We start from the raw sequence: 71,691 nt of genomic DNA on the forward strand, positions 1-71,691 counted from the left end.
GGAAGACCTTCTCTCTCTCTTTCTCTCTCTCTCTCTCTCTCTTTAACTCTGCCTGTCAAAAAAAGAAAAAAAGAGTTGTTGAGCTGAAGAGCCAGGCAAAGATAGGAGCTGCTAAAGCCTGTCTCTTTCTCATGTGCCCTGTTGAATTTTATTTATTTATTTATTTATTTATTTGAGAGGCAGAGTTATAGACAGAGAGAGAGAGAGAGACAGAGAGGTCTTCCATCCACTGGTTCACTCCCCAAATGGCTGCAATGGCTGGAGCTGAGCAAATCTGAACCCAAGAGCCAGGAGTTTTTTCTGGGTCTCCCATTTGGGTGCAGGGGCCCAACCACTTGGGCCATTTTCTACTGCTTTCCCAGGCCATAAGCAGAGAGCTGGATCAGAAGCAGAGCAGCTGCAACTTGAACCAGTGCTTATATGGGATGTCAGCACCACAGGCAGAGGCTTAATCTACTATGCCACAGCACCAGCCCCTGCTGAATTATTCTTAGAACAGATGTATTCGTTACTTTGAATTCCTACATCCATTCCTTTATAGCTATATATGAGAGCGCAGGCTAATGTGTAACTCCCCCCAGCTCAAAATTTTCCCCTCAGAGCCAGCTGTGAGGAGTCCATCCCAGGATGACAAGAGAACTATCAGACAGCCCTCCTTGAGCAGAGCCTGGCAATCACTACTGAATGTTCTTCCTCGGGATTCTTCAGAGTATAAGGGAACCTCCTACACTGGCCTGTGTAATTGCTAAGTGTGGTAGCCTTCTGTTCTGAATCTGATGTGGTACGACAGAGCCAGCCCTGCAACCGGAGGCCTCTTAGTAGTGACTTGCTGAAGTATAGCATTAGCTAACATTCATGTTCCTGTGTGTTTGTGTGCAAAATGTGCTAGATCTCTCTCTCTCTCTATCTATCTCATTACTCTTCATAACAACCAAACTACTATCATATCTATCCTGAGGTAACAGACTTCAGGAGAGGTTAAGTAGGTAAGGGGCTATCACTTGGCCAATGAAAAGCTTGGCAGGAATTCAAACACACTGCTTTAAAAGCTGTAATCTACTGCCTGCTTTTGTGTTACCTGGTAGTATGAGAGTGTTATGAATGCTGTAACACAAAATTAAGAATTTTCATCTTGGGGCTGGCGCCATGGCACAGTAGGTTAATCCTCTGCCTGTGGTGCCGGCATCCCATGTGCACTCTGGTTCTAGTCCCGGCTGCTCCACTTCCAGTCCAGCTCTCTGCTGTGGCCTGGGAAAGCAGTGGAACATGGCCCAACTCCTTGGGCCCCTGCACCTGCATGAGAGACCAGGAGGAAGCTCCTGGCTCCTGGCTTTAGAATGGTGCAGCTCCGGCCATTGTGGCCATTTGGGGAGTGAACCAGCGGAAGGAAGACCTTTCTCTGTCTCTCCTTCTCACTGTCTGTAACTTTCTCTCTCTCTCTCTCAAAAAAAATCTTTTAAAAAAAGAATTTTCATCCTTTTGAATTGATTCAGTGACTTGGAACTGGTTTCACTTTTCTGTTTTGCCCTCAGAAAGAAGAAAATAAAAAAGAAAAAGAAGAAGTAAAAGAAATTTAGTATAGTAATAATGGCCTAGATTTAAATTCAACTCTGCCATTTATATTATGACCCCAGGTAGTTTGCCTAATTTCTCTTAATCTTTTATTTCTTCATTTCTGTAATCGAGATTTCAGTTGAACCTACTGCTTAAGGTTATAGAGAAGATAAAATGAAGTGTGTATGCTCATGGAAAATGGGATTGAAAAGATAAGTTTATTTTGGTGCAAAATTTTTTGCTTCCAATTGCTGGGTTTTTCCCTATTTTAATAGAACCTTGGTCAACATAGTGGGTTAAAACTACCCAGTTTTTTTATACACACACACACACACACACGTAATCATTTTATTAGAGAGGGGGAAAGATTGACAATAAGACAGAGAATATTGCTTCTCAGCCTTCTGGCTAAGATCCAGTGAGAATAAGACAGAGAAGGGGAGAGAGCGCACACTTCCATCTGTTCTTTCACTCTACAAATGCCCACAACAGCCAGGTCTGAAACCAGGAGCTGCAAATCTAGGCCTCTCACGTGGGTGTCAGGGACCAAATTAATTGAGTCATCACCTCCTACCTCCCATTGTCTGCATGAGAAAAAGCTGGAGTCAGGAGCTAAAACCAGGAATCAATCCCTGATACTCTGATGTAGGATTTAGGCATCTTAACTGGTGTCTTAATTGCTAGGAAAAACTCCCACTTCTAAATACAATATTAAAAATATAATAGAATAGGAAATGGTGGAGCCAGAGCCTTCATACACTGATGGTGCTTTGTATCATTGGGTTCTATTCCATTTACAGATTGGGAAAAAATGTTGCATCTGTATTCAACATATACAGACATTTTTCTTGTCATTATTCCCTAAATAATACAATATAACAACTGTTTACATAGCCTTACATTGTATTAGTTATTACAAGTAAACATAAAGATGATTTACAATATATGGGAGGATGTATGTAGGTTGTATGTAAACACTACACCATTTTATATTTGAGACTGCAACAGCCACAGGTTTTGGTATTTGCAGGAGGAAGGGTTCCTGGAAGCAGTCTCTCATGGATGCAGAAGGCCAACTGCATACAAAAGTCAACATATATGAAAACAAACACACATTCTGTAGGAGTTGGGCAAAAAGTTTGACAAACGCTGATGGTGTGTCTACTTCCAATTATGCTTTTACTCACTGGGTAAACTCTAAAAACTCAATTTAACCAATTTATTAATTTATAGAATAGGGATACAAATATTTTTCTTCTCTACTTCCTGGGAGGCTTTTGAAAATCCAATGAGAAAACATATGGGAGGGGGGCTCTGGAAGCAGTAAATTCTCTGTGTGTGTGCAATTTGATAAACTTGGATTTAGAATCGTCACCAAAAAATGCTGCAGGTGATATTTGGAATGAAAATAACTCCATGGTGGAGTTGTACTTTCGTGGGCTGTTAATACCCTTTCCCCCATAACAATGTAGGACTGTGTCTTAGTCTGTTTATAGTCTAAATAAGTTACAAAGAAAAGTTTAACTTGGCTCAGGGTTTCCAATACAAGGTCAAGGGACTGCATCTCATGATACCCTCCTGCCATCAGATGGTGAGAGAGAGAGAGCATGTCAAGGTCAAAGCCCTGGCCAAATTAGCACACCCATTCTCAAGATAACCCATGAACCCAAGAATCCATGGATCCATTCATGAAAGCAGAGTCCTAACCTACAAATTTTTCCTGGCCCCTGTTTTATCACCTCAAAATGGGGACTACATTTTAGAAGGGACAAACACAGCAGTCTGCTTAAAGTTAAGAGAGAGAACCCAGCATGAACTATCAGTAAACTGATTTTGATCTCTCTGGGTCTTTATCATAAAGTTTGATAATTCATCATCCGCATGACAAAAATCTGTTCTCAAGTGCCAGAGTGCCTTGCTCAAAGCCCAAATTCAATTACTATCAAGAAATGATTTTTTAAAATTGTATGTAACAGGGGCCAGTGCTGTGGCATAGCAGGTAAAGCCGTGCTAGCATCCCATATGGGCGCAGGTTCGAGTCCCGGCTGCTCCACTTCCCATCCATCTCTCTCTGTTATGGCCTGGGAAAGCAGTAGAAGATGGCTCAAGTCCTTGGGCCCCTGCCCTGTATGGGAGACCAAAAGGAAGCTTCTGGCTTTGGATTGGCACAGCTCCAGCTGTTGAAGCCATTTGGGGAGTGAACCAGTGGATGGAAGACCTCTCTCTCTCTCTGCCTCTCCTTCTCTCTCTCACAAACTCTGACTTTCAAATAAATAAATCTTAAAAAAAAAGGTTAAATTATTGAATACCAAAAAAAAAAAAAAAAGAGGGGCTACTAAACCAAAAGTTACACTGGACATCTTTAGGCAAAATTATTTTCCTTTTATTTTATTATTCATGCTTGAGGCAGGGATTTATTAAGGTGGATCAATATAGAATTACTAAAATGGTATGAATTCCATTAGGTGAAGTTGTCTGTATGTACTGCGCTCGTGGAATCAATCTCCTCTAATGTAAGTCTTTCTCCGGGGCTTGATTTTACCGTTGTCCTTGAGAGGACAAATTTCCTTGTCCGCCAGAAGCCTTACTCCGTTCGAACTAAAACGCGGGGGACAGTCGTGTGTCAGAACAGTTGGCCTTGGGCGAGCCTTTAAGATAAGCATCTGCATTTGCTTCCCTTATCTAGCGACAGGCAACCGTCAACTTTCACCGCAGCAGCTGCGCTGCGGCCAAGGTCGGCTCGGGGAGTCAGGCACTGATCACTTTTAGGAACGGAAGCGCGCCACTGGAGCCCCAAGGTCGGCTGGGGGCCGCCGAGCGACAGCGAGCGGAGCGCGGCCGCGGCCGCACGCGTCGCCCGGGCAGCGCCAAGCCGGAGTAGGAAGCCTGGCTGGCGTGCGGACTTCGTCCCTCCCCGATCGCCCAGCCCGCGAGCGAGCGCTCGCCCGGCACTGCAGCCCGAGCCAATTGCAAAAGCCCTAGCGAAGCCCGGCCCAGCGGAAGGAGCGGCGCGCAGTTGTTTGTTTCTCTTCGCCGTAGGAGCTCTGCCTCGCCCTGGCTTTTCCTCGCCCTGGGGTTTGACTCCACGACCCCCTTAAGCGAGGGTCGGGGTGATTGGTAGAAGCCAACGAGTCCCGAGCTCGCCGCGGCCAGGATGAAATTCGTTCTGGACATCCTCCTGCTCCTGCCCTTGCTCATTCTCTTCTCCTTAGAGTCCTTCGTGAAGCTTTTTATTCCTAAGAAGAGAAAATCAGTCAGCGGAGAAATCGTGCTGATCACCGGAGCCGGACACGGAATCGGGAGGCAGACTGCCTATGAATTTGCCAAACTTAAAAGCAAATTGGTTCTCTGGGATATAAATAAGGTAACAGCGTTTCCTGTGCTTTACTTTTCGGGTGCCTTCGATCTGGGGACGCGTCTGCGTCTTGCCGGCAACCACCCTTCATGGCATCTCTGTAGAACAGGTGTGAGATTGCCTTGAGCATTGCACAGGTGGGCGGACGCGGATTCATTCCCATGTTTATGGTCGCACGGCGAACAGACCTAGAGCGTGTTTAAGATGCTCAGTTCCTGCTCATCACTCGTTTGGTCTTATCAATTGATTCTCACTTTTGCTTTAAAAAATCATTTGTAATCTCTTGAACGTGATTTCACTGGATCACAGGGAAAAAGTAAGAGTCTTAGCTAGTACATTACAAGACTAAGAAGCTTGTGCCTATTAAGAAAAAAGCCCTGCCTGCAGTAGCTAAGCAGTTTAAAAGATTATGACCAACAGAAAGCAAGGTACTGTGCCTTAGTTATTGCCAAGGGTAATTTTAAAAAATTTTTATTTATTTGTTTATTTATTGAAAGTCAGAGTTCCAGAGAGAGAAGGAGAGACACACGGAAAGACAGCTTCTATCCTCTGGTTCACTCCCCAGATGGCATCAATGGCGAGGGCAGAGCCAAGAGCTTCATCTGTATCTCCCACGTGGGTGGCTGACCCCAAGCACCTGGACCATCTTTGTGCCTTCCCAGCCAGGCACATTAGCAGGGAGCTGGACTGGAAGTGGAGCAGGCAGGACAAGAACCCATTCCCATATGTGGTGCAGCATCGGAGGCGGCAGATTTACCTGCTTAGCCACAACACTGCCCTTCGTACCCCCAACCCAGCAGTAAATTTTTTAAAAAATTTATTTGAAAGGTGAAGTTACAGAGAGAGAGATGGGACACAGGGAGAGAGAAGACTTCCATTCGCTGGTTAACTCTCCAAATGGTCACAACCCGCTGGTGCTGGGCCAGGTGGTAACTGGGAGCCAGGAGCTTCTTCTGGGTCTCCCATATGGGTGGCAGCCCTTTTTGGCTGCTTTTCCAGGTGCATTAGCAGGGAGCTGGATTGCAAGTGGACTTGAAACCATGCCTATATGGTATGCTGGTGCTGCAGGCGGCAGCTTAACCCACTATGCCACAGTGCCCCCCACCCCGGGAAATTTTTTAAAAATCATTTTTTTGGGGCCAGCGCTGTAGCTTAGCAGGTAAAGCCACCGCCTGCAGTGCTGGCATCCCATATGGGCTCAGGTTCGAGTCCCGGCTGCTCCACTTCCCATCCAGCTCTCTGCTGTGGCCTGGGAAAGCAGTAGAATATGACCCAAGTCCTTGGGCCCTGCACCTGAGTGGAAGACTCAGAAGAAGCTCCTGGCTTCACATTGGCACAGCTCCAGCCGTTGCAGCCATCTGGGGAGTGAACCAGCGGATGGAAGACCTCTCTCTCTCTCTTTGCCTCTGTCTCTTTGTAACTCTGCCTTTCAAGTAAATAAATAAGTCTTTAAAAAATCATTTTTTTAGTAAAAACCATAGAGTAGGGGTTTGGTGCATCAGTTAAAATGCAGCATTGGATGCCAGTTTTCCTATCTGTGTGTCCAGATTACAGTCCTGGCTCTGCTTCCAATTCCGGCATCTTTCTAATGCACACCGGCAGCAGGTGATGGCCTAGGTATTGGGGTCACTGCCGCCTGCTTGGGAGATCTTGCTTGTGTGCTGGTTTGCATAAAATGTTGTTCAATCTGGAGTTAAGGTGGAGACCAATGAGTCAAGATTAAAAGATGCTGAGGGTGCCGTGAGCTCTGTGCTCTCTGTTGAGAGCAATCAACAAATGTGAAGGCTGGCACAGAGTGAGGCAAAGCAGAGAAGTGAAAGAAATGTCTAGATCTGTGCAGTGCCATGGCAGGTAGAAGGCACCGGTCCCCTGTAACTGTCAAGAATTTGAAATGTGCCTAGTCTGAACTGAGTTGTGCTGTAGGTAGAAGTCATCCACAGGATTTCAAAGACTTACTGTGAAAAAAAAATGTAGAACATCTTATTAGGAGTTTTTAATATGTGAAATGATAAATATGTAGATATTAAGTTACATAAAAGAATGGATTGAACAATTTGTCCTGATAGCTCAAATTCTTCAGTTGATTCTTCAATTGAGAAATTTGTCTCTGCAGGTCAAATATTATGAACCTGTAGGTTGTAGTTACTACCCATCATCCAGCTGTTTATTTGCACACTGTTGGCATCTGTTCTACCCAACCTTTGCTGCCTATTTTACAACAGATAGTTCAGCCTGGTTCTACCATGCATGGGCTGTGTGTAGTAATATTCAGCCTCTCCCTGGTTGCCAGCTTGCTTAAGGTTAACCACAGTGATTCCAGCCTCTGTTCCAGGTCATCACTTTGTGTGTCTACACAAAATATCAAATCATAGTTAAAACAAAAGTAAAGCAAAGTGCAAGACCACAAGAGAAATTGGTTGTGAAATGTTGGACTGATATTTGGCCAGATTTATGTGGTGCAGTCAGTTTGGAAATAAAACTTGCAATTTCCTTTAGTTGTGTATGAGGGCATTTCAAAATTTTCAGGAGCAGGTGTTTGGCTTAGTAGTGAAGACGCTGTTTAGGACACCTGCATCCCATATCCAAGTTCCTACATCAAATCCCTGCGTGGCTCCAGCTTGCTTTTAACATGTACCCTGAGAGGCAGTAGGTGGTGGTTCAAGCAGTTGGGTCCCTGCCATCTACATGGTGTACAAATAATTGTTATACTGTATGGTTTAATAAATAGTAGCAAGAAAAAACTCTGAACATGTTCAGTTACAGGTACAGCCGTCATGGGCCTAACTGCATTTTCTATCTGTTGGTTGACGCCGTGGATACAGAATTTACAGAGGACCAACTGTATGAGTACACTGTTAAATTAAATTTTGTACTTTAAAGTGGCAACTAGAAAAAAAAAGAATTACACATATGTGTTTCATACTGTGTTTCTATGGGATAGTACTAATCAAGATGATCCTTTTGCCACTGAGTTGAGAAGAAGATGAAGCAGAGATGAGGCTAAAGGAGCAAGCAACGCAAGCAGGGCAGTCAAGATTGACTCTAGATAATGCAAGTAGGAGATGATGTGTGGAAGCTTGTCAGACTAGGTTGGTACTAACAGTGGTGGTAAAAATGATCAGAAAAATTAAGGACAGGAGTAGGCCTTCAGCCTAGCAATTAGGAAGCCTTCATCCCACATCAGAGTGCCTGGGTTTTGTTTCACCACTCTGACTTCAGCTTCATGCCAGTGTGGACCCTGGCGGATTGTAGGGATGGCTCCAGTAGTTGCTCTCCCAATGTGGGAGACCTAGGTTGCATTCTCAGTTCCTGGCTCTGGCAGTGGCCCAGCCCCAGCTGTCATGGTCATTTGGGGAGTGAGCTAGAGGACTGATGCTCTCTTCATCTCTGTCTCTGTGCCTCTCAAATAAACAAGAAAGGAAAGAAGGGAGTTGGGGGAGAAGGAAAGTAGAAAAAGACAATGTAGCTTTTATTAGATTAAATTAGTTTAAGTAAACATGAGATTACATCCTTTCTACTTTTTGTGGGTAAAAACATTTATTTTTTAAACTGAAATTACATTGATGGTTATTTTGTTAGTTCTTAGTGTCCATTTGGGAAAATAAAAGGTTGGCAATCCTAGTTCACTGTTTTTCTTGAAATTTTATGGATTTTAAATGCTGAAAATCTGAGAACTAAACCTGAACAGAGAAAGGCAGGGTGGGGTTTTCAAGCAGTCCAGATTGAAGGTACCAGAGATGTAGAACCCAGGTTGGTGACTATGTGGAGAATGAGGAAGAGAGTGAAGTGGAGTTTAGGATTTTTGGATCAAGCTGGAAGGGCAGGGATGGACCAGATCAAGTTCTTGTCATAGAGAGTACAAGACAGATTGGTCCCCCAAACAGTTTCTGAGATTAACCCAAGAAGTGAAGCCAGCAATGTCCAAATGTACCAATCTCAGGATGTCGGAGGTCCACATCTTCGTATGCATCATAAAGGCTGTGAAAGGAATGACAAATCAGGGAAGAATTCCTGGTGGCTTCAGCTTTGTTCTACTGAGACCGGACACCAGGAATTTTTCATTCTGCTTTGTATGGATAATCCGGCCTTTCTAGACCATTCCCATCCCTGTAACCTGATTAGATGCATTTGGAAAGATAAATTTACAGTAATTGGACACATAGAATATGCACAAAGACTGTTTACTCAATGAAAAAGTGAATTTGTGGATCAGTGGGAAAAAGAATCAGAAAAGCATTTAAATGTTTAGTAATGTAAGTGATGGGTGAAAATGTCGCAGTTGTGGCGAGAGAGGGCTGAAGAAGAGCCCAGAATTAAAACTTGAGAACTGAATCCAACACAGAAAAAAGTTGCCAGGGGAAATCTTGAAGGATTATGAGCAATTTCACATGCTGAGGCCAAATTTAAAGAGAGATTCACTCTCCGCTGAAGCCTGGTTATTTTTTTTATTTCTTACCAAGAAAATGTAGGAGCTGGCTGAAAATTTCCCGGAAAGAATTTGCAGTGTAAATTGATTGCCTAGTTCAGAGGGTGTGGAAAGTAGACCTTTGGCCTGCATGAGAAAGACCAAAGACACAGGGCAACTGTGCAGCCCTCGTGAGAGAAAAGCCTCTGCTTCCAGCAGCGCCCCGACCTGGGTGGTCACAGAAAGCCACCTGGAGGAAGCAAAGCTCTGAAAAGGAAGAAATGGAAAGTGGATTTTATTGTTAAACTTTGAAGTAAAGAAATTTATTTGTTCAAACTAAAATTTTTTATGATGAGACACACCAACGAATCCATACAATTTGCTTACTTTTTTTCAATATGGTAAATATATGACATACAATTTACCATTTAACCTTTTTTTTAAAAAATATTCATTTACTTCATGGTGAAGTTACAGAGAGGCACAGGCAGAGAGAGGCAAAGAGAGAGCGGTCTTCCCTCTGCTGGTTCACTCCGCAGATGGCTGCAACAGCTGGAGCTCCACCAATCTGAATCCAGGAGCCAGGAGCTTCTTCTGGGTCTCCCACATGGGTGCAGGGCCTGAGGACTTGGGCCATCTTCTACTGCTTTCCCAAGCCATAGCAGAGAGCTGGATGGGAAGTGGAGCCGCCGGGACTTGAACAGGCGCCCATATGGGATGTGGGCACTGCAGGCTTAACCCATTAAGCCATGGCGCTAGCCCCTTAAGCCTTTTTTTTTTTTTTTTTAATTTTTGACAGGCAGAGTGGACAGTGAGAGAGAGACAGAGAGAAAGGTCTTCCTTTTGCCGTTGGTTCACCCTCCAATGGCCGCCGCGGTAGCGCGCTGCGGCCGGCGCACCGCGCTGTTCCAATGGCAGGAGCCAGGTGCTTCTCCTGGTCTCCCATGGGGTGCAGAGCCCAAACACTTGGGCCATCCTCCACTGCACTCCCTGGCCACAGCAGAGAGCTGGCCTGGAAGAGGGGCAACCGGGACAGGATCGGTGCCCCGACCGGGACTAGAACCCGGTGTGCCGGCGCCACAGGAGGAGGATTAGCCTGTTGAGCCACGGCGCCGGCCCCCTTAAGCCATTTTTAAAAGTACAGTTTAGTGGCATTAAGTACATTCACATTGTTATGCAATGAACTCAGGTGTCTCTCTAGAGCTTATTCATCTTCCCAGACTGAAATCCTTTCTCTCAGCACCCCCTCCTCCCACAGCTACCTGTCTACTTTCTGTCTCTATGAGTGTGATACTCACATAAGTGGAATTATATTTATCACTCTGTGTGGCTTATTTCACCTGGCATCATGTCCTCAAGGTTGCATATGTTATAGCATGTGTTAGAATTTCATTCCTTTTAAAGATTGAGTAATATATACTACATTATATATACTACATGTATATACTACATTAATAAAATATTCTTGTACTTAGAAAGGGACTGTCAAAAGCTGGCAGTTAGGTACAGGAGGGCAACATAAAGTATAAGAGATGCCTGGTGATCCTTAAAGACAAGGGCTTCTCATTAGAGTTATACAATAGTTTGTAGGGGGAGATTTCAGTAAAGAAAAGACACCTTGTCTATGTGGGAGTTAATATAGAATACAAAGAAATATATATGAATGAAATAGACATCTTGTGATTTGTTGTTTTAGCTGTTGTTTATAAATCTGTGGAACTGTGGTCTTTCTACTTTTTACTTGTTGAATATTATATTTAGTAGTGCATGAAGGCTGGTGCTGTGGCTCACTTGGCTAATCCTCCGCCTGTGGCGCCGGCACCCCCAGTTCTAGTCCCAGTTGGGGCGCCAGATTCTGTCCCAGTTGCTCCTCTTCCAGTCCAGCTCTCTGCTGTGGCCCGGGAAGGCAGTGGAGAATGGCCCAGGTCCTTGGGCCCTGCACCTACATGGGAGACCAGGAGAAAGCACCTGGCTGCTAGCTTCGGATCAGCGCAGCGTGGCGGCCATTTTGGGGGTGAACCAACGGAAGGAAGCTCTTTCTCTCTGTCTCCTCACTGTCTAACTCTGCCTGTCAAAAAAAAAAAAAAAAAGTAGTGCATGAAGCCTGTGACTATGGAGTGGATTGAAATTATGTTTTTGCCAAAAGAAGCAGGAAGGAAGGAGGAGGATTGAGGAAGGAAGAGAGGGAGGGAAATACAGTTATCTTCTTAGAATTGCATCTATGCATCTATGCAATACATGAAATCTGTTCTCTTTAAGTAATAGAAATTTTTAAAAAAGCATTGTTTCCTCTTAGAATACTAATGTGAGGAGTCAGATGGTTGAATAGGCTGTCTGGAAATCGAGGGTGGAAAATGTTCCCCCAAAAGTTATCTTTAGCAAGGTTTGAAGTTCCTGCTGACCTCTCCCTGGGAGTTTCCAATCTTATCATGAGACTAGTAAGGGAGTGGCAACCCCACCCTCTGAGCTCCCAGAATTAGGTATCCCACCTCTGTGATGGCCAGCCAGACAGGATAAAGGATTGCAAACCAGGTCTTTTGATGGGTTTTGTCCCTGCCTTGTAACTGAATGTCAATCTGATTATCAAGTTTTTTTTAAAAATTGTGCTTAAGAACTCCAGTGCCAGGCCCGTGCTTTGGCTCACTTGGCTAATCCTATGCCTGCGATGCCAGCATCCCATATGGACACCAGATTCTAGTCCCGGTTGCTCCTCTTCCAGTCCAGCTCTCTGCTGTGGCTCGGGAGGGCAGTGGAGGATGGCCCAAGTGCTTGGGCCCCTGCACCTGCATGGGAGACCAGGAAGAAGCAGCTGGCTCCAGGCTTCAGATCGGTGCAGCACCGGCCGTAGCGGCCATTTGGGGAGTGAACCAACGGAAGGAAGACCTTTCTCTCTGTCTCTCTCTCTCACTATCTATATCTCTGTCCAAAAAAAAAAAAAGACCCAGTGCCAAGGGGCCCTTTGGTTTTTTCCTTGCCTAGTATCTTCCTCCATGCCACCCTGGCTGAACGTCTTTGACTCTAATAAATCTTGCTTTTTAAATCTCTGTCTACTTGGAAATTCATCTTCCATGTGAGACAAAGAACCGAGGTAATAATATTCTCTCCACCATCACTTCACCTGTAACACTAACAAACTCACTATACAAACTACTAATTTTGCCATAGCTATTCAGATTTGGTTTTTCCATGACATTGCTAACATTAATTCTCAGCATTCCACAACATTAATTCACTAGCAGTTTTGTTCATTGGTGTGCTGACATACCATCCTCTCTGGGTACACATGTAAGCTCTCACAGGGTTTATCTGTGCATTAGTTGACAATTTCTTGGCTTGCAAAGTTCCCAGACTAGACTTCAATCCAATAATTTGAAACAGTCCTTTAAAATAAAAAAGCCTGAGTTAGATGTTGTGGCACAGCAAGTTAAACCATCATATTGGAGTGTCAGTTGGAGTCCTGGCTATTTCACTTCCAATTCAGCTCCCTGCTAATGCATCTGAGAAGCGGATGCTGCTCACTTGGGAGACCCAGATGGGGTTCCCTCCCACTCCTCCATCAGGCGGTCACCATTCCTGCTGACTACCTCCAAAGGTGGGTTTCTCCTCTACCTTCTTTCTTGTAATGCCACAGTTCAAGTTCTCATGCCTGAATTCACTGTAACTGCCTCAGTTTTTCTCCTTTCCTCTGGTGTTGCCTCCTAAAATCCTCCCTCCATTCATTAGCTAGAATAATCAGTACAACACACACACCTGATTTAGTAGTTTAATCAGTGGCTCTCTATTCACTTTTTAGATAAAACTTAGTATGACCTGTAACACCGTAATATGGACTCCTGCTAGCCTTGAACATTAAGATCCATCCAGCAACACCGGTCCACTAGTGTTTCCCACAGGACTGTTCTGTCCTTGCTTTTGCCCTGTCTCATGTACTCTTCCACACACCTTTTCCCTGACTATTCCACTCAACTTGAGACCTAAGTCACGTTATTCTTCTTCTAGAATTACTTTGCATGCCCCTCCATTGTGTTCTCATTGTTCCCTGCATATAACTTTCTTTTCATACTAACCACAATGTACTAGGTTGAACAGTATCGAACCATCAGTATTCACTTATTACCAAAACAGTGGTAATTTTCCATGGCCCTGTTGAACTCTTATATTTACTTTATTTATTTATTTTGACAGGCAGAGTGGATAGTGAGAGAGAGAGACAGAGAGAAAGGTCTTCCTTTTTTGCCATTGGTTCACCCTCCAATGGCCACTGTGGCCGGCGCATCGTGCTGATCCGAAGCCAGGAGCCAGGTGCTTCTCCTGGTCTCCCACGCAGGTGCAGGGCCCAAGCACTTGGGCCATCCTGCACTGCCTTCCCGGGCCATAGCAGAGAGCTGGCCTGGAAGAGGGGCAACCGGGATAGAATCCGGCGCCCCAACCGGGACTAGAACTCGGTGTGCCGGTGCCGCAAAGCGGAGGATTAGCCTGTTAAGCCACGGTGCTGGCTACTTTATGTTTATTTCTGTTACACTGAGAGCTTTTTAGGTGAGAACTCTTTCTTATTTATATTCCTGTCCACAAGGTCCTTCTAAGGTCACTAGATATGACCTGTACATTGAAAAGTTGGAGGAAGAAGTGAGTGAATATAGTTAACTCATTACTTATTTGGCAACTGCTAATTTGATGCCCATGAGTAATTTTTAATGACATGGAAAAAAGCTTAATGTTGCATTTAAAAAAAATCCTGGGGGCTGGTGGGTTAATGCCCTGTCCTGAAGCGCCAGCATCCCATATAGGCACCGGTTCAAGACCTGGCTGCTCTACTTCCAATCCAGCTCTCTGCTATGGCCTGGGAAAGCAGTAGAAGATGGCCCAAGTCCTTGGGCCCCTACACCCATGTGGGAGACCCAGAAGAAGCTCCTGGCTCCTGGATTCAGATTGGTGGAGCTCCAGCTGTTGCAGCCATCTGCGGAGTGAACCAGCAGAGGGAAGACCTCTCTCTCTCTTCTCTCTGCCTCTCCTCTCTCTCTGTGTAACTCTGACTTTCAAATAAATAAAAAAAATTTTAAAAAAAGAAAAATATTCTAAAAAAAATCCTAATATGGAATGCACACTTACACATACATTTACAAAATGTGTAAAATTAATAAATGTAAAACTCTGTAATATTTTAAGATTTTTTATCTTTATTTTAAAAAGCGCATTTCAAATTCAATTCCACATAACAGAAGCTAGTCAGAGTATGGAAATGTGTTCATATCCATGCCAAAAGTGTGTGTCAGTTAAATTCTTGCCTAATTCAAGTTAAAAAAAAAACTCTTTAATGATTTTCAGCTGTCGATATAGTATGCTCATGCCATTTATTTTGTTCTCTTGCCCGTCTTGTTTTTCATAGCATGGAATTGAGGAAACAGCTGCTGAATGCAGGAGACTGGGTGCCCAGGCTCATCCCTTTGTGGTTGACTGCAGTAACCGAGAAGATATTTACAGCTCTGCAAAGAAGGTAAAATTCAGTTGGAATCTTACCATGTGAGAGCAGAGAGTGTTTTGGAGATGTTAGGAAAAGAGTTGCAGATTGGTACCTCCTCACTCAGGGCACCAAAATGTTAGGAAGACAGGTGCAGAATAGAGAGGAAGCCATGTACGAATTTACAGCCAGACCAAATTTATTCAGAGAAAGTAAATTCGCAGAGGTGGGTGGTGGGTGACCAATTGCCTGCGTGCACATGATGGAACCCCGATGCCCGGGGGCTGGGCCTTTTGGTATTTTAGGAGGGCTAGGGATGGGGGTGGGAGAAGGGGGCAGCAGGCAGGAGGAGAATTCCTGGAGCTGGAGCAACTGGTCTTTCAGGTGCTCTTGGGGGGTGGGGTATGAAGGCAATAGGGTGTGAGACCCAATTGAGATTCCAGGGCAAGGAATACATTGCCCTATCTTTTGGGCAATGAGCAAGAATGGCTGAAGCTTATGTCTTTGTTCCATTAGGAGATGACCGAGTCCAATTATGATACACACAGAATGAGAAATGTGGTTTTCCTAACGTCGTGTAGTTTGCCAGTGGCAGACCCAGAACTAGAACCTAAAACTGAGATTCTCAGATTTTAGTATGTTCTGAAAACTACAAACAATGTACACTATTGGGCCTCCCATCAGATATTTTCTTTCAGTAGGTTGAGGGCAGTGCCTAGAAATCCACATATTTAGCACCCTGTAGCCACGCTGGCCCATGAGTCTGACACAGGTAAATATCCTAGGATGACACTTGCAGAATCACTGACCGTGTCCTGTGATGCCCATTCAGAGAACTAGGTTAGAAAGTTAGGAGAGGGACATGCGTTATGGCACAGTGGGTTCTATACTCCCTCATAATGCCTTTGGGAAAGCAGCAGAAGATGGTCCAAATACTTGGGCTCCTGCCACCCATGAGGGAAACCAGATGGAGTTCCAGGGTCCTAGCTTTGGCCTGGCCCAACCCTGGCTACCCCTGCCATTTGGAGAATGAACCAGCAGATTGAAGATCTCTCTCTCCTCTGTCACCCTACCTTTCAAATAAATAAATAAATGTTAAAAAAGGAAGTTAGAATTAACCTATTCTTTATCAGGTTTTTATCATAGGTAGATATATTTCTTTTTTTTTTTTTAATTTTTGACAGGCAGAGTGGACAGTGAGAGAGAGAGAGACAGAGAAAGGTCTTCCTTTGCCGTTGGTTCACCCTCCAATGGCCGCCGCGGTAGCGCGCTGCGGCCGGCGCACCGCGCTGTTCCAATGGCAGGAGCCAGGTGCTTCTCCTGGTCTCCCATGGGGTGCAGAGCCCAAACACTTGGGCCATCCTCCACTGCACTCCCTGGCCACAGCAGAGAGCTGGCCTGGAAGAGGGGCAACCGGGACAGGATCGGTGCCCCGACCGGGACTAGAACCCGGTGTGCCGGTGCGGCAAGGCGGAGGATTAGCCTGTTGAGCCACGGCGCCAGCCGGTAGATATATTTCTATAAAGCATTATTTGCCTCTTCTATGTACCACTGAGGTATGCTTTTTACAATGGGATTTCACTGTGAACGCATTTGCACTTGTCAACTAATACCCAAATGGAAGAAAGGTTGCCAGCTTTACCTGGGAAAAGTCATTAAAATACTCATTCCTGGGCCTTACCCCTGGCTGTTATGATGGAATAGGTAAAAGATTCTGACTCATCTAGAGTTGAGAACCTCTTTGTTTAGGGAATTTTAGATTTTGGTTCATTTTTAGCTTCTTTTTCTAATTGCTTATCTTTTCTTTCTTTTTTTTATTTTATTTATTTAGTTGAGAGGTAGAGTTACAGAGAGAGAGAGGGAGAGACAGAAAGAAAGGTCTTCTTTCCACTGGTTCACTCCCCAATGGCCACAATGGCCGGAGCTGCGCCTATCTGAAGCCAGGAGCCTCTTCTGGGTCTCCCACATGGGTGCAGGGGCCCAAGACTTGGGCCATCTTCCATTGCTTTCCCAGGCCATAGCAGAAAGCTGGATTGGAAGAGGAACAGCCAGGACTAAAACCAGCACCCATATAGGATTCTGGCTCCGCAGGCAGGGTATTAACCTGCTGTGACACAGCACTGGGCCTGCTAGTCTTTTATTTCTAATATCTCTTTATTATTATTATTTTTATTGATGTAGTCTGAGCTAAGTCAAAAGAATTAGTAGAAGTTACTTTGATCAAGGATAGAAAAAAGCTCCCCATAGCGGGGTTACATTAAGAGGAAGGCCTACATCTGGCATTTAATAATAATCACTATGAGGGGACTTCAAAGATGTGCAGAGAAGTGGAATTATAAAATTAGTTTCTTTTGCTGCAAAAGCTTTTGAAGTGCATGCATAGTTTCTTCATCATCTGCATTGTCCATGAACCTTATGGAGACCCCTCATATTTTCCTTAGGTTAACTCTGATTGTACTCCATTAAGGTGAGCATATTGCATAGTGTTTAAGACCTTGGACTCAGGAGCTGGATTTCCAGGTTTTGGTTCTTCCCTTCCAGTCAGTCCTAATTGTATGACTGTGAGCAAGTCCTTTAACATCTTTGTGTCTACTCACCTGTAAAAGGGGACCCGCAGCAGTTCCTAACACATAGGGTTATTAATGCATGTTAAAAGAGTAATGATACAAAGTACTTGGAACATTATCTGGCCCACAGTAAGTGCTAGTTTTTGGTGTTATAATAGAATTACTGATCTTGCCTATAGATTTTCATTATTAGTCATTATTAGAGGAATCTACTAGCACAACATCCTTAGTCACCTAAATGGAAAACATTCTTTTACAGATTCATCCAGGAATGGAGTATCCTGGGAAAGATAATTTTATTTTAACCTACTCCATATATTTTTAACTATAGAGTTTGTATTGAAATAGTTTTAAGGCTGTATGCTTAAATAGAGTATATACAAGGACATGTGAATATCAGGTATTTTGAAGTAGGTATGAGTATTTTGAGTGTTTTGATTATCAGCACATTTTTATGGCTCTAAACAATTAAATTCTGTTAGCTTTCATTAGTAAGAAATATGTGAACCAGACAGTCACACAGTAACAAAATAACAGTAGTCAAGAGTGGAAAAGTTCATTGTGAATATAAAACAATAATTTGTATTTTGAGGGTTATTAATTCAGAAGCATTGCTATAGTTTCATCAATTCAATCACATACAGTGTTTTAGTTTTCATAATAACTTGGGGACATTATTCTGAATATCAGTTTTCATGTTGTACTAGAGATGTGGATATAGGGATAAATGGTGTTAACCAAGGGCCAAACAACTTAGCTTGACACCATGATAATTTAAGCACACCCTGCTCCTGCTGCAATTCAGTTCTGACAGATGAGCCTGTGGCCTAGCACACTGACACCCTCCTAGGGCAGTGGTAGATCTTTGCATTTTTAGGAGGCTTGTCCTGGGTTCTGAAGTCAAACAGATCTTGGAAACTCAGCTCCATCATTTAATAGTCACATGATGTTGGGCAAGAAACTTAACTATTCTGTGTTTCATGTTTCTCCTCTTTGAAGTACGCAGATAAGAGTTGTTGCCTCACAGAATTTTTATGAGGACTAAGTAAGATGACTACTGACATCGTATAAAATGCCTAACAGAGTGGAAGCCTCTTCTGGGCTCTTCACCACCTTCCCCTCAGTCCTCCAACACACTGTAGCACCAGCCCTAGAGAATAACCTTGTGAATAGGAGCTAATATCTATTGGGAACACAATGCATAACAAAATGCTCTGTGTCTCTTGAGTCTGTCTACCCAAGAATCTTAGATACTCAATGAAATGTAAAATTGTTGTAGAAGATATTCTTGCATTGCTAACACTTAAACTGTGGTACTCCAGGCTTACAAAAAGTAGAGTGTAAGCAGCAAGATTTATGATCTTTCCTACTTGAAGGTAGTGTTACTAAATCATGTGAGTCCAGAAGATAGAAATACTATTTCAAAGAAATTTTTTTTTATTTTTATTTTTATTTTTTTTATTTATTTTTATTTTTATTATTATTATTTTTTTTTGACAGGCAGAGTGGACAGTGAGAGAGAGACAGAGAGAAAGGTCTTCCTTTTGCCGTTGATTCACCCTCCAATGGCCGCCGCGGTAGCGCGCTGCGGCCGGCGCACCGCGCTGTTCCGATGGCAGGAGCCAGGTGCCTCTCCTGGTCTCCCATGGGGTGCAGAGCCCAAACACTTGGGCCATCCTCCACTGCACTCCCTGGCCACAGCAGAGAGCTGGCCTGGAAGAGGGGCAACCGGGACAGGATCGGTGCCCCGACCGGGACTAGAACCCGGTGTGCCGGCGCCGCAAGGCGGAGGAATACTATTTCAAAGAAATTTTATCATCTGTATTTTTCCCCCTTTGAGTACAAATGGTCTGTAAAATTCAATGGATGCTTTCTTTCTTTCTTTTTTCTTTTTTTTTTTTCTTTTTTTGACAGGCAGAGTGGACAGTGAGAGAGAGAGACAGAGAGAAAGGTCTTCCTTTTTTCCATTGGTTCACCCCCCAATGGCTGCTGCAGCCGGCACGCTGCAGCTGGCACACCGCGCTGATCCAAAGCCAGGAGTCAGGTGCTTCTCCTGGTCTCCCATGTGGGTGCAGGGCCCAAAGACTTGGGCCATTCTCCACTGCACTCCTGGGCCACAGCAGAGAGCTGGACTGGAAGAGGAGTGACCAGGACAGAATCAAGTGCCCTGACCGGGACTAGAACCCGGTGTGCCGGCGCTGCAGGCGGAGAATTAGCCTTTTTTTTTTTTTTTTTAATATTTATTTATTTGAAAGAGTTATAGAGGCAGAGAGAGAGATCTGCCATCCACTGGTTCACTCCCCAGAGGGCATCAACAGCCAGGGCTGGGTCAGGCCATAACTAGGAGTTTCATCTGTGTCTCTCATGTGGTTGGCAAGGGCCAAAACACTTGAGCCTTCTTTTGTTGCTTTTCCCAGGCCATTAGCAGGGAGCTGGATTGGAGGTGAAGCAGCCAGGGCATGAACAATTGCCCATATGGGATACTGGTGTTGCAGGTGGTGGCTTCACCTACTGCACAGGCCCCATCAGTGGCTGTCTTCTATTGCTCTTGGCAGCTAGCCTTATTCTTTTGCTTATACTTCCTCAACTGAAATAATTTTGCCTATGATAGTTGCTATGACCTTTGAAATCTGGCCCCAAGGGCTTACATAAACCCTTTTACGTGATCACTTTAATTTCTCAAATGTTTTTCCTCTTGACTCAATACCAAAATTAAGCTTTCATTATCAGCGGCTGGCATTGTGGCGTAGTTGATAAAGCCACCACCTGTGACAGCAGCATTCCATATGGGGGTCAGTTCTTGTCCCCACTGCTCCACTTCTAATCCAGCTTCCTGCTAATGTGTCTGGGAAAGAAGGGGAAGATGGGCCCCTGCGTTCATGTGGGAGACTTGGAAGAAGCTTCGGGCTCCTGGCTTCTGATCGGCCCTGTTCTGGCCATTGTGGCCATTTGAGCAGTGCAGCAGATGGAAGACCTTTCTCTCTGTCTCTGCCTCACTCTCTGGCTTTCAAATAAATAAATAAATCTTAAAAAAAAATTTCATTATCAAGAGGAGACACAAAATACATACTACTAGAAAAATATTCCTATGTATTTTTATATGATTTACTTAATTTATATTTTCATATTAAATACTCTCATAACACCTCAGGTCAAAAAAAGAACTGTCAGACATGTTAGTTGTACACAGATGTGAATGGATAGCTATAGTGATGGGCAGTAATAATGAGAGTAGTAGCAGTTGATGATCTATACCAGATTCAGTGCCAGCTTCTTTACATTTTTTACTTAATTTGTTCCCATAGCGACTCACAAGGAAGCTATATGAGGGACCTTCAAAAAGTTAATGGAAAATGCATATTATGAAAACACCATGCATGTTTTTCAGACTTGGTTTTGTACCAAAATCAACTTAACTTTTAATTCTGTTTCTTCCCATGAACTCTAAAAAGTACTCATTATTATCTCTATTTTTATAGAGACAGAAATGAAGTTTTGAGAGATAAAGTAACTTGTTCAAGGCCCCATAGATAATGAGTGGCAGGCACAGCCTGTTCAGGAGCCAAAGTTCACCAAAGATTCCACATTCCTCCCGCTGAGCCTACCATGCCTGGTGGAGAATGACTGGAGCTATAGAAAGAGTGGCCAGAAAAATACAGAAACAGAAATAAAGGAACAGAAGGTTTAGTCAGCTTAAAACTGTAATCAGTTTTACATAATTCTGCGTAAATTGTCCCTGAATTTGCCACTTAACTTTTTTTGCTTACCTTTTGAAGTAGCGCTTTAAAATGAAATCTGCTTAGTCACATGCCTCTTGAGTTATAATCAGCTAGCCAACTCCAGAGGCTGAATTGCGAAAGAAAACTTCTAGCTAGCTATTTGCAGATAGAGCCCTTCTGGACATAAATACCTAAATTTAAAGTTTTTTCTTTTTTTTTTTTTTCACATTGGCACATAGATTTCAAAACTGCTTTTTTTCAAGGAGGTACCCTTCTCTGAAGGGAGGAGAGAACTTTCACTTTGACAATGGCCTTGTCGAAATAAGATCAAAGTCGGCGAGCTCAGGGGGCTTCTATGGCCTTGGCAACTCATGACTAGAGCCTGGGGAGATTGCTGACGCCTTAAACAAGAGTATCAATTTGTTAAGTCAACTACAGGAGTCACTGTGCATAGGATCTCTGTCCTTAATGTGTAGTTCGATGTGAATTAATGATATGACTAGTGCTCAAACAGTATTTGGCACTTTGTGTTCTATGTGGGGGCAAACTGATGAAATCTTTACTTAATATATACTAAATTGATCTTCTGTATATAAAGATAATTGAAAATGAATCTTGATGTGAATGGAATGGGAGAGGGAGCGGGAGATGGGAGGGGTGCGGGTGGGAGGGAAGTTATGGGGGGGGGGAAGCCATTGTAATCCATAAACTGTACTTTGGAAATTTATATCTACTAAATAAAAGTTTAAAAAAACCTGCTTTTTTCCCACATTTATTGAAAAACCTATGTAATAGTCATTGCATGCGAACTTATCCTCCTAGCTCTTCATGAATATATTCTCATTTTATTTTTAAAGGTAAAGGCAGAAATTGGAGATGTTGGTATCTTAGTAAATAATGCTGGTGTAGTCTACACATCTGATTTGTTTGCTACACAAGACCCTCAGATTGAAAAGACTTTTGAAGTTAATGTGCTTGCGCATTTCTGGGTGAGTATGATTTCCTTCCTAAAAAATCCCTTTTTTGAGAACCATAAATACTAAGTTTGAAGTGGAGCTTTCAGCAGACATGAGGAAGTATTCAGTCAATGCTAAAGTTTCTTCCAGATCATTTTCATGCTATGACCAAGTTCTACCAATTGTTTCTCCCTCTCTAAAAATATTAATAAACTTCAGGCATTGTGTGTGTATATATATATATATATATATATTTTTTTTTTTTTTGGGCAGGCAGAGTGGACAGTAGAGGGAGACAGAGAGAAAGGTCTTCCTTTTTGCTGTTGGTTCACCCTCCAATGGCCGCCGCGGTAGGCGCACCGCGCTGTTCCGATGCCAGGAGCCAGGTGCTTCTTCTGGTCTCCCATGGGGTGCAGGGCCCAAGCACTTGGGCCATCCTCCACTGCACTCCCTGGCCACAGCAGAGAGCTGGCCTGGAAGAGGGGCAACCGGGACAGGATCGGTGCCCCGACCAGGACTAGAACCCGGTGTGCCGGAGCCGCAAGGCGGAGGATTAGCCTACTGAGCTTCAGCACCCACCTATATATATATATATATATTTTTTTTTTTTTGACAGGCAGTTAGAGTGAGAGAGAGAGACAGAGAGAAAGGTCTTCTTTTTCCATTGGTTCACTCCCCAAATGGCCACTATGGCCTGCACATTGCGCTGATCCGAAGCCAGGAGCCAGGTGCTTCCTCCTGGTCTCCCATGCGGGTGCAGGGCCCAAGCACTTGGGCCATCCTCCACTGCCCTCCTGGGCCACAGCAGAGAGCTGGACTGGAAGAGGAGCAATCGGAACAGAACCGGCACCCCAACCGGGACTAGAACCCGGGGTGCTGGTGCCGCAGGCAGAGGATTAGCCAAGTGAGCCGTGGCGCCGGCCCATTTTGTATGCTTTAATTCTAAACTAGGTTCTCCTATCTCTGTGTGATCCTGTTTAGAAACAAAGAAAGGGATTAGAGACCAGCTGAGTCATTGTCTATGATTCTGTAAAGGTGAACCTGGTTTGCTTTCAGATTCTCAAGAGACTCAGGTCTTATGTTATTTCCTGTTCCCCAACTGCAAACTTTATTATAAACTTTGCCATTTGAGATATTTAGGGGCAGGCCATTGGCCTAGCTGTTAAGATGCCTACATTCCGTATCACAGTGCCTGAGTTCAAGTCCAGGCACTGTTTCCCATCTCCTGATGCCAGCTTCCTGCTAATGTGCACCCTAGGAGGAAGCAGGTGATGGCTAGAGTAGTTGGGTCTTTGTCTCTCAAGACTTGTCTCTCAAGTGGGAAATCTGGATTGAGTCCTTGGTTGGCTTCCAGCCCAGCCCCAACCTTTGTGGGTGGGCATTTGGGGAGTGAAGGAGCAGTGGATGGGAATTCTCTGTCTCTCAAATACTACCATTAAAAAGGTTCATGGAAAATATGTATTATGAAGAAACTATGCATGTATTTCAGTTTTTTGCAACAAAGTAAACTTATCTTTTAATTATATTTCCATGAACCTTTTCAAGTTACTACATCTGACAATCGATAGATATAGTACATGGGTGTTTTTGAAGTCTCGAAATATTGCCCAAAAAGCTAGTTCCAAAAATGATGCCTCAAAGTTTTCTGGGATGTGAGTTTGGCATGACTGTTCGCAAAACAATATTGAGTTGGCAAAAAAATGCAGTACAATTTTCAGTTAATGTTTCTAATTTATTGATATCTATCTTTGTGTTATGTGATGTGAAATGTAGGGTATTATCTTATGTTTCTGCATTCCCAGCACTTATACATGCTTGGTAAATATTTAGTGAAGACTATTGATGGCTTCAGTATTTTAATGATACAGCCAAGCTGTTTTCTTGCAATTTCACTTTAAATGTAAATTCTTTGAGTAACTCGATTATTACCCCTATCCAATATTTGAGATGATGGAAGGCATCAGTGCTAAGAGATGGAGGATCAGCAGACATAAGAAGTTAACCATTTAAATCAGATGGATTCTCCAAGCTCTTCTGTAGTCAGTATTTTGCTGGATTTTCCTAATGTGAAGATGCTATCCAGTTGTCTTATGTTGGTGCATTTGAGAATTTAGATTTTTTTCATTTATATGAAGATCAGTATTAAGCAATATATACCATTGTTTCTAAATAGTCCCAATAGCTCTTTGAAATGTCATATTTAGATTATAAATGTCATATTTTTTTCTCTTTAAATAAAATCTAGACTACAAAGGCATTTCTTCCAGCGATGATGAAGAACAATCATGGTCATATTGTCACTGTGGCTTCAGCAGCTGGACATACTGTGGTCCCCTTCTTACTGGCTTATTGGTATGTGAACATGCATTTCCTTCTTGGTTCCTGTGTGAGATTTCTTATCCTTTCTAATGAGGATTGCCTTTTCAATGACAATGGACTTGAAGTTGCTGAAATAGGCAAAAAGAGTTGCACTAAGCTTTTTGTATAATGGCATTGTCAGCCATTAATCTCCTTTTAGATTCAACAAGAGCACTGTTTTATAGGTGGCTGCAGGGAATTTAGCCAATGATTAACCAGTCACTTAAAGCATTTCTCATCTTTTTTTTTTTTTTTTTAAGATCTATTTTATTTATTGAAAGGCAGAGAGAGGGAGAGAGAGAGAGAGAGAAATCTGTCCGTTGGTTCATTACCCAAAAGGCTGCAACAGCTGGGTCTGGACCAGGCCATATCCTGGAGTCAGGAATTCTAGGTCTCCCATACAGGTGGCAGGGACCTGAGCCTGAGCACTTGGGCCTTCTGCTGCTGCTTTCCCAGGTGCATTAGCAGGGAGCTGGATCAAAAGTGGAGCTGCTGGGACTCTAATCACACTCTGATATGGGATGCTGGCGGCTACTTAACCTGCTGCCACAACGTCCCTCATCTGTCTTAGCAGCAAGGAATTATAAAACAAGATCAATATTGCTGTACCAGGAATGAAAATTAACAGTAATAATTTTTAGTATCAATAAGAATGGGTAAAGTTTTTGTGGGAACAAAATAGTGAAAAGAGAGACAAGTGGGGTGGATGTTGTGGCACCGTGTGTTACACTGCCACCTGGGACACTCACGTTCCATATGGTAGTGCTGGTTTGAGTCCTGGTGACTCCGCTTCAGCTCCAGCTTCCTGCTAACATGCATCTCCTCGGGAAGCAGCAGGTGATGGCTCAAGTATTTGGGTCACTACCACCCATGTGGAGGACCTGGATGGAGTCCTGGGCTCCTGGCTTCACCTGGCTCAGTCTTGGCTGTTGTGGCCATTAGGTGAGTGTACTAGTAGAACTCCGACTCTCACTTTCTCCCCATATGTCCCTCTCTCCCTCTGTCACTCTGCCTTTCAAGTAGATGAAAAATAAATAAGACAAACTTTTTAAAAAAGAGAATAGAGAATATTATCTGGAATTCTAAACATTAAAGGCATCCACACAATAGAATTATTTTTTAAAAATTTAATGATCATTCTTTTTTTTTTTTTTTTTAAGATTCATTTCATTTGTTTGAAAGGCAAGTTACAGAATGGGGGAGAGAAAGTCAGAAAGAAATCTTCCATCTGTTGATTAATTCCCAAATGTCTGCAACAGCTAGAGCTGGGCTGATCTGAAGCCAGGAGCCAGGAGCTTCCTCCAGGTTTCCCATGTGGGAGCAAGGGCCCAAGGACTTGGATCATCCTCCACAGCTTTCCCAGTCACATTAGCAGGGAGCTGGATTGGAAGTGGAGCAGCCGGGACTGGAACCTGAGTCCATATGTGATGCCAGCACTGCAAGCAGCAGCTTAACCTGCTAGGCCACAGTGCCAGCCCCAGTGATCATTCTTTTTTAAAAACATATGCATTAAAATAGCTGAAGAACCAGGCATAGCAAGTGGATCCCTGCAATCATGAGTTCTGCTGCATTGTAGAGAATTGATAGGATGTCCCTGCCAGTTATACACACTGATAGTTCTTGGCTGCTAATGTGTTTTAGCAGATATTAACTTTTAAAATGTCAAATTGCAGTTGCGTACACACACACACACACACATATAATGCTCCAATTCTAAATTCTAAAAACAACATGGATATGGTTGTATATGTAGCTATAGATATGTATATAAATAGCCAGTCGTAGGCATAGGTGGGTAATTTGTTTTTATACAAAGTGTGTATGTGTGTGTATGTGTGTCTCTGTATCTCGCCTTTAAAATGTTTGCTACAGGTGGGGTGGGTGTTTGAAGTAGATGATACTGTGCTGTTTGGGACACCTGCATTCCATATCCGAGTACCTGGGTTGAGCTCCAGCTACACAACCCAATCCTGTTTCCTGCTAATGTGCATGCTGGGAGACAACAGATCATGGCAGGGTCAGTGCTGTGGTGTAGCAGGTAAAAAACCACCACCTACAGTGCCAGCACCCCATATGGGTACCGGTTTGAGTCCCTGCTGCTCCACTTCCTATCCAGCTCTCTGCTATGGCCTGGGAAAGCAGTAGAAGATGGCCCAAGTCCCTGGGCCCCTGCACCCAGTGGGAGACCCAGAAGAAGCTCCTGGCTCCTGGCCTCAGATTGGCACAGCTCTGGCCATTGCGGCCAACTAGGGAGTGAACCAGCGGATGGAAGACCTCTCTCTCTCTCTCTGCCTCTGCCTCTCTGTGACTCTGCCTTTCAAGTAAATAAATAAATCTTTTTTTTTAAAAAAAAAATGATGGCTCAAGTACTTGAGTCCCTGCCACCCATGTGGGAGACCCTGATTGAGTTCCTGATTCTTGGCTTTGGCCTGGCCAACCCAGTCCTGCCCTAGCTGTTGGCAGCCATTTGGTGAGTGACCCAGTGAATGGGAGCTGTCTGTCTAGCCATCTCTCTCTCTCCCTGTCTCTCTGCCTTTCAAATGAATAAAATAAATAAGCATTTAAAAAAAAGTTTGCAAGGATATAACTATTTTACTCTGTTCTTTCCATGTGTCTGTTTTTATTTTTTCTTTTTTTGTGAACATATATTTGTTTTCTAATATTTTTAAAAATAAATATAGACTTGGATTGAGTTTTCAGAAAACAACTGAAATAGGCCAGCTCACTAGGCTAATCCTCCGCCTTGCGGTGCTGACACACCGGGTTCTAGTCCCGGTTGGGGCGCCGGATTCTGTCCCGGTTGCCCCTCTTCCAGGCCAGCTCTCTGGTGTGACCAGGGAGTGCAGTGGAGGATGGCCCAAGTGCTTGGGTCCTGCACCCCATGGGAGACCAGGATAAGCCTCTGGCTCCTGCCATCGGATCAGTGCTGTGCGCCGGCCGCAGCGCGCCTACCGCGGCGGCCATTGGAGGGTGAACCAACGGCAAAAAGGAAGACCTTTCTCTCTGTCTCTCTCTCACTGTCCACTCTGCCTGTCAAAAAAAAAAAAAAAAAAACTGAAATAACTGGTGAAGCAGTCACAGTAGGATGTTCAGATTGTTGCCTCTTTTTTTTTTTTTTTTAAAGATGTATTTTTATTTATTTTGGAAGGCAGAGAGAGAGAGAGGTCTCTTACATGGATGCAGGGGCCCAAGCACTTGGGTCATTAGCAGGGAGCTGGACAGGAAGCAGAGCAGCAGGAAATGGAACTGGTGGTCCGATATGGGATGCCTGCAGAGCAACCAGTGTGCTGCAACTCCAGCTCCCAATTGCACCTCTTAATTTAAGCCATTTAATTTAATCCTGTAATTTGAAGTAAGTTTAGCATGTTAATGAATGTGTGTGTCCAACATCTTTTTTTTTAGAGATTTATTTATTTATTTATTTGAAAGAGTTACACAGAGAGAGAAGGAAAGGCAGAGAGAGAGAGAGAAAGAGAGAAAGATCTTCCATCCTATGGTTCACTCCCCAGATGGCTGCAACAGCCAGAGCTGGGCTGATCCCAAGCCAGGAGTTAGGAGCTCCTTCCAGGTCTCCCACGTGGGTGCAGGGGCCCAGGGACTTGGGCCATCCTCCACTGCTCACAGGCTACAGCAGAGAGCTGGATCGGAAGTGAAGCAGCTGGGCCTTGAACCGGCGCCCATATGAGATGCTGGTGCTCCAGGTCAGGGCTTTAACCTGCTGTACCACAGCCCTGGCCCCCAACATCATTTTTAATTTCTGTGTGGTACTTCAGTGGACCATGTGCCACTCTTTGGTCAGTTTGTTTACTTTTGTTGGGGTTTTATTTGTCAGGACTCTTTTCTGTTGCAAGTAACACAAAACACACTTTCCCAGTGCAAAAGGAATTTTTTGATTCTGTTGTTAAAGTCTCAGGCACATTTCCGTCCTCTAGTAGCAAATTCACTCCCAGTCGTGCCAGAGGTCCGTCCAGGTTCAGCAGGAGGGGACAGCCCCATCACGTGTGCCTTCATGCCTTCTGGATATGGAAGGAGCTCACTTACTAGACCAGTGTGGAGCCAGATGCTGTGGATGTGGTAACAGTGAGAGGACTGGAACAAAGAGAGAGAGAGGCTGATGGTAGAAACCACAGCTGCCCGCCACAGACATTTAGTTAATTTTTTTAAAGATTTATTTATTTATTTGGAAGGGAGAGAGAGAGAGAAGAGAGAGGTCCTCCATCTGCTGGCTAACCCAGTTCATAGCAAAGAACTGGATTTGAAGTGGAGCAGCAGGGACTTGAACTGGTGCCCATATGGGATGACAGCACTGCTGTTGGTGGCTTAACCTGCTATGCCACAGCACCATCCCCCAGCCACAGACATTTATAATTGCTGCCCACTGAACCATACCCTAGGGACTATGCTTGAACATAAATTTCTGGAAACATCGTTGGTTATTTCCTTGGGATTAACACTTAAACATGGATATGGATATGAGAGTGTCTTCGGTTTTAATGAAGTTGATACCCTTTGTCACGTTGCCTTCCAGAAAAGGCCACCAGTTAATATGTGCTTTGGAAAATTGGAAAGTGTGGAAAGTTGCTTCTCACTTTTTTTGGGATTAGACATATTGAAGGCTTAAGAAGAAAAACTACTACATAGCATTGTAGAAAATGAAAAGACCCTGGTGCTGGTGCTGTGGCATAGCAGGTAAAGCCCCAGCCTGCAGCGCCGTCATCCCATATGGGCACTGGCCCACGTCCCGGCTGCTCCACTTCCAATCCAGCTCCCTGCTAATATGCCTGGGAAAGCAATGAAAGATGGCCCAAGTGCTTAGACTCCTGAACCCACTTGGGAGACCTAGAAGCAGTTCCTGGCTTTGGCCTGCCCAGCCCTGGCCATTGCGGCCATCTGAGAAGTGAGTCAGTGGTTGGAAGATCTCTCTAACTCTTCCTTTCAAATAAATAAAATAAATCTTTTAAAAAAAGGAATTTTGTTCTTTTACTTTGTATTTATCTGAAGTACTTCTAAACTATAGCATTTTTATGTACCTATATCTATTGACATTTTTGCTTTGTGAATCTTCTGCTAATGTCCTTTTGGCTTTTATCTATGAGAATATTGTCTTAGCTAGAAAAGTTGCAGTCTGTTACCTTTGCCCTTGTTTCATAGTTACAAATGCTTTTCCTGATTGTCACCGAAGTTAACTAGATGTTAGGGAGTACCGTATCTGGGTTGGCTTTGTTGCCTAGCCTTAAAGCCTGGTTCTTCCGTTTTGTTGTGTGTCTGTGGACAAGCACCAGAACTCACTGTTCCTAAGTTTCCTCTTTGATAAATAGGATCATAACTTTCTCTTTCACAGGTTGTTGTGAGGATTAAATAAAATAGAACATCCAGGTAACTGAGGACAGTTTGAGATATTCTGTTGGCGTGAGTTTTCAGTGTACAGAAGAGGTCCACTGTACACCGTTGAATCTGATGACCTTTCTTTTAAGCTTCATATATATCTGAGCTTTAAAAGAAAGGAGAAAACTTTCCATGGCTTTATAATCTATTTGATAATTAATGACACTGAACTTGTACAGTTAACATGGTGAAACTGACAAACTTTATGTTATATATTTTAACACAGTTTTAGAAATCAGTAATGTCATATACCAAAAACCACTGAATTGTAGACTAAGTCAGTGAATTGTATGATATAGGAGTTTATATTTCAATAAAGTTATTTTTAGAAAAAAAAAAACTTGAAAAATAATGTGCATTTAGAGTAAGCAATTTCACGGCTATTACCAAAGGCAAACACTATTGCAATAAGAATTACTTTTCACTGAGACTCATGGAGTTGACATACTTACTGAACACATTCTAAGACCCAAGCACTGGGCCAGGCCCCTGATCTTCACTGATGACCAATATAATCATGGATCTTACTGTAAAGGTGTGGGGACAGAGGTTTTAAAAATTAGCCCCCAATGAGTGTTTAGTCTCAGATCTGTGACACGCTGTCATAGAAACCTGAAGCCTGCTATGTATTGAGACTAAGGGCCAGGAGAGGCCTCTTGGAGGAAGTCAGACTGTGACTTACAGAAGGATAGGACTTGTCCATAAGAATTTCCCAGTGAATTCCATGAGTATTTCATAATAAAAATTTACATCTTATCGTGACATTTTACGGAAATAGCAACAACAAACATGAACACCCCATCTACTTTCCTCACAAGACAGTGAGCATCCCGAGTTCTCCCCCTGATAAATGATGCTGTAGAGCAGGAAATGTGTTTTCTGTGTCTCCCAGTTTACCTGAGGCTCTTGTAAAAAACACAAGCTCTGACTCAGTGAGACTGGACCAGGGCACCGTTCCTGCTGCTCGTCAGAGCACCACATGGAACTAAGGAAGCAGGAGTTGGAATGAAACAGGCGCCAGGTATCTATCAGGAATATCTAAACGCTGTGTCTGTTTTCAGTTCCAGCAAGTTTGCTGCTGTTGGGTTTCACAGAGCTTTGACTGACGAGCTGGCTGCCTTAGAAAGAACCGGAGTCAAGACGACGTGTCTCTGCCCGAATTTCATAAACACTGGCTTCATCAAAAACCCCAGCACCAGGTGAGCTGAGACAGATGTTCAGACAGGTGCATTGGTGCAGCTATGGAGATCAGTCATTCTGTGGGTTTTTCTGATTATTTTAATCTGATATTCTATCCCCTTAGTTCATCTTGATTTCAGCTTTTGTAAATTATGGCAAAACAAAATGAGGGGATGTGAGGAGAGGGAGAATTAATATGAATATATTGATATGAATAGTGAGCTTGCTAACCCTTCTCTTTTTTTCTTCCTCTAAGCAGTGATTCTCAGATTTAAATATGCATATATTTTCCCAGGAGTAACTGGGAATCACATGGGAGCTCCACCTCATTTGATTGGGGTAGGGTCATGGTGAGGAAGGGGTCTGGGACTCTAGGTTTAAAAAGCATCATGGGGCCGGCGCCGTGGCTCAACAGGCTAATCCTCCGCCTAGCGGCGCCAGCACACCAGGTTCTAGTCCCGGTCGGGGCACCGGATTCTGTCCCAGTTGTGCCTCTTCCAGGCCAGCTCTCTGCTATGGCCCAGGAGGGCAAAGGAGGATGGCCCAAGTGTTTGGGCCCTGCACCCGCACGGGAGACCAGGAGAAGCCCCTGGCTCCTGCCTTCGGATCAGCGTGGTGCACCAGCCGCAGCACGCCGGCCGCGGTGGCCATTGGAAGGTGAACCAACAGCAAAAGAAGACCTTTCTCTCTGTCTCTCTCTCTCTCTCTCTCACTGTCCACTCTGCCTGCCAAAAAAAAAAAAAAAAAAAAAAGCATCATGGGTGATTCTGATAGAGATAACTCAGGACCACAGTGTGGAAATCGCTGCCCCTTGGTAGTCCAGAAATTATCCTCCCAGATCAGTACCACCCCATCATTCTCTTTGCTTGGTTGAAAAATGAAAGTGATAAAGGATAATGTTTAGTGTTTCCTCTCTTCTAGAATAGCTTTCATGTCTTTGTAAATATGGAGTATACTTAATTTTTTTAAAATTCAAGCATTACAGAAAAATACAAATCAGAAAATTTCTTTTTAAATTTCCATAATCCAGTGAAAACGGCTCAACATTTTGATGAGTTTCTAGATACCTCTCCATGTATAGATTAAATGCCTACAAATTTTTTTCTTTTTAAGATTTTATTTATTGGCCGGCGCCATGGCTTAACAGGCTAATCCTCCACCTTGCGGCACCAGCACACCGGGTTCTAGTCCTGGTTGGGGCGCCGGATTCTATCCCGGTTGCCCCTCTTCCTGTCCAGCTCTCTGCTATGGCCCGGGAGTGCAGTGGAGGATGGCCCAAGTGCTTGGTCCCTGCACCCGCATGGGAGACCGGGGAAGCACCTGGCTCCTAGCTTCGGATCAGCACAATGTGCTGGCCGCAGCGGCCATTGGAGGGTGAACCAACGGCAAAAAGGAAGACCTTTCTCTCTGTCTCTCTCTCACTATCCACTCTGCCTGTCAAAACAAAAAAAAAAAAAGATTGTATTTATTTATTTAAGAGTCAGAGCTACAGAGAAGAAAGGTCTTTCATCTGCTAGTTCACTTTCCAAATGGCTGCAACGGCCTGAGCTGGGCCGATCCGAAGCCAGAAGCTTCTTCAGGTATCCCATGTGGATGCAGGGGCCCAAGCACTTGGGCCATCTTCCACTGCTTTCCCAGGCCATAGCAGAGAGCTAGATCAAAAGAGGCGCAGCAGAGACGTGAACCGGTGCCCATACAGGATGCTGGCACCACAGGCAGAGGCTTAGCCTACTACGTCCCAGCACTGGCCCAAATGTCTAAATTTTAAATAAATGGCATATATTATACATGAGGTTCTGGAGACACGAAGGAAGCTGCTTATTTGTCTCAACAGTACACAGTTGTGGATCTTTTAATGTCAATAAAGAGATTTGGGATAGGCTGGGCCAAAGCCTGGAGCAGGGAATTCAATCCAGGTCTCCCATGTGAGTGGCAGGGTGCCAACCACTTGAGCCATCACTGCTGCCTCCCAGGGTCTGCACCAGCAGGAAGCTGGAGTTGGGTGCTAGATACAGGCCTCAAACCCAAGCACTCTATATGAGATGCAGGAGTTAGAATTGCTATGTCAAACTCCTTCCCTTAGGTCTATTTTCATTTAATTTTGCTTTAAATAGCAGCATTTAAAGGGCTTTTTTCCCTCCCTTTCATGGCCTTTAGATTTTGTTAGTTGTTCAATTCTTTCATACTCCAAATTATGAAAATATCTCCCCATTTTTTTGGTAGTATATATTTCATGGTTGCATATTTCACATTTAAAATTTTACCCCATCCAAATTTACTTTGATTTAGAAGTGAAGTCATGGTAAATTTTTTTCTCCAAATAGTTAATGTCTTGTTCTGCAGTTGTTTATTAAATAATACATCGTTTCTCTCACTGATTTGAAATATTTTATTGTAATAAGTTTACATACTTACTTAGATATACCTCTGGATTCTCCATTTGATTTCATTGATGAGTTCTGATGTTTAAGCTTATTCTGCCTCCTCAAACATTCTCCCTTTCTCACCCAGTTCATCTGCCTTTGATGAACACATTTGAAATGAATAAGAACTATACAGTGTGTGCACTTGGGAAGATGGTAGGTTTAATACACCTTTGTCTAAGGTGCTCTGCAGGTAGGCAGAATGGAAAACCAGCATTAGGCAGAAATTTGGGAGCTTTGCAAAGATTTCAAGCCCCTAAGAGCCCATTAAATGGTCTTAAAGATCCATTTTTTTAAGACACAATTTTGTTAGAAAATGAGAGTGTTTTTTTACTTCAGAGGGCCAAGGCCTCTATTCATTTACATTTATAAAGAAGACTAATTGGACCCTGAAGAGAAAAAGATAAGGGACTAGTAAGTGTTTTGAGTTGGGGAGTGAAGTTGAGGAGGAAGAGTGGAAAGGATATAAGAGCTCACGGAAACAGAAAGTGAGTATAGGAGGCAAAATCTGCCAGTTTCCTCCTATTTTCAGGACTAAGACACAAAAATAACACTCAAGTTGGGGATTTTAATCTCAAACTGTCTTTCAGTAGTTTTAACTGCTTCTTCAAGTTGTAACTGACCTGTTTAAAGCTGTCCCAGAGACAAGGCTGCACAGACAAGGTAGGCAAGAGTGCCCCCTCCTGACAAAACTCTATCAGTGCAATTACAGAATATTTGAGTATTTCACAATGTTTAAGGAAAAATGGAGTGAAAAGAGAGGTGTGGGGGCTGGCATTGTGCCTCATGGGGTTAAGCCACCACCAAAGTGTCAGCTGGAGCCCTGGCTGCACTGCTTCTAATCCAGCTCCCTGCTAACGAGCCTGGGAACTTAGTGGAAGACAGTTTCAGCCTGGACCAGACCTGTCTGTCGTGACCATTAGGGGAGTTAACCAGCCAATGGAAATTACCTCTTTCTGTCTGTCTGTCTGTCTCTCTCTCTCTTTCTCTCTGAAGATTTTTTTTCCAAAACGATTTTACAATCATTTATAATCATGATTATGAAGCTTCCTGTTTGGGATGGGGGGCTGGTGAGTGTGACTAGAAGTTATGTGGTTCTAGTCCAATTAAAGGTATCAAAAACTGTCTAAGGAAGGGCCTCAGCCTTGATCTGGCCACCTGTGCCCCTTTGAGGCTAAGCTGGTAGTGATGTGGGTTTCAGAATAGGAACTTGGTACTTCCATTGAAGAGAGAACATACTATGATTGACCACTAAGTAAAATCTGTCATTTTCTAAAACCTCACAGTGATCCTTTGAGGGAGATTTTATTAGTCTTCTTTAATAGATGGGAGTTACCTGAGGCTTAAACAGATTAAGTAGCTTGCCCGTAAGGGGAATACTTGAAATAATATTGAGATTGGTGCTAGTTTTTGTCATGCTCGTTGGATTATTTCTGATTCAGACTACACTACTCAGAGTTGAATTTCTGAATGGGTAAAACTGAACCAAGGCCTAGTGACTGAATTTCTTTTTTTTTTTTTTTAATTTTTTTTAAACTTTTATTTAATGAATATAAATTTCCAGTGTACAGCTTATGGATTACAGTGGCTTCCCCCTCCCATAACTTCCCTCCCACCCGCAACCCTCCCCTCTCCCGCTCCCTCTCCCCTTCCATTTGCATCAAGATTCATTTTCAATTCTCTTTATATACAGAAGATCAATTTAGTATAAAAGTTTCAACAGTTTGCACTCACATAGACACACAAAGTGAAACATACTGTTTGAATACTAGTTATAGCATCAAATCACAATGTACAGCACATTAAGGACAGAGATCCCACATGAGGAGCAAGTGCACAGTGGCTCCTATTGTTGACCCAACAAATTGACACTCTAGTTTATGGCACCAGTAACCACCCTAGGCTGTCGTCATGAGTTGCCAAGGCTATGGAAGCCTTCCAAGTTTGCCGACTCTGATCATATTTAGACAAGGTCATAAAAGACAGAGTGAGGATAGTAACCAATGATCCTAACAGTGGCATTAACCAGGTTTGAACAATTATACAGCATTAAGTGGGGAAGAGGACCATCAGTACACACAGGTTGGGAGTAGAGCCATTGGTGGTAGAGTAGAGGTTATGATTACGAAGGAATGAGGCCCGAGTACGCTAGACAGGGTCTAGAACAAAGGACAGAGTCATTATTAGAGGAGCTAAGAAAGGTGCTGTCTAAGCTACAATTAAGTTTTCTGATTGAGAGGCAAATAGAACCTGATAGAAGGGGCTTGATAATAATCTGGTGGGCTTTAGGCCTTGTAAGTTAAGAGGCCCAGACCTATCTATCTCTTCACATGGGGTATATCCTAAGGGAGGTGTGAACCTCCTAGGGGAAGGCACTCTGTTGACTTTCATGACTTGGCTGGCCTGGGAGGAGAGCTGGCCAGGTAAAGGCAGGGGGCATCTCTAACAAGAAATTTACAGTTCTGCCTGCAATGTTGCTGACCCTACTTGACCACACCCTCAGCTGCAGTGGTCACTTTGGAAGTTGGGCTGAGTGAAGGGCTTTTCAGCTTGGAGCCAATAAGATCTGTGGCTCTGACCTGGGCATCCTTTGACTCCAGGGCAGGTCCATTTCCCATGATCCAACTCTTGGCAGAGCTGCCAGGGCTCTTCACAAGCTGACTTCTGCTGAAGCCCAGGCTTACCACATTGAAAGCCACTGCAGTGGACTGGCCTGTTGGGTCTCCTTGAGGGCAGATCACTGTACAGATCAGCCATTAATAGGCCTGCCACCCATTGCTTCTGATGCCTAGCTTTCTTTTCCTCCTGGTTTGTGTTAAAGCAGACCAGAGGATGCAAGTCAAGGGAGTGCCCGTGTCCCATCTGTAATCTTCGGTGGCCTGAACTACAAGTCTATAGTCACAGGCATGTTCTGTAGTAGTTTTTCTAAGGTAGACAATGCCCATGAGGAAAATTATATTCTCACTTTAAAACTTTCTTTCCCTTTGGTCTGAAAGGGAGGTTTTTTCTACTTACTGTATACTTTGCTGATGGCGAAGTGAATCTAGCTATGAGATTATTATTTAAGTTCTTATTTTGGCTATGCTATTACAGAAAAATGTTAGCCATCTCTTTTATAAGGTCTAAAGATTAAATTGTGCATCCTACAGATTCCTTCATAATAGAATTAGTTTCCTACCTTGAAGAGAATAGAGAAATGAAAGAAGAAGTTGGGCTTAGAATAGAGAAATGAGGGAGTAAGTCCTAGATCGCTTGCTGACAATAGCAATATCACATGAATACTTAGCAAACAGTTTCAACCATTAGATAACAACTTAAGAAAACATTTACCAGAAGGTCCAATGCCTTCTATAAATTTTAAGAATTATGTATTTGAAAACACCTCTTAAATATCTAAGATGGTGTAGTTTGTTTAACCAGTAAACTTAAGCACAACCATCTAAAATGTTTTTAGTTTCTTTCTACCAACAAGTTTAAAACATATGATACACAGATTCAGGTCACACAAATTAAAATGTATCTTTGATTGATTTTAGCAGCTTAAATTTATGGACAATCTTATCTATAAGCCATTTAAAATAAAACTCTTAATAAAATTTCCCCATGTGGACATACAATATGTACACACATATAATATAGCATAATATACCAATATAGCATTTTTAATAATAGCTTTTAAAATCTTTAACTCTTTTTGTAGATTGCCTATTGATTTGAATTGCTTTTTTAGTAACCTCAGTTAACCATACTTTCTCTCAGTTGGTACTGTTAATACATTATTGGCTTCATCTGTTTACAGAGCCATCCCAAAGTACTGAATACAATGGAAGTGGCTGGAAAAAGTCCATAGGAACCTATAGGAGGACAGCTACACACAGAACCAACAACGCTTTAGTTTTATGAGCAGCACATCATATATAACTGTGGATGACAAAAGACTTTAAGTCGCCATGTTTAAAATTATAAACTCATAGACCAAATTTGATCTTGTTACAAGGTGATTATTCAAATCTTTGAAAATAAGCACATATTTACATAACCCATAGCTCTTAATAAAAATTCAGCTGTTTTTGAACAATTAGAATTTAACAGACATCAAGAGAACATAATAGATTACTTTAACACATTGCTTTAACAGAGCATCAGAGTTTAATTCTATGTCAAAGAGAAATTGAGCTTCCTGTGATCTTTTGCTGTGAGGTTTCCTTCCTTTACCTTCTTTCATATTGGTGACCATGTTTCTGTGTTTCTGTGTGTAACACATCTTTAAGCATCTTTTGCAGGGCAGGATGAGTGGCAACAAATTCTTTCAGTTTCTGTTTGCTATGAAAAGTCTTAATTTCACCTTCCTTCACAAATGAGAGCTTTGCAGGATATAATATTCTGGGCTGGCAGTTTTTCTCTCTTAGTACCTGGGCTATGTCTCGCCATTCCCTTCTAGCTTGTAGGGTTTCTGATGAGAAGTCTGCTGTGAGTCTAATTGGAGATCCTCTAAGAGTAATCTGATGTTTCTCTCTTGCACATTTTAGGATCTTTTCTTTGTGTTTCACTGTGGTGAGTTTGATTACAACATGTCGTGGTGAGGATCTCTTTTGGTCATGTTTATTAGGGGTTCTATAAGCTTCCTGTACTAAGATGCCTCTGTCCTTCTCCAAACCTGGGAAATTTTCTGCTAGTATGTCACTGAAAATGCCTTCTAATCCTTTCTCCCTCTCCATGCCTTCAGGAACTCCTAGAACCCGAATGTTGGGTTTTTTAATAGTATCCTGTAGATTCCCGACAATATTTTTTAGATTTCTGATTTCTTCTTCTTTTCTTTGGTTTGCCTGTTTCCTTTCCTGTTCTCTGTCTTCTAAGTCCGATATTCTCTCTTCTGCTTCGCCCATTCTGTTTTTAAGGCTCTCTAATGTGTTTGTCATTTGATCTATTGAATTCTTCATTTCATTATGATTTCTCGTCACTATCAGAGTTTCTTGTTCCACTAATTGTTTCATTTCATTTTGATTCCTCCTTAATATTTCACTTTCACGAGAGAGATTTTCTATCTTGTCCATGAAGGATTTCTGTAGTTCAAGAATTTGTTTTTGAGAACTTCTTAATGTTCTTATCAATTTTTTGAGATCCGCTTCTTGCATTTCTTCTATCTCATCATCTTCATAATCTTGCATTGGGGTGTCTTTTTCATTTGGGGGCATCATAGTGTCTTCCTTGTTCTTGTTACCTCGATTTTTGCATTTGTTGTTTGGCATGTTGGAGATATTTGGTTTCTTCACTGTGGTGTTTTTTCTTGTTACACTATGGCTCTATATTAAGTGGACTGTCTGCTTTCGGTGGAGCCTTAGAGGCTTGAGATGAGTGTGGCCTGAGAGCTGTGTTTGGTTCCTCAGGGTTGAGGGTGTGTCAAAGATGACACTCCCAGGTTAGGCGTGGTAAATCTCTCTTTTTTTTTTTTTTTTTTTTGATTCAAAAGGGAAGTAATTCCACACAGCTGAATGTACTTGGAGGTAGTTAGCAGGCAAATGATATACCCACAGGAGCCAGAGATTAGAAGCTCTTTCCCAAGGACCACACAGGGAATCTGTGCTGCCCTCAGTGTGGGCTCTAATTCTCCTGCAGTCTCCCACTGGGTTGCCAAGTTAGATGCTAATCTCCTGTTATTTCACCCCTCCCCCCAGAGTCAGGTTTTTCTGCTAGGCTCAGGGCTGGTGCAGACCTGAGGTCGCCCTGCTTATGACGTATCTCCAAAGTGGCGCCTGCTCTTTGTCTTGCTCGCCTTTGAGAGGTGAGCGGAGAGAGAGAAACTCGTGTCCGTATCGGTCACTTTTTTTTTTCCTCTCTCTCTTCTAGTTAGCCTGGTGAACTTTTCCCCACGGAGTTTCAAGCCTCGTTCCCTCTAGTCTCCTCTTTCCACTTGCCCGCTGGTGTCTCGGGCTATGGAGGTTCGGCTCACCTCGCGTTCCAGCGCTGGTGCGTTGAGTCTGCCGCTGGTGTCCCGAACTTGGGCTCCCACGCTCTCCACGCAGGTCCACTGTGAATCACCAGTTCCGGAAGAGTTTCCTCTGCTGTTTATTCCCCTACTCTTCCTTGACCCTGCAGTATCTCCACTTATATTAACGTGTGTCTTGACGAACTATCAATGTGCTCCCTTCCTATTCCGCCATCTTGCCGCTCTCCAGTGACTGAATTTCTAACTGGTTTCAGATTGATGTTGGAACTGAAATTGTTTTTAAAAGTACATCTAATATGTAGTTGTTGATTCTTACATTTATATGACAGTGCAAAGAAGCTGGCTTAAGTGTAATCAGATGTTCTGATTAGTCTTTCAAAGCCAGGAGTTATTTTTGTTAAGGTTGGATATAAATAGTTTATAAAAATACTTAATGAAGGGCCATCAAATATCAGAAACCCTAGTAAGTACCTTGCATAAATTGTCTTTAATCCTAGAGGGTCAGATTAGATCCTCTGGCCATTGTCTGACCCTTATAACTACTATGCAAGATTAGTTATGTTATCTTCATTTTACAGAGAGAGAAATGGCAACTTGGAAAAGCTAAGAAAATTGCCCAAGGTCACACAGCTCCAAAGTGGTGGTGTAATTCCTACCTAGGTCTCTGTGACTGCAAATGCCTTGCTACTTTTAGTTCTATGTATTTGTATATTTTATCACTTTGAATGGCAAAAAGAGTCAGAGAGGTCTCCCACTTGCTGGTTGACTCCCTAGATGTCCACAGTGTCCAGGGCTGGGGCAGGCCTAAGCCAGGAGCTGGGAACCAAATTTAGGTCTTCTACATGGATGGCAGGGACTCAACTGTTTGACCCACCGTTGCTGTCTCCCCGGGGTGCGCATCAGCAGGAAACTGAATTGGGAGTGGAACCAGGACTCAAACCCAGGCTCTACACTATGGGTCACAGTCATCCCAAATAGTATCTTAACCACTACACCAAATGCCTGCCCTTCCAGCTTTATTTTTTTTGACAGGCAGAGTTAGACAGTCAGAGAGAGACAGAGAAAGGTCTTCCTTCTGTTGGTTCACCCCCCAGATGGCCGCTATGGCTGGCGTGCTGCGCCAATCCGAAGCCAGGAGCCAAGTGCTTCCTCCCGGTCTCCCATGGGGTGCAGGGCCCAAGCACTTGGGCCATCCTCCACTGCCTTCCCGGGCCACAACAGAGAGCTGGCCTGGAAGAGGGGCAACCGGGACAGAACTGGCGCCCCAACCGGTACTAGAACCCAGAGTACCGGTGCCATAGGCAGAGGATTAGCCTAGTGAGCCGTGGCGCCAGCCCCAGCTTTATTTTTTTAATATAAAATTTTAATTGAAATGTCTCCCCTGAGAATCACCATTTTAAAATGCATATTAAATATTTCATTGGAAATATTTGCATTACTTTTCTGATAATGTATGATGATCGAAACAAAATTTAAATACTATAGGAAAAAAACCCTTCATAAATACTCTTCTAGAGATAACCACTCTGTTTAAAAAAAAAAAAAAAAGTAGGTTCCTGGTTAAGTTTTCCAATTTAATAGGCTATGTTTCCTTCTTTTAATTCATTCCACCTGAATGTGGGAACATATGATCTGTTCTATCAGCTGCCATTGTGCCTTTCCAACCATTTCATTACAGTTGTTACTCTGAAATGGAGTTGCTGGATGAAAGGGTAGGAAAATGCTTATTTTTGATAGGTTTATTCTGTCCTCCGAAAGGATTGTGCCAGTTCATCTTCTCACTAGCATGATATCAAGTTCTAATTTTTTTTGATGTTTTCAAAGAACCAACTTTGAGTTTCATTGATTCTCTGTTGCTTTCTGTTCTCTATTCACTTATCTAAGGTTTAATCTTCATTTCTTTCACGTTGCTTCCTTTAGGTTTGTTTTGTTTTTGTGATTTCTTTTTCCTTTATTTATTTCCTTTTATTTATGTGAGAGGCAGAGAGAGACAGAGAGCTCTCATCATCTGCTTTACTCCCCAAATACTCAACAATAGCCAGAGATGTGCCAGACTGAAGATGAAAGACAAGCACTCAATCTAGGTCTCCTGGGGGAGGTGGGGCAGGGACCCAAGTACTCGAGCCATCACTGGTGCCTCCCAGTGTGCATATGTGCAAGCTGGAATTGGAAGCAAACCTGAAGTCTAACCTAAGTCAAACACCTGCACTGGTTTTTAGTTTATTTAGGTAGACTTTTACATTATTACAATGATTACATTATTGATTAGAGATCTTTTTTTACATGTAGACTGAGCACTCCTGTTGCCTTTGGTTGTTGCCTCCATTTGGCCCAAAGCCATCACTTTCATTATTAGGGCCCTCTCCTGTGACAGTCCTGAGCTTTCCATGTGTGATGTTATTGCCCCAGGATCCTGTGACTGGCCGTGCTGAGAATGAGGGAATCTAATTATAATGCTCACTTCTTTACAAAAAAAAAAAAAAGATTTATTTTATTTATTTGAAAGGCAGAGTTACAGACAGAGAGAGGGAGAAACAGAGAGGTATCTTCCATCTGCTGGTTTACTCCCCAAATGGCAGCGACGGCCAGGGCTGGGCAGGGATGAAGCCAGGAGCCAGGAATGCAGTCTGAGTTTCCCATGTGGGTTACAGGGACTCAAGTTCTTGAACCATTATCTGCTGCTCCCCAGGGTGTACATCAGAAGGCAGCTGGAATCAGAAGCAGAGCTGCGAGTCGAACCCATGCCCTCTGATTTGGGGTGTGGATGTCCCAAGCATCCTTTTAACTGTTGCAACAAAAGCCTGCCCCTAACACCAGGTTATTAAGAAACCAGTTTTTAGGGACACCTGCTTGTGTAGTTCATTTTCCAGGGTGATTACACAGTGAAGATATAACACAGAAATGAAGCCAAAAAGTAAACCAAGATGAGTGAATATATGGTGATCAAGGACCTAGAGCAGGGCACAGATGTACCATTTGAATTCTTTTTTTTTTTCATACTTTCTTTTTTTTTTTATTAAACTTTTATTTAATGAATATAAATTTCCAAAGTACAGCTTATGGGTTACAATGGCTTCCCCCTCCCAAAACTTTCCTCCCACCCACAACCCTCCCCCCTCCCGCTCCCTCTCCCCTTCCTATCACATCATGATCCATTTTCAATTCTCTTTGTATACAAAAGATCAGTTTAGTATATATTAGGTAACGATTTCAACAGTTTGCCCCCATATAGCAACACAAAGTGAAAAGAAAAGAAAAAAAAATACTGTTGGAGTACTAGTTATAGCATTAAATAAGAGTGTACAGCACATTAAAGACAGAGATCCTACATAATATATTTTTTTTAATTAATTAATTTTCTATGCCATTTCCAATTTAACACCAGGTTTTTTTTTTTTTTCATTTCCAATTATCCTTATATACAGAAGATCGATTCAGTATGTAATTAGTAAAGATCTCATCAGTTTGTACCCACGCAGAAACACAAAGTGTAAAAATACTGTTTCAGTACTAGTTACAGCATCACTGCACATTAGACAACACATTAAGGACAGATCCCACATGGGATGTAAGTACACAGTGACTCCTGTTGCTGACTTAACAATTTGACACTCCTGTTCATGGCGTCAGTAATCTCCCTAGGCTCTAGTCATGAGTTGCCAGGGCTATGGAAGCCTTTAGAGTTCGCTGACTTTGATCTTGTTCCGATAGGGTCACAAAGTGGAAGTTCTCTCCTCCCTTCAGAGAAAGGTACCTCCTTCTTTGATGGCCCCGTTCTTTCCACTGGGATCTCACTAACAGAGATCTTTCATTTAGGTCTTCTTCTTTTCTTCTTTTCCATGGTATCTTGGCTTTCCATGCCTACAATACTCTCATGGGCTCTTCAGCCAGATCCGAATGTCTTAAATGCCCATCAACAGTAGACTGGATAAAGAAATTAATGGGACATGTACTCCATAGACTGGATAAAGAAATTATGGGACATGTACTATACAGCAGTAAGGAACAATGAAACCCAGTCATTTGAAACAAGATGGAGGGATCTGGAAAACATCATGCTGAGTGAATTTAGCCAGTCCCAAAGAGACAAATATCATTTGTTTTCCCTGATCGGCGACAACTAACTGAGCACCAAAGGGGAAACCTGCTGAAGTGAAATGGACACTATAAGAAACAATGACCTGATCAGCTTTTGTCCTGACTCTAGATGTACAATGTAATACTTTATCCTTTTTAGTATTTGTTGTTGTTGTAGTTGTTCTAGTACTAGTGGTTAAACTCTGTAAATAACACACAATTATTCTTAGGTGTTTAAATTTTAACTGAAAAGTGATCCCTGTTAGATTTAAGAGTGGAAAAAGAGAGGGAGGAGATGCACAGTTTGGGACATGCACAATCAGTCTTGCCCCAAATGAAGGAGTTAGAAATGTGCCAGGGGATTCCAATACAATCCCATCAAGGTGGCATGTACCAATGCCACCTCGCTAGTCCAAGTGATCAATTTCAGTTCACATTCGATGGCTTAGACAGGTCTAAAAATCAAAGGGATCACACAAACAAGACAAGTGTCTGCTAACACTAACTGATAGAATCAAAAAAGGAGAGAAAGATCCAACATGGGAAGTGGGATACACAGCAGACTCATAGAATGGCAGATGTCCATTTGAATTCTTTGGATACCTCAATATTGTTCTCTAAAGAAGTTTAATAAAACTTGTATAATGGTATCTTATTTCTATCCCAAGGCTACTAAAGTCTTATTTGCTTTTTAAATTTTTATTTATTTATTGCAGAGACAGAGCAAGCAAGCTCCCCTCTGCTGGTTCATTCCCCAAATAATCACAATGGTGAGGCTTGGGCTAGGTCTGGAGCCAGTAGCTAAAAATGCAATCCTGGTCTCCCAAGTGGGTGGCAGGAACCAATCACTTGAGCCATCACCTACTGCCTCCCAGGGTCCTCTGCACTAGCAGGAAGTTGGACTCAGGAGCCTGAGCCAGGTATGGAACCAAGCCACTCAGATGGAAGACAGGGCATCTTAATCTCTAACTAAATGCTCAGCCCCTCTGAAGGTTGAAAGTGAATTTGTGAGTCCTCATCTAGCTACAGTATTTCTGAGTCCTAGTTTCTATAATTCTCATTTGTAAAAACCGTGCTTATAATACTGCCTTGGTAAGATTGTAAAACATCAGTGGGATAATCTGTGACATGTTCAGCCCAGTGCAGAACATGGTAAGCACTGAATAATTGCTTATTATTACTGCTGATGCTGAATGAGCGGTACCATGTCTGAGCACCTGTCAGCGACATTATGTTGCCTCTGGTAGTTGAACTTGTTTAGCACTGAACTAAAGCTGAACCCTCAGTGAGATGTTTTGTTTCTGAAGATCGCTTCTGATTTCAGCCTGGGACCCACCCTGGAACCTGAGCAAGTGGTAAACAAGCTGATGAATGGGATCCTGACAGAGGAGAAAATGATCTTTGTGCCATCTTCTATACGCTTTTTAATGGTACTGGAAAGGTGAGTGACAGTTATGTTTGACAGCAGTAGCAATGAGTCTTTTATCTATCACATGTTTTTATACAAATTAAAGTCAGACAGTTGATAAGGTATAATTACCTCGATTTCAGTTGGTAAAACTAATAGGCTTTCTTTTGCCAAGTTTTAAAACCACATGTCCAGGCTTGTGCTGTGTCATAGCGGGTAAAGCCCCAGCCTGCAGCTCTGGCATCCCATATTGGTGCCAGTTCAAGTCCCAGCTGCTCCTCTTCCAATCCAGCTCTCTGCTGTGGCCTGGGAAAGCAGGAGAAGATGGCCCAAGTCCTTGGGCCCCTGCACTCATGTAAGAGACCTGGAAGAGGCTCTTGGCTCCTGGCTTCGGATCAGCCCAGCTCCAGCTGTTGTGGACATTTGGGGAGTGAACCAGTGGATGGAAGACACCTCTGTCTCTCTCTCTGCCTCTGTAACTCTGCATTTAATTTTTTAAAAAATAGAAAAAAAAAAAAAAAAAAACAGCCGGCACCGCGGCTCAATAGGCTAATCCTCCACCTGCGGCACCAGCACACCGGGTGCTAGTCCCGGTCGGGGCGCCGGATTCTGTCCCGGTTGCCCCTCTTCCAGACCAGCTCTCTGCTGTGGCCTGGGAGTGCAGTGGAGGATGGCCCAAGTCCTTGGGCCCTGCACCCCATGGGAGACCAGGAGAAGCACCTGGCTCCTGCCTTCGGATCAGTGCAATGTGCCAGCCGCGGCGGCCATTGGAGGGTGAACCAACGGCAAAGGAAGACCTATCTCTCTCTGTTTCTCTCACTGTCCACTCTGCCTGTCAAAAAAATTAATTAATTAAAAAAATTAAAAAATAGAAAAAAAACAACTTAGACATGTGTGCAATTATTCAGACCATTTTCCTATCAGCCATGTAAATCTTGTTGTAATGATTAACACATGTGGGTTTTTTTTTAAAAGATTTATTTATTTATTTATTTGAAAGGCAGAGTTACAGAGGCAGAGAGAGAGAAGGGTCTTCTATCTGCTGGTTCACTCCTCAAATGACCACAATGGCCGGAGCTGTGCCGATCCAAAGCCAGGATCCAGGAGCTTCTTCAAGGTCTCCCATGTGCGTGCAGGGGCCCAAGCATTTGGGCCATCCTCCACTGCTTTCCCGGTGCATTACCAGGGAGCTGGTTAGAAGTGGAATAGCCGGGACTCAAACTGGTACCCACGTGGGATGCTAGTGCTGCAGGCCAGGGCTTCAACCCTCTGTACCACAGCACCAGCCCCAGGATATATATATATATATATACACACACACATATATATATATATATATGTTATTTTTTTTTTTTTGACAGGCAGAGTGGACAGTGAGAGAGAGAGACAGAGAGAAAGGTCTTCCTTTTGCCGTTGGTTCACCCTCCAATGGCCGCCACGGCCGGTGCACCGCGCTGATCCGAAGGCAGGAGCCAGGTGCTTCTCCTGGTCTCCATGGGGTGCAGGGCCCAAGGACTTGGGCCATCCTCCACTGCACTCCTGGCCATAGCAGAGGGCTGGCCTGGAAGAGGAGCAACCAGGATAGAATCTGGCGCCCCGATGGGGACTAGAACCCAGTGTGCCTGCGCCGCTAGGCGGAGTATTAGCCTGTTGAGCCGTGGCTCCGGCCTCTTTTAGATCTTTTGAAAAAGATAGGAATAGATTCATTTTAAAATTATTGTAAGGCATCACTACCCTAAAAAAAAAAAAAAATCAAACCTTCCTCCTTTTGAAAAGGAAATGAATTTAGTGGGAAAAAACATAGTAACTCAGAATTAAAGTCTTAATCTTGTGTAAACATGCTATGCATCACCATGACCAATTAAGTATTTAAAAAGAAGGTAATTGCTAATATATTTAGTGTGAATACTTATTTTGATGTATGTTTCTTTCAGGATCCTTCCTGAGCGTTTCCTGGCACTTTTAAAACGAAAGATCAACATTAAGTTTGACGCAGTAATTGGATATAAAATGAAAGAATAAGTTTCTGGTCTTCCTGAAAACTGATTCCCCACATTTAAGTGATTTCTCCTAACATTAATCAGTTTCAACGTTGGAAGTGCTCTTTTTCCTAATTGTCCTTTTTTCTTCAGTATCACCTTTCGAGGCCCTGACCATTCTCATTTATCTTCGCTTTTTGTTTATCTGAAACCTGATTTCATGTATCACAGAAATGACCATAGGAATGGACTTTACAGAAAATGAGGAAAAGGAACAAAAACAATTTTATGACAGTAATTCCTGGGATTTTATGGTTCATCTGAAGGCTTTGCAAAATCTGTGCTAAAACTGTCTATTGAAGATAGAATTGCAGTGCAGTTGTATGTCATATACATAATTCCTTTTTCTGTTCTATATAAAATCAAAAACTTGAACTTCCCTAAGTATAATGAAGGACTCTATCTAGTGGCATTTCACAACAAATCTCATGAGTTCTTAAACATTTCATGCTACCCATGAACACTGTTTCCTGAGAGATACCTCACATTTCAATACCAAATATTTCAGCATAAGGGAAACAAGAGTTGGGCAAATGCTGCACATATGAAGGTATCTGTGGGGCCTAAGGCAGAGGACTGGGCCAAGGTACCATATATGGCAACCGTAATAAATGGATCAAACTTCTGGTGTTTCATCTTTTAGTCTTAAACAGGACTTGGCTTAATTTGCAAATTAAAGTATAAATGAATTATGCAATCAAAGGTCTTTTCAAGTGTCTGGAAATTTTGCATGTGAGGATTGGATGTCAGGCTTGAATGTGAGGCCCAGTGAGATGGACCTTTATGATCAGGCCTGCAAATTTAAAAAATAAATACGTTTGTTGAGTTTCATTGTGTTCTTAATAATTGTTTCCTTTCTCCGCAATAAAATCCTTCTTCTAGCCATTTAGTTTGAAGTTGCACCTAAGGTCTGTTTCAGCTCTTTCCTTGGCCTGATTGCCCATTCTTTCTCATCCTCATTTCCAATAAAAAAGAAGTGAACATGGTGGCAGGGGAGTAAGGTTGGGAAGCTGTGTTTTTGAAGGCAACCATAAGAATATTCTCAAAGGGAACGAGAGAGGAGCTAGTGATCCTTATCAGTCCCATGGTCAGGCATCAGGGTGATAGCAGATTCTCAAGGAAGTATTTGTGGTTTTTCCAAAGAGCTTGGATTCCCTGCTACAGTCAGGATTTTCTGTACCCCACACAAGAGAGCACTACTTGTCACCAAGGGATCTGCTAAAACTTTAGGACCACAACAAAATTGCAACAGTTGGTAATCAAGAACCTTGTCCCATTTACCCGAGGATTGCATGGCTTCATTGTTTTGGTGTGACCCTCAGAAGTAGTCCTACTGATGACTGAAATGGATTTTTTCCAACACACAGTTGAGAAGTAGGTTCAAAGTTAGGCTTAATTCATTCAAATAATATTAAAAGTCCTAAGAGTAATTGCTTGATGTTGGCGAGTTAGAGCAAGTTTGGTTTTTCTTTTTGTTTTTTTCTTTTCTTTCTTTCTTTCTTTTTTTAAATTTGAATGCAGAGAACAAGATTCAGAAGGCTCTCGGTGTCTTCTTGCAAACAGGGCTTCAGATTCTCAGGTTCCATATCTGGGTTCCTGCTACTACTGCTGTGTTTACAGCTAGTTCAAGTCCTAACCTTCCGACTGCACAGGGTTGCTATGGGATTTATTGGCAAACCGTGTCTGGTACTTAGTTAATGTTCAATAAAAAGGATGGATTACCATTCTGTGAGCATACAATCCAAGGAAGTAGTGCTTATTTCTCATTTTTTAAAGATTTGTGTATTTATTTGAAAGGCATGGTTAGAGAGAGGCAGAGACAAAGAGGTCTTCCATCCGCTGGTTCACTCCCCAGATGGCCACAACTACCGGAGCTATGCCAATCCAAAGCCAGGAGCCAGGAGCTTCTGGGTCTCCCATGCAGATGCAGGAGTCCAAGGACTTGGGCCATCTTCTACTGCTTTCCCAGGCCATACCAGAGAGCTGGATTGGAAGTGGGGCAGCTGGGACTTGAACCACACACATATGGGATGCTGGTACTGAGGTGGTGACTTTACCTGCTATGCCACAGTGCCAGCCCCATCCTTTAGGTGTTTGTTTCAAGCTCACCTCCCACTCCATCCTCAGGGATGTGTGATTTGCCCTTCCTGTGAGCTCCTGTTGCTTGTTCTGCTTAACTCTGTCATTGTGCTTTGCTCCAGATAGAGAGTAAAGGGGCAAGGGATTTCTGTCCTGCCAAGGAAATGGGTAGCCAGAAAACCCAGAGGAAATCACTGTAGATTAATGTGACAGTAAACTGTAGAAAACGGGATGGTCCAGCTCTCTGGTATGGCCTGGGAAAGCAGTAGAAAATGGCCTAAGTCCTTGGGCCTCTGCACCTGCGTAGGAGACCTGGAGGAAGCTCCTGACTCCTGGCTTCAGATCGGCGCAGCTCTGGCCATTGCAGCCATCTGCGGAGTGAACCAGTGGATGGAAAACCTGTCTGTCTGTCTCTACCTCTCTCTGTAACACTGTCTTTCAAATAAATAAAATAAATCTTTAAAAAAAAGACAGGATGGTTCCATTAGCTATTTTTATGAAGAAAGAAATCTAAAAATATTCTAAAGCAAAATAGACAGATTCTTTGGTCAGGATAAGATTGAAATTCATAGAGGAAGAAGAATTAGGAGAATAAGGAATAGGAAGGCTGAGGATCAGACCATGAGGACTTTTTTTTTTTTTTTTTTGGTTGCTACCTGGAAAGGATTGATAGTGATGAAGCCAGTGTTTTTGTTTTGAGTTTTTTGTTTTGTTTTGTCTTTTTAAGATTTATTTATTTGAAACAGTTACAGAGAGAGAGAGAGATCTTCCATCTGCTGTTTTACTCCCCAGGTGGCCACAGTGGTCTAGCTGGGCTAGGCTGAAGACAGGAACCAGGAGCTTCATCTGGGTCTCCCATGTGGGTGCAGGAACCCAAGAACTTGGGCCATCTCTTCCTGCTTTTCTAGGCACATGAGCAGGGAGCTGAGTCAGAAGTGGAACAGCCAGGGGACTTGAACCAGTGCCCATATGGGATGCTGGCATTGCAGGCGGTGGTTTTACCTGCTATGCTACAGCACTGGCCCCAAGCCAGTGGTTTTATAAACCAAAAATATGCAGAAGCTCCAGGAAATTTAAGTTTGAGGTTTGTGTTCCTTGGTTAAAATTTTGTTTGTTTGAGAGGCAGAGAAAGAGAGAAACAACCAAAGCAGTTTCCACCTACTGGTTCATTCCCAAAGAACTCGTACAAGCTAGGGCCCTGCTAGGGCCAAAGCCGGGATCCAGGAACACAATCCTGTCTCCATTTTGTCTCCCCTGCCTTCATTAACAGAGCTGCGACTCACAAATAGGCACTCCGATATGCGATCCTGATGTGTATCTTAACCAACAGGCCAAACACCTTCCCCTTGGAGAAGCATTTTGGCATCCTAGGGAGAGGATTATAGGTCCTTTAGAATACTTAATACTGCTTTATCAGCTTGCCAATACACAGAGTCAGTGACAATGACCTAGTGAACTCCACCAGGAAGAAAAGGGAGCAGAGTATTTGAAGAAATTATATTTGCAACCCCCTACCTGGCAGATTACGATAGTTAATCCCCACAGCAGTGGATTACAGTCAAGTGCGTAATTCCCATGATTTCCTCATCTTAGGGCCTCCAAAGAAATAATTGTTTATTCATAATACAGCTCCTGCCTGGAATAAATTACAATGTCATATTGACTCTTGAGTTCTAAGGTACACAAATGACACTCAAAAGAATGGTTCTACTCAGAAGGTGAAATCCACTTGGATGGTACCCCTGCCAGTTTCCTTTCACACATTCTGTCTTTCCTTTATGTTTCTTTGCTATTAAATGTTATTCTTAACCCACATAACATTGTTAAGCTATGTTCCAAATTATGAAGCTACTGGTTACTCTTCCATCTTTTTCCCACGTGGTTATCTGTATATAGATAATTATTCCTAACTTTGTAAAGATCATTCCATTTCTGTAACTGACAATCATTGGGGCCTTAAGAGGAACATTAATGAATGGAAAAAGCAAAGTTCAGAAAAAAGTTTAATAAGATTTTTTTTAGATTTACTTATTTATTTATTTGAAAGGCAGAGTTACAGAGAGGCAGAGAGAGAGGGGGGGGGGGCTGGTTTTCCATCCTCTGCTCCCCAATTGGCCGCAATGGCCAGAGCTGCGCCGATCCGAAGCCAGGAGCCAGGAACCAGAAGCCAGGAGCTTCTTCTGGGTCTCCCACGCAGGTGCAGGAGCCCAAGGACTTGGGCCATCTTCTACTGCTTTCCCAGGCCACAGCCGGATCAGAAGTGGAGCAGCTGGGACTCAAACTGGGTGCCCATATGGGATGCCAAAGCTGCAGGCTGGGGCTTTAACCCGCTGTGCCAAACCGCCGGCCCCTCCCCTTAATAAGATTCTAACTGCTATGGATAGTTTTAAATTAGTTCAGAAAATTCAACTGAAAGCAACTCACCCTAAAATCTGATATGAAGGCAAATTAACAAGTTCAAGGTACCATCATCCATATCAATAGGAAACAACAGACCTAAAATGTGAGCAGAGTAAACATTTTTACTTGTTACGAAAATCTTTTGAAATGAAGCCAATGATGTCATGAAGATGTACAAACCCAAAGTCTCCAAAACAAAAAGTCAGAGGGCATATTGGATGTTTCTGGCATGGTAGAGGCAAGTTGCACCCTGTATTGGATGAACTTGAACAATCTGGCCCTTAAAACAAACAAACAAAATTTAGTTAACCAGGATATCTCAGGAGGTTCCAAATTTCTCAGCACTGAAAACTATTTGAGAGCACTGTTAGCTGTTTTTCACTTTCTCAAAGTTTCTTAATTTTTGAATATGATTGGGGGGTCTTCAAAAAGTTAATGGAAATTGCATATTATTTAAAACCTATATATTTCAATTTTTTTTGCACCAAAATACTTTTTAGTTCCATTACCTTTTAATTTAATTTTTACCTTTAAAATTCATTTCCTTCATCTTTTATTTCCATTTTTTCACAAACTTTTTGAATTACCTTCATATAACTACTCCAGTAGGTACAGTAATCTACGTCCCCCTGTAAATTGTAAAATTACTTGCCAGAAGTTTATCAGTAGTGTATGAATTTACATGGTGTTGGTCCTCTGGTCTGGACCACTCTGAGCAAGCTGAGTATTGAAGTACAGACCTGCAACCCATAAACACTGCTTTGCTGAATGGCAACGGAGCTTGAGGTCTGATCTAAGCCACTTTCTGTTACTGTCCAACAGCTCAATATAATTGTTTCTGCAAAGCTACTTACAGGATGATGGCGTCAAGGACCACCCCCTCACTCCCCACCCCCTTTTTTTTCCAATAAATACAAATAAGGTTCAAACTGAAAGAAGCAATTGTGTTCTCTCCAATGCAATCTGGTATAGCCTGTCAGAGAGTCTCAACCTCCACATGACTGCAGTGTTGGGTTGGATAATTCTTTATTCAATGTACAAGGCTGTTCAATGCTTAGCAGCATCCCTGGCCTCTACTCATTCCATGTCAGTAGCATGTGTGATTTGTGACAACCTAAAATATCTCCAGACCCCAGCTGAGAACCGCTGGTCTAAGTTAGAAGTTGCAGCTCCAGAATCATATTTAACTGGGTCCCAATCCTTACTCCACCTCTTAGCAGTTATGAAACTTGCAGAGCTTTACCAAACTTCTCTATTCCTTGAGTTCCTCATCTGTACAGGGCAGGTTATAATGATACCTACCTCCAGTATATTTCCTGAAGATGAAATAAATTGATATATAAACCCTTTAATTTGGTCTGTGGAATACAGTATGTGCTTAATAAATTCAAACTGCTAGGGGCTGGCATTGTGGTGTAGTGGATAAAGCTTCTATCAGCAATGCCAGCATCCCCCTATGGGTATTTTTGGTTCATGTCCAGCTGCTCCACTTCTGATTCAGCTCCCTGCAAACAGCCTGGGAAAAGCAGCAGTGTTTGGGCTCCTGCCACCCATGTGGGAGACCTGGGTGAAACTCCTGGCTTCTGGCTTTGGCCTGGCCCAGCCCCATCTGGGGAGAGAACCAGCTGATGGAAGGTCTCTATCTGTCTCTCCTTCTCTCTCTGTAACTCTGACTTTCAAATAAATACATCTTTTATAATAAATAAATAAATTCAAACCACTATTTATTTATATAACTACTAATTAAAAAGCCATTTCATATATATGCTCTCTCATTTCATCTTTGTATGTGAATGTGTGAGGGGAGGGTGGGTTGGGTATTTATTTTCATCTCTTTTTCCAGATAAGGAAATTTTAGCGTAGAGAGGGTAAGTAGCATTGCCTGAGATCAGTCACACATACATAGCATAGGGTTTGCCCTTTAAATCATTGTTATATGTGAAGTACATTCCCATCGCCTGCAACCCTCACTACCATCCATCTCTAGGACTTTGATTAGTGTACACTGAAACCCTGTATCCATTAAACAGTAACTTCTCATGCTATTTATTCTCAGGCTCCAGCCACCACCATTTTGCTTCCTGTGTCTATGTATGTGACTACCCTAGGTACCTCTGATAAATGGGAACATATAACATTTATGCTTTTGTGTCTGGCTTATTTCACATAACAATGTCTTTGAGGCTCATCCACTTTGTGCCATGAATCAGACTTCCCATATAAAAGGCTGAATAATATTTTACTCTGTGCATACAGCGTATTTTGTTTGTTCATCTGTTGATGACATGGGTGTTAGGGCTGTTGGAATTTGCTATAGAATGAATGTGTGCTGTCAAAATTCGTAATGTTGAAATCCTAACCCCCAAGGGGATATTGGGGTGGTTAGAGCATGAAGGCTCTGCCATGGGATTAACATCCTTGTAAAAGATAGCACTGAGAGTATCTTTTGTAAGGACATTATCTTTTACAAGCACATTCATGTAAGATTACAACGCCAAGACAGCCATCTATAATCCAGAAAGCCAGAGCACATCAAACATGTTATCTGCTGGTATCCTGACCTTGGACTTCACAGCCTCCAGACCTGTGAGATAAGCCCTCCAGGTGTGGTATTTGTTACAGCAGCCTGAACTATGAAGTTACACCATTTTTAAGGCTTGTGACTGCTGGGCTATTGCTCTTTGCCATATGCTCACAAAGGCAACTGAATGCTCTATTAACTATAAAATTTCCCCAAACTCAAGAGGTTTTCAAGAAGTGGGCATCACATGTAAAATGATTAGCAAGTAAGATGTTGTTGCTGAGCTTTCATGAATAAATAAATCAAATATCTAAGCTTGATTGATCCATATTTTAGGTTTCTTTTAGAATATCTATTCTTTCTTATCTGTCCTTAAAGTTTTTTTTTTTCACAGAAAGGTATCAATAGGCCATTAATGGATGCAATATCTGTAGAATTAATTCTAGAGGTGAAATTTCATGCTGAAACATGGTACACAACTGCTTGGATGACCTGTGCTAACCTTGGCTAGCACTTGGCATTGCCTCAAAAACTCGAGGAGTGCCAGACACATCAGAACACGTGAACATAACCTGCCTTATCTCTGGCAGTCCCATTAACACCACACACACAGCTCTTCCCTGGAGCCCCGTGCAGAGGGTGTCTCTTTCCTGGGACTAGACGAGGACTGAGCCGGAGGAGGAAGAGGAGAGGCAAAGCCATGAACATCATCTTGGACATCCTCCTGCTTGTGGTCATCATCATCTACTCCTACTTGGAGTCCTTGGTGAAGTTTTTCATTCCTCAAAGAAGAAAATCTGTGGCTGGGGAGATTGTTCTCATTACCGGAGCTGGGCATGGAATAGGCAGGCTGACTGCCTATGAATTTGCAAAAAGGAAAAGCAGACTGGTTCTATGGGATATTAATAAGGTAACGGCAACTCCTGTCAATCTTTAAAGTCACAGTGTTAGACATATTTTAAACATTTGACTTAACATCTGCATATCCTTATATTTTTCTTTTTCAAAATTTGATATTAGCTTTACTCTACATATGCATCAAGTTGGTTAGGTGATGAGAATGTAACTGAAAGCTAAGCAGGGATTTTTATGCCATGGTATGTAGGCTGATAAAGACTCAGGATCCTGGTTATTTCCAAGCTGCTTGAATTGGGCAGGTCGCATAATTTGGCTCAGCCTCAGTTTTTTTTTTTTTTTTTTAAAGATTTAACGGTTTGAAAGGCGCACGCACATACACATACACACACAGCTTTCATCTGCTGATTCAACCCCAACGGCCACGACAGCCAGGGCTGCGTATGGTCAAAACTAGGAGATAGAAATTCAATCTGATATCCTATACAGGTGACAGGGACAGTGACAGCTGTCACTGCTTCCTCTCAGGTGCACATAAGCAGAAAGCTGGAATTGGGGATAGGGCTGGGAGTTCGTCCCAGGCACTCTGGTGTGGAATGTGGGTGTCCCAAGCAGCAGCTTAACCACTAAGCCAAGCACTTAGCTAAGGTAGCGGCTAGGAGGCAGCAGGTTATGGCTTAAGTAGATGGGTCCTGCCACCTACATGTGAGACCTGGATTGAGTTCCTGGCTCCCTTGAATGTGGGCAGTGAATCAGGGGAAGGAATCATTAGGGCAATTCTATGTTAGGAAAGAGGTCTTATGCTGAAAGGAAGTTGCTTTGTCTCCCTGTCCTGCAATTGTGTGTAAGGTTGGTACACAAACTTTGCCCATTTTCACTCCATGTATGTGAAGAGTAAACTATTATAGTCCCTGGAGCAGAGGCATACTCCTCCTGTGAAAAGCTTTCTCAAATAACGATCCTTTTTCCTCTTATTCTTCTTCCCTCCTAGAGGGACAAATTGGCAAAAGGTGGCAGCTAACAGCAGACCGTTTTCAATCACCACGAGCTTCAAAGTGGTACCTGTTTATATCTTTGCTGCTCAGCAAATATATAAGCAGATGACTGAGTTTTCCTTTCTTCCCGTGATCAAATATCTCCTTCCATAGCAGCATAAAGAACAACATCTGGCTCTCACCGTGGCTTAACAGGCTAATCCTCCGCCTTGAGGCGCCGGCACACCGGGTTCTAGTCCCGGTTGGGGCGCTGGATTCTATCCCGGTTGCCCCTCTTCCAGGCCAGCTCTCTGCTATGGCCCAGGAAGGCAGTGGAGGATCGCCCAAGAGCTTGGGCCCTGCACCCGCATGGGAGACCAGGAGAAGCACCTGGCTCCTGGCTTCGGATCAGCACGATGCGCCGGCCGCAGTGGCCATTGGAGGGTGAACCAACGGCAAAAAGGAAGACCTTTCTCTCTGTCTCTCCCTCACTATCCACTCTGCCTGTCAAAAAAGAAAAAAGAACATCTTTCAAGAATCTTCTTCAAGCCTACAAAAATAGCTGACTGTAGAGAAACTCCATAGTGGAGAAGAACCCCAAACCAAGATGAAAAACTGGGAAAACATGAGGGCTTTTGTTGTTGTTGTTGTTTTGCCTTGATGCCAACACAAGGGACCTCAAAAAGTTTGTGGGAAATAGGGTTAAAAGACAAGTTTATTTTGGTGCAAAAATGTTTGAAATCCATGCATAAGAAGTGTCTTAAAATTCATAAAAAACACTGAATGGATTTAAAAAAAATTTTTTTTGCACTGAAATAAGTAAATATTAGCTTTTGATTTCATTTCCCACAGACTTTTTTGATGTACCCTCTGTAACCAAGGATGTAGGATTTAGGCAAACAGGGTACACCAGAACACCAGCAGAGAGTCTGTACCAGTTTCTAAGTGCATGATCTTTTGAGTTTGTTTTGCTCCAGAAAGCTTCCCTTGCAACATTGTGCTCAGAAGAAGCCAGACCACCACAGACAAGGAACTGATAGAGGCTGCGAGAAACTAATTTGAGTCAGATTTTTTTTAAAATATAATGGACTGGGATGTATACTGCAAGCAGGAAGGCTCCTCTGCCACATTTTCTATATACTAGCAACCCCCTTAACTCTTGCTATAAAAGCCCTAGCAAACTTCTTCTCAAGGAGAGCATTTCTTTTCAGGAACTGTACCTCCTCACTCCTTTCTTTACTTGTTACAGGTAAACAAAGCTTTCCTCTGCACAGCTTCCTCTTAAGACTGACCATTTGACAATACCCCAAGAGAAGAGATCCCTTGTGTTGGCTAACACCTGTGAGCACTCCAGGCAGAAAAGCCAGGCACAATCTCCTTGCATGTTGGACAAGTAGCCTCTTGGAAGAAATTTTCTTACAAATAAAGGGGTATTTTGGACATGAGCTTTATTTTTTTAATCATTTCAAACATATTTGCTCTTCTTTTTTAACTAAAGATTTACTTATTTAATTGAAAGGTAGAGTTTCTCCAGGTGGCTGCAAGGGCTGGGTCTGGGCCAGCCCAAAGCTAGGAGCCTGGAATTCCATCCAGGCCTCCCACATGAGGGCAGGGGCTATCTTCTGCTGCCTTCCTAGGTGCATTAGCAGGGAACTGGATCAGAAGTGGAGCAGCTGGGACTCCAACCAGCACCCATATGGGATGCCAGCATCACTGGCGATGGTTTAACAACACTGGCCCCTGGACAGTGTTGCTTTCTCCTTCAATCTCTCTGAATTTGTTTTTTCCAATTACAGCACGGTGTTGAGGAAACCGCAGCTCAATGCCGAAAACTTGGGGTCACCGTGCATGCATCTGTGGTGGACTGCAGTAACAGAGAAGAGATTTACAGTTCCATAAGTCAGGTGAGACTGCACATCCCCAATCTTCACAGATTTTATACCCTCCACCACTGACATGGAAAATACAAAAGTTCTTTAGGACTGCCTGAGTCCAATCAGATTTTAGGTGCTGCTAAATGAAGTGGTTATGTGGCCAAGGAAGGAAATAGACTCAGCTCTGCTCGTCACTGTTCTGTCATATAATCTGCCCATTTCATTCTTTTTTTTTATTTTAAAGATTTTATTTATTTATTTGAGAGGCAAAGTTAGAGAGAGAGGGAAAGACAGAGAGGTCTTCCATCTGCTGATTCACTCCCTAAATGGCGGTAACAGCTGTAGCTGGGCCGATTTGAAGCCAGGCGCTTCCTCTGGGTCACCCATCTGAGTGCAGTGGCCAAAGCACTTGGGCCATCTTCTGCTGCTTTCCCAGGCCATAAGCAGTGAGCTGGATCAGAGGAGGAGCTGCCGGGACATGAACCAGTGCCCATATGAGATGGTGGCACAGTGCTGTCCCCACCCCATTCCCCCGCCCCCTCCATTTCATTCTAATTCGAACTTTAAGTCCTGGCTCAGTATGACTGACAAAGGATTTATTAGCAGGGGAAATCGGTCATTCTCTACTTTCACTTTAGTCCGGTTACTTTTGCAGCAATTCCTTATTTTTTTTTTCACTTAAATATTTCTTTTGTGAAATTTTATATATTTTGGTGTTAATCTAATCTTCTGTGGGAAGTACAATATTTATCATTGTTATAGCAATATTCTACAAGTAAGTACTAAGTACAATGATCCAAAGACTCCAATAAGCCATCACATTCCTTAACTTAATCCCTACAATAACCTTATTAATATCATTTTACAGATGAGTAAATTAAGGCTCAATGAAGTTAAGCTGGATGAAGGTCATTGTAGCTAGTACATAGTAGAAGTAAGATTACTCGAACAACACTTAAGAAATATTTGACCAGAATTTTTATATCAGTTGGTCAATGTAAGTGTTTTCACTTTATTGATATGCCTTCAAAATCCATGATGTACTAGGTACTGAAATGTAGATGTTAAATTAAAAAAAAATAAACCATCTTTATGACAGTTTTTCCTTGGCAATCACTGCTCTTTCCTGCTTGGCCCCTGAGAGACTTTGGTTAGTAAAGAATATAATCCCTGGGTGATAGCAGCCTCAAAACTTTCAGTTTGTGTAACACACCCAGTCAATGTGTTCTTTGCATTTTAAAAGGTAAAGAAAGAAGTAGGTGATATAACCATCGTGGTGAATAATGCTGGGGCAGTATATCCAGCCGATCTTCTTAGTACCAAGGATGAAGAGATTACCAAAACGTTCGAAGTCAACATCCTAGGACATTTTTGGGTGAGTGTGAGTCAGACACATTTCTGATTTCTGCATGTCTGACACCTCTTAAGACACAGGAAGTTCATATTAGAACTTACATACTTCTTGGTGGGAAACTGGCCAGATGTCGGCCTTAAATCAAGACTCATCAAATTTGTTTGAGTCAAAGAGCCATGGAGTCCCTGTCAGAAGGCCACACAATTCAAGAGGACTCAACACACCAGAGTGCAAGCCACTTGGTCTAATTCTTCACCAGGATCTACCTCAAAGTCTGGTTATGTTCCAGGTTGACAACAAATATTTACAGAGGCTCTTGTTATGGGTTGTGGACATCTTTTCAAAGCTTTAGAGGAAATATGTACAATGTACATTCACTGGTGACTTCACTCCAAAGGACATCAGAAGTAACTACTCAGATGTGTGTGGGAGTTGATGGGACTCTGAGACAAGTTCTAGATGCTGGAACTTAGAGGGCTATACAGACCTCTTTGTAATTGGTTACTTTTGTGGGGGGCAGAAATATACATTTCAAAAGCCTTTTACAGAGCATTTAAAAATGATTTATTTATTTGAAATGTAGAGTTACAGAGAGAGGTAGAGACTGAAAGATCTTCCATCTTTCTTGGGTTCACTCCCCAAATGACCTCAATGGTCAGGGCTTAGCCAAATCCAGGAGTCTAGAACTCCATCTAGATCTCTCACATGGATACAGAGGCCCAAGCTCCTGGGTCATCTGCTGCTTCTTTCCCATGTGCCTTAGCAGGGAGCTGGATGGAAAGTGGGAGTAGCTGGGATTTGAACAAGTGTTCATACTGGATGCTGGCATTGCAGGCAGTAGCTTAATCCACTGTGCCAAAATGCCAGCTCCTTATAGCATTTATTCAAATGCCTCAATATTGCATAAAACTTAAGGAAAATCTGGATTCTGGAAAAGGGAAGAAAAAAAGAAATGTGTCCCATTATCTTACCTAACTCCTTACACATGCTAATTTGAATTAGTTATCATAGTCACAAACATGTAGAGGCCTCATATATTAGTGACTGTGCTTTGGTATCACTTAGTGGTTTAAAGCAACACTAAATGTGTGTTATCCTGTTTGTCTCTGTGAGTCAGGATTTTGGAGATTGCTTGGGTTGACCATTCTGGATCTATGATTTTGTATTGGATCTATAGCATGGGTCCATAAAAGTCTCATAAAATATGATTTGTATTTATCACAAAATAGGAAAGAAAAAGACTTTTTATCTCCTGTGACACAACATGTAACCCATGATGTTAACAATAGGGAGATACCAAGCGTGCCCGCGAGGATAATTGTTGTCGGTTAGTGTCAAAGTCTTAGGTTATTCCAAGATTCTGTCACAAGATTTCAGATCTTCTAATTACAATGATAAAGCCTCAACCCAAGAAAAGTATATACCAGATAATTACAGGGGATTCTTTCAGTTCTGAAAATTCTGAATTTCTCCCTTAATAATATTGTTTTTAGGACATATTCAAAAGAGGAGGAAGGAGGAGGACTAAGATGGGTTCATGGCATGCAGCAAACACTGCACAGTGCACAATGCCCCTGAAACCAAACTTTTATCTTTTTATTCCTATCATTTGTATATTTGTATAGAAGTATTTAGGAGATGTTTGCAAGTGTTTCATTTTATTGTGAAATTCTCTCAACCATCATTCTGTCTTAATAAAATTATCTCAGGTGGAAATCTAATGCCTGTGTCAATGTTTCTCTTCTTTCTGCAATGATCTTTCAGATCACAAAAGCACTTCTTCCATCAATGATGAAGAAAAACCATGGCCACATCGTCACAGTGGCATCAGTGTGTGGCCATGGAGTGATTCCTTATCTCATTCCTTATTGGTAAGCCTTGCCAGAAATACTATGTATTTCTGTACTTATTTGGGTTTGTTAGACTTCAGAAGCAAAAATAACAGAGTAATTTGGCTTTATAGAATATTTATAACAGTTGGAATACATTTATTAAAAGGTTTATTTATTATTTATTTGGAAGTCAGAGTTACACAGAGAGAGGCAGAGAGAGAGAGAGAGAGAGAGAGAGAGAGAGAGAGAAAGAGAAAGAGAAATAGGTCTTCCATCCACTGATTCACTCCCCAAATGGCCACAACAGCTGGAGCTGGGCTGATCCGAAGCCAGGAGCCAGGAGCTTCTTCCAGGTCTCCTGCATGGGTACAGGGGCCAAAGGACTTGTGCCATCTTCTACTGCTTTCCCAGGCCATACCAGAGAGTTGGATTGGAAATGGAGCAGCCAGGGCTCAAACCGGTGTCCATATGGGATGCCTGCACTGCAGGTGGTGGCTTTACCTCCCACGCCACAGCGCCGGCCCCTAGAATACATTTTCAAAAATAACTTCTCCTAAAACAAGAATGTTGAATCCCATTAAGTTTCAAATAGTTTTATATTTCTGAAAATTCTTCTGTAGAGCAATGAAACAAAACAGTAATGCCAAATGTATTTCTATTGTAACCTGGAATGAGTGAATGTTGACAAAAGAAATAGGAATAGGAGAGGGGTAGGGTGACGGGAGTATAGGTGGAACGGTGGGTACAGTGGGAAGAATTGCTATGTTCCTGAAGTTGTCCTTATGAAATTCCTGAAGTTTGTTGTCCTTAAACAAAAGGTTTCGGGATGGGAGGACGAGAAACAGGAAGCCCACAGAAGCAAAATACAGAGAAGTTAAAAAGAACACACAGCTGCATCATGGTCTGGGTGCCTAAGATAAGCCAATCAGAGTGGGCCCTGGGATCCAAACGTTTTCCAGCATATGCATGCCATGAAAGTTTGTGTGCGTGTGTGTGTGTGCTTGTGTGTGCTTGTTTGTGTGTGTGTGTGTGAGAGAGAGAGAGAGAGAAGAGAGTAAAGCCTCTACCAGGTTAAAAGATACGGATACTAGAGGTGAGAGGCCCTAAGGATATACTATTTGCAAAATATCCCTTTTTTGGAAACTCTTCTAATGGTATCTCATTTCCTTATTTCTGCTTTGTATCAACCTCATAGCAAAATTTAACTGTCAACACTTGAGCATCAGTGGGTGGGCAGTTAGTTGGTTTGTTATTGACTTGTATACACATGTTCAAGGTTAAATTTAGTCATGAGGATAAATGGGCACGTTATTTTTGCTGCTGAATGCAGTCACAAATGCAGTTAAATCTCACTGTGAGTGAGGGTGCAAAACACCTACTTCAAGTTGTCTCTGTCATCTAACAACACAAATGGGAATTTCACAGATAATTTCACTTGCTATTTTCCTAACATTTAGAAATGTGAGAAATCCAATGTGTAATCCCCCCCTCCTTTTTTTCCCTTCTCCTTTAAGGACACAATTAGACTTAACTTATTGTAACTGTCACTTGGGTCAAAAATACAACTTATATGGAGCCCTAAAGTTACTATGTGTGTGCTATTTTATTTAATCCACAAGGCAGCCTGTATTTTATTATCTGCATTTTAAAGATCAGAAAAATAGGAAGGTAAGTTGTGTGCTGAAGTTTGTGCACACACACACACACATAGTCACTCTGTGCTCAAATCCTTATGATGAGATTTAGGAGCCAGATGAACCACCAGTGTTAGGAGAGAAACTGTCAACTCAGTAATGAAGAGAGAGAAGAAAAACTAGCTTTATAATATTTCAAATATATTTTTCCTTATTCCTATCTTTAAAAAATAAAAACAGCAGTAAAAACCTGGTTAGAAAACTGAAGATTGACAGTACAATCTTATGTGTAAGATGAGAGGAGCATTAAGCCAGCCAATAAAGTCATTATTGTTCTTTTGTTATCATTGCTATTTTAAAAACTCGGTATGTTTAGAATGTCATAGAATAGGAATGACCATTTATCCTCTCAGAAAAACCACTAGTCTGGGGTAACTATTTGGCACAGATGCTAAGATTCTGTCCAGGATACCTGAATCCTATATTGGGATGTCTAGGTTCAAGTCCTGGCTCTACTTTTGAGTCCAGCTTCCTGATAATGGGCATTCTGGGTGGCAGCAGGTGATGGCTCAAGTATGCAGGTTCCTACTACCTACTTGAAGGACCTGGACAGAATTCTGAGCTCCTGGCTATGGACTCACCCCACCCTCACTGTTGTAGGCATCAGGGAATGAACCAGTAGATGGGAGATTTGCTTCTTCTCTCTCTCTCTCTCTCTCTCTCTCTCACACACACACACACACACACACACACACACACACACACGCACACACACACACCATGTGTCCCATTCAAATAAAGAAAAATTTTTCTGGCCGTTGCAGCCATCTGGAGAGTGAACCAGTGGATGGAAGACCTCTCTCTCTCTCTCTCTCCCTCTCTCTCTCTCTCTCTCTCTCTCTCTCACACACACACACACACACACACGCACACACACACACCATGTGTCCCATTCAAATAAAGAAAAATTTTTCTGGCCGTTGCAGCCATCTGGAGAGTGAACCAGTGGATGGAAGACCTCTCTCTCTCTCTCTCTCCCTCTCTCTCTCTCCCGCCCCTCCCTCTCTCTCTCTCTCTCTCTCTCTCACACACACACACACACACACACACACACCATGTGTCCCATTCAAATAAAGAAAAATTTTTCTGGCCATTGCAGCCATCTGGAGAGTGAACCAGTGGATGGAAGACCTCTCTCTCTCTCTCTCCCTCTCTCTCTCTCTCTCTCCCCCCTCTCTCTCTCTCACACACACACACATGCACACACACACGCACACACACACACCATGTGTCCCATTCAAATAAAGAAAAATTTTTCTGGCCGTTGCAGCCATCTGGAGAGTGAACCAGTGGATGGAAGACCTCTCTCTCTCTCTCTCTTTCTGCCTCTCTCTCTCTCTCTGCCTCTCCTCTCTCTGTGTAACTGTGACTTTCAAGTAAAATAAATAAATCTTAAAAAAAGAAAAGGGAAATCACAAGTGGATAATTTGGGGGTCTTTACTTGCTTTCAAAGCAAACAATGCAGCCTTCTCAGAAGGCTGAGGACTAGGTTCCAGCAGTTTCTTAGCTAATCATGCTTCATACAATTCTCTTACAGTTCCAGCAAATTTGCTGCTGTTGGCTTTCACAGAGCTCTGACATCAGAACTTGAAACCTTGGGAAAAACTGGGATCAAAACATCATGTCTCTGCCCAGTTTTCGTGAATACGGGGTTCACCAAAAACCCAAGCACGAGGTGAGTCAAAATTAAATTATGGTGGGAATGTGGTATAAGAAATTGCTGTGAAAACCATATGAAAAAACTGTAGGTGGGGCAGCTGACTGAACAGAAAAAAGGGGAAAAAAAGGTACTTGTTCTTGTGCTTGTGTTGGCTTTATGTTGTCACTTGGAAACCAAATGAAAGGGGAAAAACACATTAGGGACTGGCAAGAGCAATCTGCTACTGAGGAGCTAGGCAACTGGTTACTTATTTTTCCTGGGAAAAGTTCATGCACACTCAGATGCCAAAAGTGAGTAGGCATGTTATGGGGTGGGCTGAAGAAGTACATAAGGGAACAACCAGCAGCTTTCATGCTGACAGCCACACCCCCAAGATGAATGGTGTCTAAGATCCGCCCCCCCCCCCCTGCAGTAGTTCATCCTCCTTAGAGTTTAAGGAAAGGTGAGGGTAGATGCCTCTTTTATATCTTCCACAGCACTGGCCACAGTGCTAACGTACAGTAGTCTAGCATTTTGCACACTTGCCCGATCCTCAGAATCACTACTTAGGCTTCCATGCAGAGCAAATGTTCAGAGGTACTTCCTTTTCCAAAACATACCAGATGAGTCCAGAGGCAAGTTTGGAAAACATTAATATGCTAAATATAACCACGTGCCTTTGGTCATTGCTACCACTCTGTCCTTTAAAAAGGCAAATGTTTCTACAAGCAGCAGTAAATTGAGCCCCTTGCTCCTTAGGGTGAATTTCTGCAAGAACTTGGTCTCTGATGAGAGTGGACTTGAGAGAAGAGAGGAGACATTGGTCCTGAAAGAGGATGAGAAAAGCAGAAATAAGGGGACAAGGGTCCTAAAATTCAGCAATCTGCCTCACAAATGAGTGTCAGTCCTAGTATATACCATGCTGCAAGATTCCAAGGGACACTAACCTCACCAATCAGAAACCAATTTGTGGGGCCGTCGCTATGGCACAGTAGGTAAAGGCACCCACTCCTGAGGTATCAGCATCCCACACGGTTGAGGGTTTGAGTCCCGGCCATTCCACTTTTGATCCTGCTCCCTGCTGATGGCCTGGGAAGGCAGCAAATGATTACCCAAGTGCTTGGGCCTCTGCACCCACGTCAGGGACCTGGAGGAAGCTCCTGCCTCCTGGCTTCAGATTGGTCCATTGCAGCCATTTGGAGAACGAACCAGCAGATGGAAGAACCTGCACTCGCTCTCTCTCTCTTCCTCTTTCTCCCTCCCTCAAAAAGAAAACAACAAATAAAAAAGAAACCAATTTGTGACTAGGAGACATATTTGTTAAAAGAACTAACAAATTCTCTTTTGAACTCACCCTCCTTTGAGACTATTGACTCAAACTCTGAGTTATCTGTGATGTCCCTGCAGCCAGGGTCACCTCCCCACCCCACGCCTGGAGTCCTTAATGGTATCGGACAATAAAAATATAGGATATGGTATTTAAGTAAATGTTGTGGTACCATTGTGACACCATGCCATCATCTTAAGATAGAAAATTGGTCTCCCCCAAAAATCTGCTGGGTAAGATTCAGACTTCATGCATAAGAAGCTTTGCCAAGAGGACCCTGCCCCTGGTGGGGAAGGTACAATAGGTGAGGGGGGTAAGGACAATGTTACCCTGGGTAGAGTGTGTGTCTGGAGGCATCCTGAGGAATAGACAGATTCAGCCACTGTTGAAGATTTGGGGTTAGTTTCTGGATTCTGAATTTCCTCAGAAGGACCTAAGGCATTGAAATGCTCATGTCATGCTTGGCCCAGAGACTGGGTTCATGGGTCCAGGCAGGTGGAACCAGGAACAGAAGAGGTAGGACCAATAATTGAGGAAAGAGATGATTTGTATCACTCTTGGCTGGCTTCTGGTCAACGCCATCAGCACCTCAATCACTTAATAATCTGCAGTAAACTACAGCACATCTCTGGCTCTGGCGACTTCACTTGTCTAACCACTGACTGTTTAGCCATGCCTAATTATATTAACTTTGATTCATCTTAAATCCTTCACTGGATAAATTCAAATGCTAGTTTTCTGTCACGATCTTGCACCAGTGGGCAGTTCTACACTGGGGTTGTGGTTACGACTATTTCACAGGCACACGATCTTCAGTGTAAGGAAGGGCACACCTCCAGTTGTAATAATAGACTGTGCTTATCTGCAGTTCTCATTCAACTGCAAGATAAGCAAGTCAGAGGTGAATCTCAAAAACGAAATACCCTCAAAACAACCCAGCTTTATGGAATACTGCTACAAGAAAGAAAGGATCCTTTAGAATATTCTCCTTATATCCAACAGGTCTCAAGATGCCAAATGTCTCCTTCCCGTCCTCTGATTAATCCTGCTCACTCTTCATTCTTGCCTGATGCCTCCACTCCTTACCATCTAATGCCACTCCACCATCCTCACTGAATGACCTAACAAACACTCCTACTGGATGTGAAAGTTCAAACTCGTGATAACAAAACATCCACATGGGATGTGAGGAATGGGGGAAGGTGGCATTTGTCCAGCAAATTCTGGAACAACTTAAATCCAAAATTTTCAAAATCAGAGCCAGAAATCAATCTTCCATCTGCTGGTTTACTACCCAAATGCCTGCAATAGCTTGGGCTGGACCTAGGATTCAACCTGGGTCTCCTACAGAGGTAGCAGGAACCCAAGTATTTTAGCAATTACCTGCTGCCTTCCAGGGTAGGCATTAGCAGCTGAGACTTGAACCCTAAAACTGTGATATGCAGCCCACTCCTAAATTGTAATTCTAAATTTGGTAAAAGATGGGTTATTTTCCCACCTTTATTAAGAAAATTTTAAAAATTAAATAAAGATAAATATTTTTTTCTTTTTAATCACAGATTATGGCCTGTTTTGGAGACAGATGTAGTTGCAAGAAGTCTAATAGATGGAGTACTTACCAATAAGAAAATGATTTTTGTCCCATCATATATCAATATCTCACTAATTCTGGAAAAGTAAGTATAGCACTGAACACTTAAAATACTAAAACACCTAAAGAGCTGTTGCTATATGGAGAGTGTCAGTTTTAAAATTTGCCATGGAAATTGCATTTCTGGGGACAACAGTTACATATTCTGTGTTATTACCTTATTTTTTCAAAAAATTACTCATTTTCTCTAGTATATCTACCCTGTTTGCCCAGTCTTTGCTCAAAATGATTCTAATGGGAGGAAAGACCATATAAAAAGAACACAATGTAATGAAATAGCTAATAATAAAGGCTCTTTTTTAGCTGCACCATTAAATATAGATTAGAGGTTTTTGGAAAAACCCAGCTAGTCTTACTCTGGGCAGAGGTTGTCTAGTTGGTCTAGATTCTAGTAAGTTTCAAGAAAGTTTACCTTTGCCTAGGTGATAAGTTCCTTATGTAATTGCAATATAGAATATATAGCTGTTTATATAACAGTCTTTATTGGGAAAAGTGAGATTTCAGAAAATACCAATGTCTTGCCAGTTTAAGGGTACAGAACTTTGAGTTACTGTGCAAGATTATTTTTTTCATGCTGTCATTTGTAATATGTTTTTGTGGGAATCCTTGGGATTAAAGTTTTGGTTTAAAAAAGGCTCTTTTTTAAAGTCTTCTGGAATTTTGATTGGGATTGCACTGAATCCATGGATCAACTTGCAAAATTTTGATACAGTAACAATATTAACTCTTCAATAACACAGTATGTCTTTCTTTTTTATCTTCTTTAAAAATTGTAAGCAATATTTTATAGTTTTTTGATGTTCAAGTCTTGCATGTCTTTAGTAAGATTTATCCCAAAGTATTTTATGGTTTTGATGCTATTGAAAAGGCCATTAAGGATTATGTCCCGTGAATGAATGTACTGCTTTTTCAATTTGAAATGATCTAGTTTGTTCTGAGTAGCAGTCTTTGCTAGAAATCTACTTTGTCTGAAATTAACAATCACTGTAGCTTCTTTAGATTGTTATCCTAGTATATCTGGTTCCATCTTTGTATTTTTAACCTTTTTCCTTAATAGTGTATTGTAGTATGTTTCTTACAGGCAGTATATAGTTGAGCCTTGTTTTTTCTGTGTTTTTTTTTTTTAATTCGAATTTGATAATCTCTGCCTTTCAATTGGTGTGGTTAGACCATGTACTTTAATATGAGTATGTACATCAGTATATTTAAAGATCATCTTGTTTTTTATTTGTTCCTGTCTGTTCTTTCTTCCTTTTTCTGCTTTCTGTGGGTTAACTATTGTCATGTTTTTGTTTGATTTCCTTTGTTGGCACATCAACTATTACTTTAGGATTCATGATATGCATCTTTATGTCACCACTGTCTACTTTCCTATGCTATTATACCACTTCATGCATAGTCCAGGAACCTTAGAGCACTTCCATTCTCCCCTCCCAGGCCTTTTGCTGTTGTTGTCATTGACTTTATTTTCATATGTTACAAACCCCACACTCTAGCTACTCTTTTTTGTTTTGAAGTAGTTAAAAGGCCCCCACAAGCTCTCTTCTTAGCCTTGTCCTTCTGCCATCCCAGCTCTCCCCTGCCCCTTTGGGCGTGCCCCCATCTTCCAGCACTCCATCCCCAAGAGAGAGAAGAAAGTCCTGCATTAGTCAACAGTATTGAATGATTTTCCACATGACTTTGTGGAGCATGTCACTTCTACCCCCTTGTAGTCACTGCTGCTCTCTCCTTTTCATCTGGCCTCTCACGTCCTGCCCATCACAGTCAGTCATCGTTTTGAAGCGTTCCCCCTCTCAGCTGAACAGTAAGCTCCTCAAATGCAGTAGCTATGTTTAAGCTATGTTTAACCTCGGTGTAGACTGCGTGCTACATGTTCAGTAAATACTTGCAGAGAGGTGAAGTGATGGACAGAGCGGGTTCTGGTGGTGTCACTTTGTGAGCTCTTAGCATCAGGATGGATCATTTCAGCAGTGAGCTCAGAGCTTCAGCTTTAGATTGTTACTGATAGATGACCTCATGTATGATTTGCTAATACAAGTTGACAGGGTGAGAAGAGTGGTATATGTCAGTGTTTTCCATATATTTGCATTTATTTTGACATGGGGCGGTGATGAGACATAATATAGGTTAAGCTGTTGCCTGCAATGCCAGCATCCCATATGGGCGAAGGTTCAAGCCCTGGTTGCTGCTATTCTGATCCAGCTGCCTGCTAATGTGCCTGGGATAGCAGTGAAAGATAACGCAAGTCCTTGGGCCCCTGCACCCATGTGGGAGACCAGATAAAGCTTCTGGCTCCTGGCTTTGGCCTGACTGAAGGTAAAGTTATATATAGAGAGAGAAAAGGAGAGACAGGAGAGAGAAGGAGAGAGAGAGAGAGAGAGCGAAAGAGAGAGAGGTCTTCCATCTGCTGGTTCACTCACCAGATGGCCGCAACGGCCACAGCTAGGTCAGGCCAAAGCCAGAAGCCAGGAACTCCATCCAGGTCTCCCATGTGGGTGGTAGGGGCCCAAGCATTTGGGCCATCTTCCTCTGCTTTTCCCAGGCCATTAGCAAGGAGCTAGACCAGAAGTGGAGCAGCCAGGACTCGAACCAGCCCCAATATGGGATGCTGGAGCTGTGGGCAGTGGCTTAACCGATATACAACACTGGCCCCATGAAAGAAATCTTTAAAAAAATAAAATAAAAAAGACCCACATACAAGAGAGGAGTTGGAGGCCGGTGCCGCGCCTCACTAGGCTAATCCTACGCCTGCGGCTCTGGCACCCTGGGTTCTAGTCCCGGTTGGGGCACCGGATTCTGTCCTGGTTGCCCCTTTTCCAGTCCAGCTCTCTGCTCTGGCCCGGGAGTGCAGTGGAGGATGGCCCAAGTGCTTGCACCCTGCACCTGCATGGGAGACCAGGAGGAAGCACCTGGCTCCTGGCTTCAGGTCGACGCAGCATGCCAGCCGTAGCAGCCATTTGGGGGGGGGAGGTGAACCAACGGAAAAGGAAGACCTTTCTCTCTGTCTCTCTCTCTCACGGTCTAACTCTGCCTGTCAAAAAAAAAGAGGAGAAGGTATATGTTCTAGCAGTTCAGAGTACCTGGGTTTGATGCCCAGCTCTGGTTCCTGGTCCCAGCTTCTGGCCAATGCAGATTCTGCGAGGTAGCAATAATGATTCAAATAATTTGATCCTTACCACCCATGTAGGAGGCCAGAATTGAGTTCCTGGCTCCCAGATTCAGTCCCAGGCCAAACCCAGCCTCTGTGGGAATTTGGGGAGTAAATCAGTATATGGGCGCTATCTATCTATCATCTGTCTTCATTTTCAGTTTAAAGAGATGTGATAGAGACAGGGAGAGAGAGAGGACAGAGCAGGGCAGCGATGGAGAGGGAGAGAGGCAGGCAAAGGAAGAATGGAGGAAAATTAAATGCAAGCCAGGTAACAGGGCACTTTAACTGACAACCATAAAGGACTCTTGTACCAAGGATTTTAAATTGAGAAGTGTTCATCTCATCTTTTCTACAGGTTTCTTCCTGAACGTGTCTTGGCGGCTATCAGTCGTATACAGAACATTCAATTTGAAGCAGTGGTTGGCCACAAAATGAAAACAAAATGATGTGTGTTACAGACGTACACACGATAATGATGTGAAGCTATGTTTAGAAGCTAAGGGTTTCAAAGCTTTCATTCATCTTTTTTCAGCATTGTCAATTCTTAAACACCAGTTTGGCACTAGTAGCAATCAAATGAGCAAGATTAAATTCTTGTCTTTCTATTTCTCAAAACTGGAGATTTATGAGAAATAAATTTGTATCATTTATACATAACTCCTAATGCAGTCTGTGGTACTTTTGTGGCAGCAAAATGAACTAAGTGTCTGAGTCAAATGGAAAGTTAAATGAATGTGCTTTTGTTTGCAAAGTTGAGGAAATACGTTATAAAATAAATCACCATGTATAGAATTGCTAAGTGGGAGAGTAAGGGCATTAAAATTTTGGACAAGACACTCCCAAAATATCTCCCTCAAAATCTTTGTGATGATACTCTGATAATGAGTTTCAATATTGCTCTGAGTTTTTTTCTCTGTGGGAAAATTAAATTTTTGTCTTGCTCATTGGCATTTAACTTGGAAAGGAATACTTTTTCCCTCATATCTTTCCTATGGTATTCAGTATTTCTCACAGCACAATGGTAAATAATGAGGTCATTTTATTTACCTAACTTGGTGAACCAAATATTTACACAGGTTTGCAATTGTGAAATTTCAACATCTGTTCTGCACTTTAAAAAGTCCTTGAACGTATTTGATTTTGGTTTTACTTTATTGGGTAATTATACACCAGCAACTAAAAAATATCATGAGGTACACATGTCAAAGAACAAAAAATCACCTCAAAATAAATCACAGTGTTAAGTGCCAAGCAGAGAACTTTCCATTTTAACTCCATTTTTTAAAAAAAAAAAAACAGATTTATTTTAGTTATTTAAAAGGCAGAGTTACCGAGAGAGAGGGAAAGACAAAGAGCGAGAGATCGCTCATCTGCTGGTTCATTACCCAAATGGCCACAACAGCCAGGGCTGTGCCAGATGGAAACCAGGAGCCAGGAGCTTCATCTACATCCCATATTGGAGTGCAAGTTCAAGCCCTGGATACTCTGCTTCTGATACAGCTTCCTGCTA

The 71,691-nt window shown here is 42.7% G+C and overlaps 2 protein-coding genes across 2 annotated transcripts; both read left to right on the forward strand.

Annotated features, from left to right (window-relative positions):
• Positions 1–4,543: 4,543 nt before the first annotated feature.
• Positions 4,544–47,661, forward strand: HSD17B11 (hydroxysteroid 17-beta dehydrogenase 11). Its single transcript, XM_062199891.1, has 7 exons — positions 4,544–4,918; positions 14,701–14,808; positions 21,916–22,047; positions 24,260–24,366; positions 30,819–30,956; positions 44,708–44,824; positions 46,726–47,661. The coding sequence occupies exons 1-7, from the start codon at positions 4,709–4,711 to the stop codon at positions 46,811–46,813; spliced, it is 900 nt and encodes a 299-aa protein (XP_062055875.1). The 5' UTR covers positions 4,544–4,708; the 3' UTR covers positions 46,814–47,661.
• A 6,758-nt stretch (positions 47,662–54,419) lies between these two features.
• Positions 54,420–70,838, forward strand: HSD17B13 (hydroxysteroid 17-beta dehydrogenase 13). The gene is made up of 7 exons (XM_062199892.1): positions 54,420–54,740; positions 57,456–57,563; positions 58,777–58,908; positions 60,652–60,758; positions 63,951–64,088; positions 66,939–67,055; positions 70,537–70,838. Exons 1-7 carry the CDS (start codon positions 54,531–54,533, stop codon positions 70,625–70,627), a joined length of 903 nt encoding a protein of 300 aa, XP_062055876.1. The 5' UTR covers positions 54,420–54,530; the 3' UTR covers positions 70,628–70,838.
• The last annotated feature ends 853 nt before the right edge of the window (positions 70,839–71,691 follow it).

The sequence above is a fragment of the Lepus europaeus genome, chromosome 8 (assembly GCF_033115175.1).
Source record: "Lepus europaeus isolate LE1 chromosome 8, mLepTim1.pri, whole genome shotgun sequence".
Taxonomy (NCBI): domain Eukaryota; kingdom Metazoa; phylum Chordata; class Mammalia; order Lagomorpha; family Leporidae; genus Lepus; species Lepus europaeus.

Excerpts from the sequence above, each read along its gene's own strand:
- HSD17B11 (XM_062199891.1), top strand. The coding sequence starts at position 4,709 with ATGAAATTCGTTCTGGACATCCTCCTGCTCCTGCCCTTGCTCATTCTC. Across the intron at positions 14,809-21,915 it reads TTTACAGCTCTGCAAAGAAG|GTAAAGGCAGAAATTGGAGA; the intron begins GTAAAATTCAGT and ends TTATTTTTAAAG. Across the intron at positions 22,048-24,259 it reads ATGTGCTTGCGCATTTCTGG|ACTACAAAGGCATTTCTTCC; the intron begins GTGAGTATGATT and ends AATAAAATCTAG.
- HSD17B13 (XM_062199892.1), top strand. The coding sequence starts at position 54,531 with ATGAACATCATCTTGGACATCCTCCTGCTTGTGGTCATCATCATCTAC. Across the intron at positions 57,564-58,776 it reads TTTACAGTTCCATAAGTCAG|GTAAAGAAAGAAGTAGGTGA; the intron begins GTGAGACTGCAC and ends GCATTTTAAAAG. Across the intron at positions 64,089-66,938 it reads ACCAAAAACCCAAGCACGAG|ATTATGGCCTGTTTTGGAGA; the intron begins GTGAGTCAAAAT and ends TTTTAATCACAG.